Below are 72,089 nucleotides of genomic sequence, written 5' to 3'. Positions count from 1 at the left end.
ATATTTTATTTAAAAAAACAAAAACAACAAACAAAACAGAAACAACAACAAAAAGGTACCACCCTGATCATGACGATCAGCACACACATAATAGCTTTTTGCTGTGGATATCACTCTGATTGGCCAGTGGCTAGGCAGGAAGTATAGGCAGGACAAGAGAGAAGAGAATTCTGGGAAGTAAAAGGCTGGAGAGACACCGCCGGCTGCCGCCATAAAAAGCAACATGTAAAGACTCTGGTAAGCCACAAGCCATGTGGCAAAGAATAGATTAACAAAAATGGGTTAATTTAAGATAGAAGAAGCAGATAACAAGAAGCCTGCCACGGCCATACAGTTTCTAAACAATGTAAGTTTCTGTGTGCTTTCTTGGTTGGGTCTGAGAGACTGTGGGACTGGCGGGTAAGAGAGATTTGTCCTGACTGGGCCAGGCAGGAAAACTCTAACTACAGCTTTTCTCTTGGGTATTATCATTGCTGTATTTTTAGGTACTGAAATGTTTCAATAGGACCAAGAACATTAGAGAATAAGATCTTGGATGAAAATGGACACTAGTAACTCCTGTCCTTTAACCACAGAATCCATTTAAAGTCCCATGAGTCAGTGGTTAGGACAGACAAAAGTTCTCTTAGAAGGAGGCAGCATGAACTTATGCTTCCTTTAATCTTTAGCTTTTATCATTTAAGCTATGTCTACCCTGACTAAAGCACAACCATACAAGACAACTCAGGTAATTTCCTTGCTACTATTGCACAAGTTTAGGAATTTACTTTAAAAAAAATCAAACCATCAAAACAGAAAGGCAAATATATGTGACTTTCAAATCATTTGAAAAGCAGAGAACTTGCTTGTCCAGTACCAGCTCAAACTTAAATTAAATGCTATCGTTATAACCTCCAAACTTCTGCAATAAAATTAATTTTTAAATACATATGGGCTTTCTTTATCTACCTGTACTTTGCAATCAACAAGAGAAAGTTGTTTTGTAAGAGAACACAGCTTTTGGCAACAGCCCCCATGCACCTGTAGTAAAGACAACGCCACATGATGCCAAGCCCGGCTCTAAGTTCTGAAGTATAAGAATTTGACCAGAGATCAAAATTATCATAATCTGTTCTTAATAACTCAAACCATATGTGATTACTTTGTAGAGAATAAATGCACTGTTGAGTAATTATCTCAGTGGCCTTTCCTTTCTTGACCTTTCTGCAAGCTGACCCTTTCATGTCAATGGCTCTCTCTTTGGAGATTGGCCTCTGTAACCCATGTCCACGTTTCAGTAACGGGGATTCCAGGGTAGCATTAACTGTAGTTCACAGGGACAGTAGACATGGGTGTTTCAACCTTCAGTGACAGCTTTTACATCTGTAAACTCAAGAATCACATTATTTAGCTCAGCAACTAAAAAAAATGAGATTTAGGCATTTCAAGTCAGAATCTCCTTGTGCTTTTTTAACGAAGCTGCTTTTGAATTTTTTTTTATTTATCAGTCATTTGTAGTTCCCTTATAATAATAAAAGACTATATTTAAAATAATTTTTAAGGTTAAATGTTCTGAGGGGGGCTTTATCAATATTTAGTTTTTAAAAACAGAGTATAAGCCAGTATTTTTTTTTTTTTTGTCTTCAGTACTGGAATAGGAGAAATTATTTCTGGTCCCTCCTTAAATCAACCAAGTCTCATCGTGTAGAACACTGAAATTTACAGACATCCCTGAAATTTTTTGATTAAGTAAACGAGTGAATCACAGTGGAGTCTAATCAGTTAACAGTGTAGATCCATTTAAAAACAAAACAAAAAGCTGAACATTAAAAAGAAAATTTCAAGCTAAAAAAAATAAATGACAGAGGAAAGCCCTCCGAACAATTAAGAGTGAGTGTGCTGTCTGTCACTCACTGTTTCTATACGTTATCTCCAACTGATCGGATTCCTCCTTCTCCGTGCACTAAGGGCATCTGCTGAAATCCTCATGCCCAGTGTGCAGGATCCTTGAGTCAAGAGGCCATGCTACGACAGGTGTAAGAGGACATGGGACACTGCCTCTCTCCCTATGAGACTTCACATTCAAAGATGGCATTGCATCTCACTCCTCTGTGACTGCCAGCACATTGCCGGAGGATGATTCCTGTGCAAAGTGATGGCCACGAATTCTCCTACCCGCCCTGAGAAACAGGAGGTTTTCAACACTTTGTCACCAATGAGCTGGCCTGTCACTCTCCATCAGAAAAGTGGGTTGCTTAAACAGGGGTGAGACAGAACTGAATTCCACCAGTCTAAAGGAACAAAGTCGCATAGCTGCTCTAGCTGGAGTTTGTAAACAGAGAATAGGTTGAATTTATCTCGATCTACAGGAATAAAAAGGCATCCACAGCAGTCTTTTATCCAGCCAGCTTCTTTGAGACTCTTCATGGGTTTTGAGGTCTACAAAGTATACACTGATATACCCATACTTCAAAAAGCAATAAGGGAAATAGTATAACCATTATCCAAAAGTTACAATGGTAGTGTAGGCATACATAGTAGAATTTAGTTTAAAAGTGTGGTACTGTTTCTTCTACATAAACATATTAACTGTTTCTTTCCTACATAATTATATATTCAGCTGGGTTTCAGTGGAACACAAAACCATCCTTATACCACCACTTAGAGTTGGCAATAGCTCTTTTGATTCCGCTACAGAAACTATCCTTGGACTCGAAAAAAGTGCAAAGTCCCATGTCCAGCATCTAGACGCTGTTGAATTTGTGAAGAGCTTCTTCCAACTTCTGGGTCACTTTTTGGAAAAAAAATATTATTTGTTGTTGTAAAAAATGCTGCATCTGTGATTTAAAGTCTCTCATTCGAATCTGATGGAAGTCATGAATCTCAGCCAACGTGGCGAAAGAAAGAAATCGTTTCACAGCGGTCTTGGATGCCATCACCTTTTTGGACTTGCATGTTCCCCTCTTCCACATGTCGCCTACTCTCCTTCACTTTGGTAAGAGCTCCTTTCTGAACATGGATGATGTCTGGAAAGTTGGCCAGGTGCCCCTGATACAGTGCGAACAGGTCCATGACTGGGTCCAGGTCCTTCCGGGGCTGCTCAGCGAAGAGTTCACCTGTGACATTGTAGGCATCTCGAGTGAAGGTGATGGCCTGGTTCAGACCCACCGAGAAGGCCTGCTGATCCAGCTCAAAGTCTTGGCTGAGGCCTCGGAAGGACTGGCCCACCTTCTGATACTCTTTCGTGAAGCCAGTCACCTGCTTGTGTGCAAACTCTTTGACCGTGTGGTTGAGCTGCAACGCGCTGTCGTCCATCTTCTTGGTGAAGCACTTGGAGCCATTGATCTTACTCTCCACCTCCTGCAAATCCAGGGCGGCGGCAGGGGGTGTGCTCAGAGTGAGGAAGAAGTTAGCGCCCACCATCTCATCCTTCTCGGCCTTTTGCTTACCCTGTTTCCAGGCCTTCTCGTCCGTGCTGCTGGGGCAGGTCAGGAAATGCTGGAAGACATCGCACTGCACCAGCACTGGGTGGCTGGCCGTGTGATTCATCCACCAGATCAGGCCCTTCTTGCACTTGGAGACGAAGTTCCTGATTTTCAGGAAGGAGGGGCACCCAGATGATGGGGAATTTCTCGGCCAGGCACGCATACAGCCAGTCGAAGTGCTTATAGCGCCTGTGCACAGGCACCTGGGTGTGCATGGGCACCAGCTTGTAAGAGATGTAGCTCTTCATGCCCTTGAACTTGGTCTGCTTGGTAGGGTCATCGATGGTGCACTGGAAAGGGTAGGGGTTCTCCTGCCACTGAGGGCCATAGGGCCCCAGTACCACACACAGCTTGTCCCCGTCCTTCACGAAGCCCGATCCTCGCCCAGCATGAAGGCCTCCCTGCCCAACTTGATGAAGGTGGAGAAGCGATTGAGGTTGAGGCTCACCATGGCCCAGCTCTTGGCTCCAGACGTTTGATGCTGCAGCGGCGCCGAGCCACCGTGTGAGCCCAACAACAGATCGGTAGCGAACAGCCTCGCAGCCGCACAGCTCCAGTGGCGAGGGCTGCAGGGCGCCCCCGCCTTACGGGAAGCTGGCGCCCAACAGCTGGAAGGAATCCGGCGGTGCCTGTGGCTGCAGCAGCCACTGGAAGGCGGCTTTCGGAGTGGCTGGCAGAGGCTCGAAGCCACCCGGCAGCACGTTGGCATAGCCGGCTGGGACTCCAGGGCCTCCATCGGCCGGAGGGCGTGGCTCGAGCATGAAGATCGCCTGGACTTAGGAGGCCGGGAAGAGGCCGCAATCGCCCCGACTGTTGATCCCTTCCAGCTAGCCCTCAATGTCCTGCTGGCTGCAGAGGCTCAACACCTCCTGCTCCCGCAGAGAAATCTCGCCGGCATTCTCTGACCTGAAGTCTTAGAGAGCCCTGGCGTGTAGCGCCATGGTCCCGAGGCCAGAGCCCGAGCCCCGGCTGCCCGAGGGCCCCGCGGTCAGTACCCGCGCCCCTGGGAGCCAAGGGGAGCTCTGAGGGTGGTGCACACTCAGCCTCCTGCTCAGCTAGTGCCTTGGGCGCCTATCAGCTCTACTTGCAGCCAGGATTGCTGCTTAGGGCCACCACTGCCAGCTGGGGACCAGCCCGGGAAACTGTGTCTCTTTATAAGTTAATCATTCCAAGAATTTCATTATAGTAAGCAGAAGCTGACTATGACAGATACAATGAAGAAAAGACCAGTACATAATGATACCACTGCTTCATTGTACCAGGTGCTTTTAAAACAACTAATGCAAATTTCTTCTAAAATCTCAAAAAATTAAGATCATTTTAAGTTTTTGTTTGTTTGTTTTGTTTTTTGTTGGTTTTTGTTTTTTTGTTTTGTTTTTGTTTTTAAGACAGGGTTTCACTGTGTAGCTTCGTGCCTTTCCTGGATCTCTCTCTGTAGACCAGGCTGGCCTTGAACTCACAAAGATCCGCCTGCCTCTGCCTCCCGGGTGCTGGGATTAAAGGTATGTGCCATCACCGCCAGGCCATTTTAAGTTTTCTTAAGGCATAATTACACTTAACCAAATGAGGCAAAGGTGTTGCGAGGAAAGAAAATCATAGGCAATCAGTGTCCTTGGTAAAACCTCCAAGTGTAATAGCAGCAAACACAATCTAGGACTCCAATCTAGTTCTGCACTGTCATCAAGTGGGACTAATCACTGAGTTGTAAAATCCTTCACCGTCCGCAAATCATTAAAATATACACCATGCCCTTAATGTGGAATGAAAATCACAGGATCAACTCAATGGGGGGGGGGGGAAAGCACGTAATAATGTCCATGTTCTTTGGAATTTAGGTACCTTAACAATATAGGTACAAGTGAAATATTCCTCATCTTCCTGAAGATCTTCTCTAGCAAATCTGAACTTAACATCATCATCAATGGTAGTAGGTTTCCATATGACAATTTCAAAGACCTTTTGTATTAATTATTCCTATGTTTCTGCCTCTACCATGCTCTTCTCATTCCCCAAGCATTTAATCTGTCCTGTTCCATTTCCCCCTTCTATCCTTTACTATGTTATTATTGACTGTGTTGCAGCAGATAGCAGACAGAATTTCCTAGAGAGACAGGAATGCCCTATACAGAAGATATCTGTTATATTACACTTAAGTGTATTTAAATAAGTAAAACTTCACCTGAGACAAATATTCACAGGATCATCATCCGCTATGTCATTTAGTTTGTCTCTGTATTTATATTCATATTGTCAGCTAATGTGGACACTTTCTCCCTAGGATTCCTTGGCAAGTATTTTTTACAGCACCAAGACAAGTAACTACACATCTATAAAACAAATAACCATGAACCATCTCATCCCCTGGTCTCTGTGACCATGTGGAGGGGAATTCCAATCATATGGGGATTTACTCTCCAGGTGTTAAAGATGAACCATTTAATGAATGCATTTAGAACAAAGTGAGAACATCGTGGAAGGTTGATAAATTGAAACTATCCTTTAAACTTTGTGGATGTTAGATAAAAATGAGTGTCTCTTAATTATATGGATTGGAAATCTAGATTGTGTTTATTTAACCTCATTACATTCCTCATAGCGTGCTTGTGATTCGAAGTGCTCCAGAAGCATGGAGACTGCTCATGTCCCTGGTGTAGTCAGGTAAGATAGGAAGTTTACATCTCATTGTAAAGGCTGATTTTGCATAGTATCATTTTTCTATCATGGACTTGATTCATTTTCCTAGTTGCTGTGTGTGTGTGTGTGTGTGTGTGTGTGTGTGTGTGTGTGTGTGTTCTCCCTCGGTCTGGTGGCCCAGCTGAGATCCAGTCCGAGGCACTCTACTACTTCAAAGATTACATGATATTAGGAGTTGTATGTTAGGAAACTTGGAGATAGACTATCTATCTATCTATCTATCTATCTATCTATCTATCTATCCATCCATCCATCCATCCATCCATCCATCCATCCTCCCTCCCTCCCTCCCTCCCTCCCTCTTTCTTCCTTTCTTCCTTTCTTCCTTCCTTCCTTCCTTTCTTCCTTCCTTCCTTTCTTTCTTTCTCCTATCTATCTATCTATCTATCTATCTATCTATCTATCTATCTATCTGTCATCTACCACCCTATATGCGTACTTACCTATCTAACATGGTCTTCCAGTTATCTCTGCCATTTCCAGGTGTGCGAATGTGAACACACTTTCTCATTCATGTCACCTTATTTTCAGACAATAAATATTTGTACTTTGAGAGTTAGTATCTTCCATAGAAATACCCTGACAAGATACAACTTTGGGGGAAAATGAGTTTATTAAAATTTACAGTTGCAGGTTTCAATCTATCATTGAGAGGAATTGAAGGCTGGAAAGCAAGCAAGCTAGTCACACCACTTCTATGGTCCACATAGAAATGACTGTGACTTTCTGTCTGCCTTCTCTTGTCTCATATAGCTCAGGAACTCCTGTCTAGGGAATGGTGCTGCCCACAGTGGGCTGGGTCTTCCTATGTTAATTAACAACCAAGACAATCCCCCTGAGACCAACCTGATCTAGATAATTTCTCATTAAGACTCTCCCTGGAGGGATGAGAAAACTTGAAGTGAGTTCATGAAACCAGAAAGCATCAAGAACAGTAGTATCAAGAAGACAGGCTGACAGGACAGGGTGTTGAGGTAAATTCTGGGGCTTTAAGCAAAGCTCTATACCCCTCTCCCCACTGGGATAACTTTCAGAGTATCTTATAGTCAGTATGTCTAAAGCAAAGCTCATGACCTTGTCAATCCTGTCCTGTAAAATGATATTTTCACCTCTTTCATCTCACTTTCATATACATGAAAGTATCCCAGCACTTTAAAAATGTTTGTGAGATGGGTAAGAGAAACAGGGATGAAAATGTTGGCAAGCATTATGATTCATTTTGAAGAAAATGGGCCTTGGAAAATGCAAGTATCTTGCTTAGCCTCTTGAAGTCAATAATGAAAGGGCTTGGAGTAAAACCAGGTATTTTTGGTTTCAAAACCATTGATTAAAATACCTTAACTGGATATTCTAGACAGCTTGCTCTTTTCCCCCCATAAAGCAAGAAGTAACATCAATAGCTTATTTCTGACATTTGGTATTATGAACATTGTATCATTTGCCAGAAGTGCATGCCTTACTACTAACACAAAGGACCATTTCAAGCAATATGCCTTCTTTCTTTCCTGGTACACTGGTAGAAAGAAAGCTGAATGTCTCAAAAGAAACTAATATTTTTTTCCAGATGAAAACAAAAACAAATAAACCAAATATTTTTTCCCCAAGTACTTCTAGGCTGTGTCAAGTTGAAAGTTGTAAAGATCACAGTATCCAATCAAGCTGTTGCAAATAGACACATAAAATATTATAGAGGTAAGATTAACCAGGATTAAAAAGTATAATGAAGCCACATGGAAGTCAGCTGCCTTGTATCCAAGCAGAAAACACAAAAAGGAAAACCTAAGAATAAAACCAATAAAAATTCCTTCTTCATTCAACATATGAAACGTCTTCTTTACTATGATAATGTAATGCAATTTGATTGTTCCCATTTTCCCAGAACTAGGAACACACTGAATGATTGAGATAGTCAGTCTGATTGTTCCCAAATGGGACCCTACTTGGGTCCAAACTGTCAAAAATTCTGCCAGGTCTCCAGGGATCAAGTCTAAAGATGGCAGAAACTATTGCTGGACCAAGATGGGCCACGTCTCATGAGTACACATCTTCCCATACAACTGTTTCCCAAGTCTTACTTCACATCCAGTGCTAAAGTGAGTAGATGCTGGTCTCTGTGATGGAATCCTAGGAGGACCCTCTTAGGATGTGTCCAAATCCATGGCCTGTGTGCCAGTCTTCCTAATACTGGCATGTATGGAAACATAGCTGAACCCACAGTGCTTCATTAACTGGTTAATGAATGATTAATGTTACAAATGCTTGTTAGTTAAGAAGTCAGCTTTCAACTTTGCATTTTCCCTTTCGCTTTCCCATGTGTGTGTATGTGGTATGCATGTATATGAGAATGGGAGTGTGGGGGTGCACAGGCACTTGTGGATGGGTGTGTGTGGAGGCCCAATGTTGATGTATAGAATAATTTTCAATCACTCTTCTACCTTATTCTTTTAAATCTTTGGTGTGTGTGTGTGTGTGTGTGTGTGTGTGTGTGCGCGCGCGCGCGCGCGCGCGCGCGCGCCATGGCTCAGTTTCCACTTTGTGGTTCCCAGAAATTTAGCCTAGCTCATCAGGCTTGGTGGCAAGTGCCTCTACCCAGTGAACAACCTCACCAGTTCCCACCTCATTCTTCTTGAGGCAGGGTCTCTCAATCAAATAGTTCACTGGCATGATTTGTCTTGGTAACCAACATGCTCTGGAGATCTGTTTCCACTTTCTGAGGATTCTCTCTTGCCTGGCATTTACATGGTATATTAGTCAGGTTCTCTATAGTCATAGAACATTTGGAATGACTCTCCATATATATAAAGGGAATTTATTGGAATGACTTCCAGGCTGTAGTCTAGCTAATCTAACAATGGCTAGTGATGAATGGAAAGTCCAAGAATCTAGTAGCTGCTCAGTCCCATGAGGCTGGGTGTCTCAGATGCTCTTTTGTATATGTTGGAATCCAGTGATGGAATGGATGAGCTGGCGAGGTGAGGGCAGGCAGGCAAAGAAGAATTAAGCTTTCTCTCTTCCATTGTCCTTATATAGGCTTCTGTCAGAAGGTGTGGCCCAGATTAAAGGTTTATCTATTGGTGGCCATGTCAGAGGAACAGCAGATGGCAATTGACTTTAGGGGATTGGCCCACCAGCATGTGAGGCACTGATGGATGAATCTTGGATAGGCAAGGCCCCAAGAGCTTTGGCCCCAGAATGTTTCTTGCTACTGATGTGTCTTTACATGTCTGTTACTGCCATTTTTCTCTGGTATCTGGCATGGTCTGAATGGGTGTGGGGGATCCCTACTGCCCTTAATACAGTATGATCATCTCTTGGAAATATCTTGTTCTACTGGTCATTTTTAGCAGTGGATTATTATGAAGATGATTTCCTCCTAAGCTGTACTGTTTAACTGAAGCAATGATTTTATACAATAATAGTGTTAGTTTAAATAAGATTTTGATGATTGAGGGTTTTTAATAAATATAGTAAGGCATTATGGTAGAGGTTATTTTAGTGGAAAAATTAACATAGGTAAAGTTAGGATAAAACACTGCCCCTGCCTCTGATAAAGCGGGGGCTGCAGAGGATAAAAAAATGAAAGAACAAAGTGTTACACAGCTAGACCACGTGAGTTTCTACTGAAGAAGCCAAATAGACTGTGGCTTAGGTTAATGATTAAGAAAAACAACTGAGTCCTAGTATGCCAGCTATTTAAAATTCTGTTAATCTTAATGTTGGGAGATGTGTTTACAGTTTCTGAGTGCATCACAGCTGAAACAAAGCTTTGAAAATAACAAGTTAAACTAAGATGTTTTTGTTAAATAGCTTTGAGGTGAAAAACCCAAAAAGACAATCTAAAGTTTTAGAAAGGCACATAGCTGAGTGAGGGGCTCTTTAAGGTCAGGGAACAAGAACCAAGCAGCCCAATTATTATTAGCTGATGTGCCTTCCTTGCTAGAATGAGTTCTTGACCAAAGGTGACGATTAAGTCCTTGTCCCCATTTCTTCCCTCAGCTTCCTGATATAAACAACTGTTGATGAATGGGTATGTACCCTGAAGACTTGAAATAGAGCTGACTGATGCTTGTTCATATCATATAAAAGTTTAGATTCTTCTAAGATTACCTTCTGAGATGAATAGTAAAGTGATTGATCCTTTCTTTGTAACTTTAATATGCAGCCTGCCAGTAGAACTAGCTTGAAAAATACTTTTGCTTACTACCTCTTAATCTATAATGAATTGCTTGGATATGAATGTATGTGGGTTCTTGGGACAACCTGTTTTTCACCTGTAATACATAAAATGTTTAATCACGTAGGGGAAATGGAAACGTTTTTTTCTTTTTTTTGTTTTTATTTTAAAAAAATTGTTTAAATTAATCTTTATTAATATAACCCACAAGTTACAAACCATCTTTTCATATCTACTGTCACTTCTCACAATGATTGCTTTGACACCAGAAATCCTAGCCTACAGTTTGGGGAGTGATCAAAATTGAAAACATGGTCTTCATTTGTTTTGGCCCAGATATCTGCCTTAACACTTCAAACATTCTTTTAACATACCTCACACTGTATCAAAAATAACTTTCCTTAACCACAAAGAAATCTGAGAGCTCAGCCAGTCAGCAAACTCATGGGATGCCTAGTTTACATGACAAGCTACAGATCAAAGGAAAATCAATAAATAACATTGCCTTTAGTAAGCTTTCTATTTCCTTGGGAATCAATATTAAATAGAAATGCTTTGAAAGGAAAGGCAAAAGAATCTGAAAGTATTGTGTGATAGAATAAAGTGGAAATTTAAAGTCCTGGGTAAAAGGAAGCGATCTTTCTTTCTAACATTAGAATTTTAATATTTAACAAAAAACATTAATCAAACATTTTACAAAGCTGTAGGATGAAGATAGACTTTTTTCTCTCATCAATGCAGAAATAAAAATATTGACACAGAAAATTGCTTTAACTTTAAAATACAAAGTAGGTTGATTTAATTGTTAAGAGTTTATTATTTTAAAAATTACTATTTTATTAACTCACTAAGATTTACTTCAAATGAAAACAGGAATAATTCAATTATTAACTATATAACTTTTGGATTTTTTTTTTTACAAGATGCCAAAATGTTTTTATGAACTATAGGCCCTCTAGTTTTTATTCAGTTTCTTTTTCATTTTTCTTTATTAAGAAATTTTCTACTCACTCCACATGCTATCCACAGGACCCTTCTCCTCCTCCCTCCCACCCCCAGCCATCTTTCCCAAGCCTTCTCGCATCCCCACATCCTCCAAATCGAGGTCTCCCGTGGGGAGTCAACAGAGCCCAGCACACTGAACCTAGGCAGGTCCAAGCCCCTTCCTGCGGCACCAAGGCTGTGCAAGGTGTCACACACCACAGGCACTGGATTCCAGAAGCCTGCCCATAGACCAGAGATGGATCCCAATCCCCCTGCCTGGGTGCCCCCCCCCCCAAACAGTTTGAGCCAAACAACCCTCTTCCATATCCAGAGGGCCTAGTCCAGTCCCATGTGGTCTGCACAGCCACCAGTCCATAGTTCATGGGCTTCCACTAGCGTGGCCGGTCATCTCTGCACATTTTCCCATCATGATCTCTGTTCTCTCTCATCAATTGGATTCCCGGAGCTCAGCCTGGTGCCTGGCCGTGGATCTCTGTATGTGCCTCCATCTGTCACTAGACAAAGGCTCTATGATGACAGCTAGGTTATTGCTAGATCACCAGAGTTGACCGGCCAGGCAATATCTGGACTACTGCCAGCAGACCAATGTGGGGTCAACCTTGTGGATCCCTGAAAGCCTCTACAGCACCCTGCTTCTTCCTATTCCCAAGATGTCCTCATTTACCATGATATCTCCCTCTCTGCCCTCCCACTCTGCCCCTGTTCCAGCTTGACCCTCCCATTTCCCTATGTTTTCATCCCCCACTCCTCACCCTCTGCCACCCTTCCCCCAGTCCACTCATGCAGATCTCATCCACTTCTCCTTCACAGGCTCAACCATGTGTCCCTCCTGGGGTCTTTCTCTGTTAGGTAGCCTCTCTGGAGTTGTGGGTTGTAGTCTGGCCATCCCTTCTCTCCCATTTAGTATCCAGTTATGAGTACATACTATGTTTGTCCTTCTGAGTCTGGGTTACCTCACTCAAGATGATATTTTCTAGATCCATCCATTTGCCTGCAAATTTTATGATATCATTGTTTTATATTATACATTATAAATTTATACATATCATGTATTTATTATAAATTTATATTTTTATTTCATACTATATGTGTTATTATACAGTATATACATTATATATAATTTATAAACATAATGTAAAAATATAACTATATAAATATATTACATATGACACATTGTGTATATTACTATATAAATATATTATATAAGATGTATTTGTATTTTATATAGGATATATATTTGTATATTACTATGCATACTATATTATCTATTTGTGTATATTAATATATGTTATATATAAATATTCATATATAATAGATTATATATAAATATATATGATGTAGGATGTTGGAAACTAAAGTTTAGGTCACACAATAAGGAAACATTCCCCTTCTTGAGAAGTCCAGGGCTATGTCACCATCAGTGCTTATATCCACTCTCTCCTGATCACTCTTTCCACCCACAGGACCTCAGAGGCAGCATGCAAAAAGTGTGTCAATTTCTGGGCAAACATCTGACTCCAGAACAGCTTGATTCTGCTGTCCAAAATTTGTCCTTTTCAGTCATGAAAGAGAATAGGATATCCAACAGTATAATGCTAAGAAATTCCAAAGATGGCACCGTCTCCAATATACCATTGCTGAGAAAGGGTGAGACAAGATAGAGTGTCCAGGTTGTATTGTAGAAATGGTAGGTTTCTGATGTGTGCATGAAGCATGAGGCATGGAAACAGACGTGCTTGGAAGTTAGTGTCATATTCCATCATATTCTTCCAGAAGAGTGGCTGCTCACAAATCCATTCCTGAGAATCCTTAGAACCACGGGTAAGCAGAGAAGGAGTGAGAGGTGGCTGTGCCCTCCTGTCTCTGCCTGTGCAATGGACAAGTCCTGTCTATACACTTAGACCAGTCATCCCCAGTGACATGGTCCAAGTCTGTAAGAAACCAGAGGTGTAGTCACAGGAACAGGACTGTCCAATTCAGAGGGTTTACAACAGATAACCCATGCACACATCCATGTGTCTACATGACAGATACAATGCCATTCATCAGTAATAGAGTCTATTCACACATGCAGCAACTTGGATGGATTCCAGTGGCCTTATGCTGAGTGACAAAGTCAACAACATAAATGTACACACAATATATTTATGTAACATTTGTAAAATAGAAAATAATTGTATAGGCAGAGAATATGTTGCTGATGTTCAAGGATCTAGGGTGGTGGGACTTGATGGTTCATAGATGACTAAAAAAGTAGTAGTATTGGGAGATGTTTGTGGCACTGGACTATTTATGTATTTCAGTGGAAATGGACTAAAATACACACACACACACACACACAGAGACAGAGAGAGAGACAGAGAGAGAGACAGAGAGAGAGACAGAGAGAGACAGACAGAGAGAGAGAGAGAGAGAGAGAGAGAGAGAGAGAGAGAGAGAGAGAGAGATGATGTAGAAGACATCCCTTTCCCTAGTGGAGATTTTTCTGATCATAGCATTGTGTAACTTAACCATATTCCCTTGACTATAATACAAACTTCGTTGTAAAAATAGTTGAAGGACATGAACTTTCAATGCCAATTTTTTTAAACTAATTGCTCTATCACATGGTTGCCTTTTTTTCCACACGGGGGGGGGTGTGTAGAAGGAGGGAGGAGAGGGGGATCTGTGGTTGGTATGTAAAATAAATAGAAAATTTCTTACTACCGCTACTGCTACTGCTGCTACCAAAAGAGTAGGATTTTCCATCTCACATTTTGGGCGCTCATGGTCATCCACCTCAAATCACAAGCTCTGTCCCTTTCTGCTAACATAGTTTTGACAAATTAACGTTTGGTATGAAGTAGAAAATTGTAGGAAGACTCACTTTGGTCTTGAGAGAAAATATTAACTGGATAGACAAGGTGGGTGTGTGACAGGCTTGGCTGTGTAAGTGGGATTTGGACTCATTTTCCTGGTCCTTTTACTTCTGTGTTTGATTGACAGGCATCTGTGGTGATTGGAAGAATCTCTTCACTGTGGTCCAGAGCGAAGCCTTTGACACAGTCTGTCAGGTGAAGATGTCGAGGCTGGATCCTGGTCTCTTTCCCTGGTCGAAATGCTGTTGATCGATTCCCCCAACTCTGCACACCCCCATCCCAGACATGGTTTCTGAGTGTAGCCCTGGCTGTGCTAGAACTAGCTCTGTAGACAGGCTGGCCTTGAACTCAGAGATCTGCCTGCTTCTGCCTCCTGAGTGCTAGGATTAAAGATGTGTACCACCAATGCCTGGGTGTCTGGTTGGAAGACTGTAAACCTTTTAAGAACTCTGAATTTTAGCTACTCATACTTTATTTATTTATTTTGTCATCTGGATGCAAGTTAGTCATCTGGGACCAGGCATTTTCTCCATCAGATTGGCCCAGCTCACTCAAGGCAGGCCATCCTTGGGGAAGTAGCTCTGGGCCGTATGAAAAAAAGCAATCTGGCAATCTGAGCAAGCCACAGGGAGCAAGCCAGTAAGCATCATTCCCTCCATCTCTATTTCAGTTTCTGCCTCAGTTTCCCATGATGATGGGCCTGTAAGCCAAATAAACCCTTCCCTACCCATGTTGCTTTTGGTCAGTGTTTTATCACAGGAATGGAATGAAGATTGGAATACTATCCTTTTGAATTTCCAGGTGGTTCATATCACAAAACTCAGAGCAAAATGATAAAAAACAACAACAACAAAAACTGATAGACTCCAGAGCAGACATATCTGAACCTGGTTTCCAAAACTGAATTGCAAGCAAGGTATAATAATACATCATCTTATTATCACTTTCAAACAACTGTGGTGATGAATTTATTGGTATTAAACGGGGTCAGTGGAGAGAGGTATATGCTTGTCTGAGCTTTAAATCTATAGTTATAAGGAACAAAGGGTCAACACTTTTCTAGTCAGAACTCAAAACAGGTCGGGCTACCGAAGCAGCTCAGCAGTTGAGAGCACCATGGCTCTTGCAGAAGATGGGAGCTTGCCACACCAGATCCTCACAGCTGCCTTTAAATCCAGATCCAGGGGATCTAGTGCCCTCTGGTGGCCTCACAGGTGGCCCTCATGTGCACACACACAAATAATTTAAAGGAAAATTAAAGACTAGGAATCCCATTATGGTAAGGAAAAAAATTTATACTTCATTAAGTGTACCAAAGTCAAATTAAAGCTGAATTACTAGAGTGGGAAAAGCCAATTATTTCTATTAGGAAAGTTCAACTGAATTGGTAATATTTTTTCTAGGTTTTGAAAAAATTTACAGACTTGAGAGATGGCTCAGAAATGAAGAGTGCTCATTGCTCTTGCAGAAGACCCTGGTCCATTCCTACCGCCCACATGGCAGCTCATAATCACATGTAACTACAGTTCCAGCAATCTGATGGCCTCTTGACTTCCAAGGGCTTCTGTGCACACATGGTACACAAACACATACCTGGCACACACATATCCATATAATAAATATTTCATTAAAAGAAAAATAATTTAACTATTCAGAAGTTCTCAACTTTCCAAATGCCTGTTTTATTTAAATACAGTTCATGTTGTGGGGACCCCCCCCCAACAGTAAAATTATTTCATTGCTACTTCATAGCTGTAATTTCACTACTGTTATGAATCATAATGTAAATATCTGTGATAAGCAGGATATATGATATGCAATCGCCTCTGAAGTTGTGACCCACAAGTTGAGAACGACTGGTTTAGATGATTAAAATTTAAAATATTGTTTAAATAGGACTGACTTCTTTATTGTAATTTACAGCCAACATAGTAGTGACTAACAGTCAACATGTAAAATATTAAGTTTTGGGGGTTTATTATTTGTGTGTATATATGTGAATCTGTGTGTGCTTGCATGTAGGTCTCTGTGGAAGCCTGGAAAACACATCAGATACCTTAGTGCTGGAGTTATAGGCAGTTTTGAGTCATACAATGTATGTCCTGGGGTTTGAACTCTGGCCCTCTGAGGAGCGGGGAGCACTTTTAACCACTCTGCTATCTTTCCAGCCCCTCTTTGAAGGAATAAAGGGTGAACCTTAGCCGTGATTCCTGGAACTTTGAAAAACATATTTGAGATCACTTTTCCAAAAGTATGTATTCCTGATTTTAACTTTGAGGATTCCAGATATGATCTTCATGCTTCCCATTTTCTGCATTGTGATGTTGGTGTCATTTAGGTTTATGGCATGAACTACAGTTCAGGTGGCTGTTCACTGCACTGAGAATGACTCCAGTGTAGACATGTCACCAACACAGCTCCCAACCAGAGAGAATCAGAATCTCTTCACGTTCAAACCCCAACACTAAGACACTCACTAAGGACTCATTCATGTTGTCAAACATGCTTAGAGTTTATTGAATGAATTTGTTATCTAAATATTGCAAAGTGGTGAGGGGAAGTATAAAGATGGATGGGGGCAGGACACTGTGAAAGAACAACCCTAGATTCAGCTACCAGTACCAGGTGTGCAACTTGGGACAAGGTACACAGGAGAAATATGACAAAGGAAAAGCCGTTGTTTCAAAATCAGTTCTTGCTGTTCCATACCAGACGAACACCCCTCATCTTGCTTTCCTCTTTGACCCAGGGACAATGTAAGATATCCAGTTTTTTCTTCATTTCCACAGCTTGCAGTAGTATCTGTGACTCCTCAGTCAATGCAGATTTGTCCAGTCTGGAGTGAAAAAGAAAGTGCTGTTTATTTTTATTACATTTACCTATTTGTATATGTTTATATGGGCACATGCTACAGTGCACATGGGAAGGTCAGAGGTTTTTTTTTTTTAAATCTATCAAGATGTTAAGATTGAAATTAAAAAACATTGAAGTAAAAATGACTGTTTTCAGCCATTCATTGTTTAAATGCTTAACCACGATGATTATTATTCCTTATTCATGTATTATAACTCAATATAGTGTTGGCTTTTCTCAAACTTGTGAATCCTAGTATAATGTCATTGTCACCAATCTCATAATCATCCATCTTAAGCCTCTCCCTTTGGTGTCCCTACTCATTCTATGAGACACTTAAAGTTTATCCTAAATCTTAGCTTAACCATGAACATATCTGATGCTCATCTGTTCTCACTGCCTGTTTCACCCATGCCATTATCACTAAGATTACCTAAAAAATAAAAATTACCGAACACCTATTATCTTTACTTATATTAAAAAATCTATTTGTTTATTCTTTGATGATTTAATATGTATACAATGTATTTTGATCATATCCTTTCCCCATTCTCCTCTGTGACCCCTCCCCATTCCTTTCCAAACTTCATGTCCTTTTCTTCTCCAATAGCTCACTGAGTCTAAGTTGTGATCCCCTCAAGTGTGTGGGGCCCACATCCCTGAAGAAAACTGCCCCTCCTGCCCCTTGAAGCCACAAATGTCCCTAGCTCCTCAGCTAGGAGTGGGAGTCATGAGCCCCTCCTCTGTCTGTGCTGGAGTGTTGACTGGCTTGAGCTTGTGCAGGTCTTGTGCAGACAGCTGCCGCTCCTGTCCGTTCATGAGTGTACCTGTCTTGTCAAGTCTAGAAGAGGCTGGTGTGCCGCAGTCCTGCCAAACTCTTATGATGTTTCTACCCCTTCTTCCTCTTCCTCAATGTTCCCTGAACCTTGGAAGTAAGGGACCACCCTCCCTTTAAAAAATAATGTCTTAAGAAGTCAGCACTCAAGATGGTTAATTTTTTTTGAAAAATCTCTAGATTTTTGAGCATTAGTTCCCCTTGAATTTCACAAATTAAGATCAGAACATAGGTCTCTCTGATAGAGTACAGCTGGCTGCCTCAATTTTCTCCACCTTCTCTGCCTGCTTTTTTCTTGTCTGATGTCCATAACTATAAGTCATGTCACCTTTAACTATAAAGTGTTAATACAGAGATCTGCCAGGCTCTTTTATATCTGCTGCCCATTTCAGCCCCTGCCTCTCCAACCTCTCCTTCAGTCAATACTGCCTCAACCACAGCCTTCTCACCACGATTTACCCCTGTGTCCACACCCCAGCCCTTCTCAAGATCTCATCCTTGCCTGCATGTTACTCTTTATAACCCTGATGTAGGACCCAAGTCAACAGAGCAGAGGCGTGAGCCATTTTTCTCACAGAATGTTCCTCAAAACATCTTCACAGGCACTCATATAATCAACCTGAAATAAGTTCTCAATGTAAATGAAATATTAAGAAACATAACCTTGATTTATAATTCCATACAGCAATTTCAGAACCCTTTCTGACTCTAGACTGGGGGTGAACATTTATGGGTAATGTGTGTGTGAGGCAGTGTTTGTAATCACCTCAGCTTGGTGATTGTGTCTCCAGAAGACCTGAAAATGCCCAACCAAGTTGTGCCCAGTGGTATAACACAGGCATGGTAGTTATCACTTTTTAATTGGATGATGCTTGTTACACAGGGAAGATTTAATGTGTGTGACTGTAAACATTGTCAAAATCCCATGGCCAAAGAGACCACAGACCCTAGAGGGAAAGCTACTGTGGTTCCCTTAAATGGGCATGTGGTGAAATTGCCATTTAAATGTTTACATTTATACCCATAGACCTGTACTTCTCACAGCCTTGATCAAAGAAGCCTTTTTTTTCTTTTTTTCTGGGCTGTGGGTGGTGGTTAATGCAGACTCACAACTGGTTGAAAGTGCTGAGAGCAAGTGGCTATGAATGCTGAGCCATAGATGGGTCATTTATCAACCTTCCCATCCAAGGCTCATGGATGATCATGAAAGAAGGGGCAGATAGACCTTAAGAGCTGAGGGTGGGAAGAAGCACTATGAAATGCCATCTTTTAGACATGACGTGACCGTTTTATGCATCCACTCACAGGTGATGCTGAGGTTGCCAGTACAAGACCTGCATTCAAAATTCCATCATGGATAGGGGAGGGACTCTGAGCCCCTCCCCAGCAGAGGAGCTATTGGCAGTGATGACAGCTGAGTGAGAATGACTCTTAAGATCTGGCTGTTGGTAGGTTGCCCATGCCCAAGTAGATGACTCCATGTCCATAAGCACATGGTCAACAGGACTTGGAGTCAGAGGGTTATTAGTTAGGATTGGAAGGTCCTGGGAGGTTTGGAGGTTGTTAGTGGGGGGTGGAATATGATCATAACACATTGCATATATGCATTAAGATTTCAAATAAATAAAAAATTGTTAAAATTAACTTACGGCCTGGAGAGATGGCTCAGTGGTTAAGAGCACTGAATGCTCTTCTAGATGTGACTAGGGTTCAACTCCCAACACTCACATGGTGGCTCACAACTATCTGTAACTCCATCCCAAGGCATCTGATGCCCTCTTCTGGCCTTTTTAGGCCCTGAGCATGCATGTGGTGCATAGACTTACATGCAAAGAAAACACTCATAAAAATGTTTTAAAGATTAATTTGGCATTGAAAATGTGTTATACCCTGAGAGACCATTTATATGACTTATACAAAGTACATTATATATATGAACTCATACTTATAAATATTTTGTCTTTTTTATTACCATTTCTTGTTTTTTTCAAATGTTATACAATACCCACATATAACTTTTTTTTGTGTGTGTAAGTGTGTGTGTGTGTGTGTGTGTGTGTGTGTGTGTGAATGTGTTTGTGTGTACACATAGACTAGGATCCATATATGAGAGAGAACGTGTGGACTTTTTCCTTTCTGAGATTAGGTAATCCTATTTGGTATACTTCTAAGTCCACTATTTTTTACAAATATTGTGATTTCATTATTCTTTAGAGTTGAATGATAATTTAAAAATAAGCCAAGTTTTTAAAAGATGTCTGATGATATTTGGAGTAATCACCACCAGAGGGAAGTACTCATGAATGGATAGAAATCAAGGATGGTTCTCAATGTCCTAGAGTACAAAAGTGGTCCTGAACAACAGAACATCCTAGCCCAGTCTCAACAGGGCTGAGCTTGAGCAAACCACTGCTAAAGAGCTTGCTCTGAAGTCATTCCCAACTCTGAGTACTCACCCTAGCAACTTCAAGTTACAGTCTTTGTGATTCAAAGCCTCACACAGCAGTTCCAGCCCATCGTGGTCGAAGGTTATCCAGTCGAGGTTCAGGCTAGTCAGTGTTTTACATGTGGTGAGAGCTGAGGCAAGGTCTGCACAACAGTCAGTTTTGAAATCATTCATGTCTAACCTGTGACAGGAAAAATACCAGAAAAAGAATGTGGTATTTGGTGCCAGTTCCAGGTTTCTGAGCAAACTCCTAACCAGCCCCAAATGTCCACAGTAAGTAAAAGCACTAAGCAAATCCAGGTTTCACAGGATAGCATTTTTTTATTATTTGAGAATTCCATACATGTATAAAATGTGTTCCAATTACATCTGTCTACTATGCATACTTCCAACTTCTCCCAGACCTCCGTATTCTACACAGCTCCCACTTGATACCCTTTTAAAGCCCATTAGGTCATTGGTTCTCAACCTATGGGTTTTAACCCATTTGGGGTCAAATGACCTTTTCACAGGGGTCACATATTAGATATCCTGCACATCAAATATTTACACTGTAATTTGCAACAGCAGCAAATGAAGTAGCAATGGAAATAATGTTATGGTTGGGGGTCACCTCAGGATGAGGAACTGTATGAAAGGGCTGTAGCATTAGGAAGGTGGGAATCCCCTGCACCAAGCTCAATCAGCATTGCCATATGTGCTTGGGTTTAGGAATACACACTGGAGCACAGGCAACCATGGCTACATCTCTGAAGAAAACAGACTCTCCTCATATCAGAAGCCCCAGGCAGGGGCTTCTTGAATGCCTCTGCCATCCAACCTGGAACTGTGACTTGGATGACTCATGCCAGGTAAACTGGTGAAGAACCTGTGGCTGGGCATGCCATAGGCCCTAAGGGAAAACCCATTACTATTGCTTTGCTAAGAGAACATAACATAAAACTACCTTCTAAATCAGTGGTTCTCAACCTTGCTAATGCTGTGACCCTTTAATACAGTTCCTCATGTTATTGTGACCCCTGCCTCTGCTAAATTATTTTCATTTCTACTTCCATAACTAATTTTGTTACTGTTATGAATAATGATGCAAATATTTGTGTTTTCTGATGGTCTTAGGTGACCCCAGTGAAAGGGTCATGGTCACTCCCTAAGGGGTCATGACCCACATGTTGAGAACCATTGAACTAAATGCTCAGCATTATTCCTATATGTTAGTTCAGCTATCAAACCCCAACAGAGAGGCTTCTTTTGGCAATGGACTGGTTAATACAGAGACTCACAGCTGGTAAACATTCTGAGAGTACTCAGCCTTACATGGAACATTTACACCAGCCTTTACCCCAAGACTCAGGGAACCTGAGGGCCCAGAAGAAGACCCAGGAAGACTAGAACCAGATACTGTGGTGGGGGAAAACATGACAGGGAAGTTCCTCAAACTCACAGCAACGGTTGTCTTTACAAGGCCCGTGTATTCACATTTTTCTCAAAACTTGAGACTATACTAGGTGGAATTCTTCTTAATCCTATTGTCTTAGTATGGTTTTTCTATTGCTGTGAAGAGACACCATGACCACAGCAACTCTTATAAAGGAAAACATTTCATTGTGATGGCTCTCTTTCAGTTCAGAGATTCAGACTATTATCGTGGTGGGACATGGTGACATGCAGGCAGACACAGGGCTGGAGAAGGAGCTGAAGGCTCTAACATCCTGACTCACAGGCAACAGGAAGTGGTCTGACTCACTGTGTGTGGCTTGAGCAGATATGAGACATCAAAGCCCGCCTCTACAGTGACACACTTCCTCCAAGAAGGCCACACCTCCTAATCGTGCCACTCCCTTTGGGGGCATTTTCTCACAAACCACCACACCTATTTACCCTCTAGCTGTCCCTCATTGAGCTGGGGGCCCTTCCCACCATGACAGTTAGTAGAGACTCACCCAAGACACTGCAATTTACAATTAGGATTCCTCAGAGCTTCACATAACTGCTTGATGCCTGTGTCTTCTATGTTATTCTTGCCCAGTTTCAGGGTCTTTAGCTTTTTATTGCTAGTAAGGACAGCAGAGATATCTCCACAGCAGTCTGAAGTGAGAGAGCAACCAGATAACCTGGGAAAGCACACATGCAAACATATTGACTTACAAGGCCCAATCCTTTTGTTTTGGTTTATTAATTCTAATTTTTAGAACTTCATATGAGCACTGCATCCACACCCTCCACCCCTACCTCCAATTCCTCGTGGTCCCCCCAAATTAATAATCTTTTTATTGTTACATGTATACACATATGTATTCATGCGTGAATACATGCACATGCATATTTAACCTAAGTTCATTTAGCTTTGCTTGTGTGTACATGTGTCCAGGGGATAGGATAGCCCAGTAGAGCTTGTCCCTGGAGGAGACCCATTCTCCCTCTCTGTAGCCATTCATTGACATTTTCCTTTTGAGACAGGGTCTCATGTACCCAGTCTAGCTTCAGACTCATTACATAGCTGAGGACGACCTTGAACTTCTGACCCTCCTACCTCTACCTCCCAGTGCTAAGTAAGTAAGGTATGTAGTTATCACACATGTTTTTTAAAAGCTGTGCTGGAGAATCAAACTCAACTCTGTGTATGCTAAGCAAGTGTTCTACCAACTGGGCTACATCCCTCATCAATGAGACCCCATGTTAACAGCTTGGCGTATTTCCATTTATTTGAACTAGAAATGATGATGCCTGGGGTATCCTGCTTCATGCTGGCTCACTGCAATTCTTCTGCCTTGATCTCTTCATCTGGTGTTCCTATTCTCATTCCCCCTGGTTAAAATAGAGATACTCTGAAAATCATTGGGGCTACCTTATCGCTGATTTCAAGTTTCTGTGCTAATGTCATCAAGTGGTGAACATCTGCCAGTATCTAATATAACAAACATGTCCTCAAACCCTCCCTAAGCCTCAAGCTCATGGTCCCCATGGCACTTTCAACAATGGTTAAGAAAGAGGTTAAGAAAGAGGGGAGAGAAGGAAGATAATGGGTGTAAGATAGGCGAGTAATGGAGAATGGAGATGAAGAATGTGTAGATGTTAATATAGATATTAGGCAGATATGTTAGATGTAAAACAAATGTATCATAATTAGTAGATGATATATAGATTGATAATGGACAGACGATATGCAGATGATGAAAAGAAGAGAAGGATGATATGTAAGTAAAGACAAAAAAAACTTTAAATGGGAGAAAGGGAGAGATGTTAAGTTCACAGTTGACAGATAATAGGTGGGTGGATATATGATAGGTAAACAACACACATACATAAACACACATGCATAGATTCACAACAGATGGAGTTATATCTACATATGGATTTATGCAGGTCTATGTGTGTGTGTTAATGGTTCTCAAGCAGGGATGAATTTACCCTCCAGGGGATGCACATTGCATGTAGAGATAGTTTGGTTTGCCCCACTAGGTCAGAGGGTGCTCTTGGCACCTCATAGATGTAGACATAGTGCCACAGCCCTCTTCAAATCACAGGACAGCCACAACAAACATGCCAACAGTATAAAGACTTAAAAACTGTGACATTTGCACACACAGTACCTTTGTGCCTTTATGCATACATATCCATCATCTCAATTCTGTCGGATGAGGATTATGCTTAATGTTTTTAAAATTTTTTATTTTATGTGCACTGGTGTTTTGTCTGCATTCATGTCTGTGTGAGGGTGTTGCATCCCCTGGAACTGGAGTCACAGATAGTTGTGAGCTGCCATGTGGGTGCTGGGAATTGAACCGTGGCTCTCTGGAAGAGCAGTCAGTGCTCTCAACTACCTTGTCATCTCTCCAGCCCTGTTGGAGTCTGTATCTCCATGTGATGGAATGGATGAAGCAGTTTCTGGGGCTTCTATCATGACATTAATTCCACTCATAGGAACTCACCTTCATGACCCAACCTCCAAGGGCTCCATGTCTTAAGATAGTCATCACAGGCTTCATCACAGACTCTGAGGGAACACTGACATTCAGACAATTCTACCCTCCCACTTCCTTCTGAACACCAACATCCCAAACCACATTCCCTGCAATGGATGAGAACACAGCCCTACCATAACTCCTGAAGGGGGCACGTTGGGTCCTTCAAAGCTTCACACAGAATGTTCAATCCAGTATCTTCCAGGACATTTGACCCCAGGTCAAGAAGAGAGAGATATTTGTTGCACAACAGGGCTTCAGAGAGATGGCCACAGGCAATGAAGCCGAGACAGCAGCGTGACAACCTGCAGAGAGGGTCACACACCAGCAGCTCACTCATTGTCACAACATCACATGCCTCTGCAAAGACTGTCATGTTCTCCCTATACTGAACTTCCACTTTGCGTGAAAACATTTTTGAGATGGGATGGTGAGATGGTTCCACATGTAGGTAAAGGCCCTTGTCACTGAGCCTGAGGACCCTAGTTCAGTCCCACATGATGGAAGGAAATAACCAACCCCCACAAGTTGTCTTCTGTCCTCCATATGTGTGTGAGTATACACACATGATGGAAACAGTTTCAAACAAAAGTTTTGAAAACCTGAGGTTGTAGATCACCATACATGTTTCCAAATTTGACTTATTTGTCAACTTACTTGCAAAACAATCAACTAATTCTTCTACCAATATCAGAAATTCACCATGTTGCAGAATCCTGCCCTCATGAAATATCTTCCAATACGTTTTTAATTTCTTTTTGTTGTCCATGTGTGTGTATATGTCTCTGTGCAGGTGTACGTGGATGTAGAGGTCAGAGGGCAAGCTCAGTTGTCACACTCTGGAGCACCCCCCCGCTTTGAGACAGGGTCTCTGACTTCCTGGAACTTATTTATTAGACATGCCTGGTTGTCCAGTGAGCCCCAGCGGTCCTTCTGTCTCCACTTCTGCAGTTTTCTTTTAGATATTTTCTTCACCCAGTTATTTGTGTGGGTTAAAGACCAGTGTTTTAGAAATAACTCATATTTAATGCAGCTATTTATAATTACTAGTTACCATGTGTAATTTAATTCAAGCTACTCTGTAATAACTAGTAATTAAATAACCAAATAATTTTGTTTTCTAATGTTATTTTTTTCTACCTCTCCTAAAATATCTTTCAACTTTTTATAGTGCATATTTCTCCTTTTCTTTTACAAGTTTCACATCAGGACTGGAGACATGGTGTAGCATTTAAGATCACTTGCTGATCTTGCAGAGGACACAGGTTCAGTTCTAAGCACCCACATAACACCTACATGTTACTCACAAGTCTCCTGTAACCATAGTTCCAGGGGTTATTGACCTCTTCTGGCTTCTGCTGCTCATGCACACACGTGGTATACAGTGAGAAAGTTCCACAAGTGCTGTCATATATCCAGCCCGGATCAAAACACAATGGCACTGAAGGTATTATATAAGACTATCTCCAAGGCATGTGCACATAGTGTATACACCATGCAAATAAATTTCATGTTTGGACTCAGGGACTCTTACCAAGACTCATGATATGCAAATATTCCAAAAGAAATTTAAATGGAATATGGAATATTTCTGGTCTAGTCATAAGCAGTTCATGTAAGAGATACTTAATCTGCACTAATTTTCTTTTATAATTAGATGTCTCCATAATAGTCAATATTCAATGATCTTGCATTTTATATGCATGTTCATGTCTGTAAGCTGCATGTGTACATACTACTGCATGAATACATGATCACAGAGGACACAACTAATTTTGCATCTATATACTCTTTCTCTTCTATGAACCCAGTGGTTTTTGAGTGCATTTCCCTTCTTAAGGCCTTTGATTGATGGAACAATAAGTTATCTGGTATGGCTTCCCTGGGACAATAGTCCGGCAGTTTGCTACCATGAGCAACCAACCTCAACCTCAGGGCAGAAGACAGTTTACAGTGACTTAGGTAACATGGAGGAAGTTCTGCCTTGGAAAGGATTTTTTTCTTATTTATATTCTCCTCTTGCCTGGTATCCAATCTCTTTCCAGGGGCATCACTTCCCCCATAATAATCATATTCATTAAGCTAAAAATTATATATAAGGAATTTCATGGCTAGTATTGCCTTGTCTAAAGTTGGTCTCATGGTATTTCTGTTTCCATTAGCTCTACTTACTTATTTGGCAACTGAGGCATATACAAGTGACTGAGTGTAGTGACACATCCCTTGTTCTCATGCATTCCTTAGTGGGTATTTGACCACTTTTATGATGGCTGTACCCATGTGCACGGTTCTGCAATATTTCCAGGGCATGCTCTCCCAGACCAACTCACATCAGTGTCTCCAGAACACAGCTTGGATTCTTCAGGATTTCACACAGTAACATCACTCCTTTGTTCTTCAAGGGATTTTCAACCAACGAGAGATGTTTCACCTTGCGGTAGATTAGGGAACTAGCAATCATGCTACAAGCCTCACTTGAGATGTCACATTTCCCCAACCTACGTGTGAGATGCATGTTACAGGTTAGGAATAACATCTTCAGGTGATCTGTGTAAGCCTACCTATTGTTCAAACAAATGACCCAGATTCTAATACTGTACATATCCGTCCACACCTACATCATAGACTTATTTAGTAAGTATAATTCTGTGACTATCATTGTGAATTATAGAGTTCTACTGATTGGGAATAAACCCAAGCCAGTGGTTTTCATCTATCGGTGACTTTTACCCTCTGGGATCCATTTGGAAATGCTTGGTGAGGTTATGGGTTGCCACAAGAACCACTAGAGAGACAGGGTATTATTGGAATGAGACCCTGCCCTTTAATGCAGAGATAGAACCCATCACTAAAATATGGTCTGTAACCCAGTATGTCTGATTACCAATATCACTGTAACACACACACACAACTTCTTGAGTCTTTTACAGTGATCCTCCCCTCCAGATTTCAATTATCAGTTGAAAAGCCCATTGTGTTAGACCTGTGGTTCTGACATTATTAAAACCTGCTCCTTGTGTTTAACTTACAGAGGAGATCATAAAGCTTATGGGTTTTGTTATCTCCCTTATTAGTTTAGTATATTCAAAAGATATGATGGAGGATAATAGAAACAGATCACATGGAGTAAGATCTGGAAGGATCCCAAGTACGCAAACATTGCCTTATGGATGTAGAGTGCTCCAGATGGATATATTTGCCAAACTAGAAGAACCCTGGTTCTAGTATCATCCCATCACTGTGATAAAACACCCTGACCAAAGCTATTTAGAGAGGAAATGGTTTGGTTTACACTTCCAGCTCACAGTCCATCATTGAGGAAGTCAGAGCAGGAACCTGGATGCAAGAATCATGAATGAGCTACTTGCTGGTTCTTGCTTAGTTAACTAGACTTCCTATAAAGACCAGAACCATCCACCCAGGGATCCATGCCTCTTCATAGCAGACTGGGCCCTCTTATATTAATTAACCATCACGATAATCCCTCACAGACATGCCCAATCTGATAAAGAAATCACTGAATCAAGATGTTGTTAAGTCAAGGTGACAGTTAATGCAAAGCAGGATGAAAATGTTCCAAACTTTTTGGGATTTTTTAAAATGGAGTCTTTATCATGTAAACATGATAGGCTAACTGCAAACTAACATTCTCACTGAGGATGGGGGACGAGAATGACAGTTACAGAACATGGTTCCAGCTTGGTTCTTCTGGGGACTGGTCACTATGCAGCAGCCCACCAAAGACCATTCATGACAATACAAGCTGATCCTATCACCTGGAGAACGCCAAGAGGTGGGACGCTTTGTGTCAGGAATCAAGGCAACAGTCCAAATATCAGAAGAAGTGATTCTGCCATCATCACTAAGCTCTCACGGAATGACAAAGTTTGCAATTCCTGTACACAGCCAGAGGAAAAGACTGCAATGCATGTTTCTCAGTACAAGACACCATACCACAGCACCAATGGTGATAAACTCACTCTGAGCTATCATGTAGCTTGAGAGCATCAGTATCCTGTCGACTTCAACTCATTCTCATGCCGTTTCCTTATCACCCTGCAGTTTCATGGCTGCCTCCTATTTTTTATTAGCCTCCTGTCAAAGGCCATGTGGAAGTTTTCCTTATGGATTGTTTCTCTACTGGCAGTTTTTACAAGTGCCTCTGCATGTTGACCTCTGATTTCCACAGGTTCCCTGTCTCCCACACTAAGTAAATAAGTGTAATACAATCCAGACATGCTATTATGTTGGTATTCAAGCCATTAGAAAACAAAGGAAGTCATCAAATGCAAGGGGAAAATTTTCAGAAGGGAGTGGGAACCAATAGCACACAAGTGAGTGTGATCGAAGTACATTATAAACATGGGCAAAATGGCATCATGGGGGAGCTAGAGAGAGAGGATCAGCAGGTAAGAGCACTTGCTGCATCAACAGAGGACTGGAGTTCAAATTCAGGAACCCACATCAGGTAGCTCACAGCCCTCTCTGGCTTCCAAAGGTACCTACACACACACACACACACACACACACACACACACACACACACACACACACACACACACAGTTTTAACAAAGAGAAAAGGAAACTATAATAATGACACTAATTTTTTGTAACACATGCTAATGCAAGTGAGAACTTCCCAAGATAAGCCTTAAAAGTGATTTTAAAAATAATTTTAAAGAAACTACTGAGTGTAGACAATGAACTGACTTACAGTAGCTCCTCCACTTTGCATGTTGTGCATTTCATCACAGAGCACATAGTCTCAATCATGTCATTGGAGAGACTGGTGCCATACAGGTTCACGGATTTCAGTTGAGGTAGTTGAAGAAATATGTGAAATAATGCACCATCTCCAAAGTTAGTCATGAAGGAACACCTGTGAAATAAAGCCAAATGGCGAATTATACCAGGATGTGGGGGTACATGACAAAGCAACTTCTAGACATCCTCTTCCACACTTTGCCTCACATACCATGGTTGTTTGGGCATTCTAGTTACCCATGTCAGGCAGCTCATAATTTATTATAACTCTGACTCCAGAGGACCCAGTTCAGATGCACACATACATAGACACAATCAAAATAACCTTAAAAACTAGATTTTTAGTTAACATTCATTGCAGTCTCTAGAACATAATCAACTCCTGTTGGCTGTGTACATGTACACACATACACACACACACACACACGATGTATAAGCATTTACAAACCCCTATAAATCAGGTGTGTGTGTGTGTGTGTGTGTGTGTGTGTGTGTGTGTGTGTGTGTGTGTGACATAGAAAAACATCAGAGATGTGGCTCTTGGCTATTGCTTTTTCTACTTTGGATTTAGTTCTGCGTTTATTTATGCATAATAAATAAGGAAGGGACAGAACTTCTTCTATTTACTTAAAGGATGGATGCCTATCAAACTTACGACAAGCTTTGGAGCTTAAATGCAGTTACAGGAAAACTAGAAGATGGAGACATTGAGGCACAGAGAAGTTTAATGGCAGTTTCATTGAAATTACAGCTGTCCAGATCCAACACCTGCAAGTCTGGGAAATTTTCGCACAACATATGCCAGTGTCTCATTGTGTTTCTGCAATGAGATAACACATAATTATTCTCTGGTGCCTAAATTAAATTCAAGACATTCCTGAGATAGGCAGGTCACTCCCAACCCCCTCAACAAGGCACACATGGTACACAGACATACATGCAGGCAAAACACATGCATTAAATAAAAATAAATAAATCTTTTAAAAAAAAGGAGCACATAAGAGACAGAGATATGAGAGAGAGAGAGAGAGAGAGAGAGAGAGAGAGAGAGAGAGAGAGAGAGAGCGCCATGTGGGCTACAAAATGCCATCTTCTGGGCATGGTATAGCCATTGTGGTCTTAATCCCACTAGAGCTATGGATACCTCCACTGCCTGCACAAGACTGGGCCTGTTACCAGTCAATCAGAAGCTGGGGAGAGCCTCACACAGCTCTCCCCCTCCCTGCTAACATAATGGCTACTGGTGGGTCCCCAGGGAGGAGCAGTCATCTCCAGTTTTGTACCCACAAGTCAGTCTACCAGGGTCTAATGCACAGTTCCAAACCCATACACACACTAATAGCCCTAGTTAAACTCAACAGCTGACACAACAAAAAGACGTGAATGTGAGAATGAGCTCATAAAGAAGAAGTTGGTGTGATGGGGTGGAAGGGGAACAGAATGGAGTAGAAGGTGAGAGTAACCAGAATGCATTACCTATAGGTATGAAATTGAAAATGAATACATTGAATAAAAATTATAATAAAGAAGCATGGCTTGAGATGAGGTGAAATAGATTGAGTCTTTGGGAGAGTCATTTATTATTATTATTATTATTATTATTATTATTATTATTATTATTATTAAGAGATTTTCTATTCATTTTACATACCAACCACAGATTCCCCTCTCCCCACATCTTTCCCCCTCAACCCACTTCCCATTCCCACTTCCTCCAAGGCAAGGTCTGCTATGAGGAGTCAGTAGAGCCTGGTACATTCAGTTGAGGCAGGTCCAGTCCTTTCCTCCCTGCACCAAGGCTGTGCAGTGTCCCCACCATAGGCACTGGGCGCCAAAAAGCTGGCTCATGCACCAGGGACGGGTCCCAATCCCACTGACTGAGGGCCCATGAAACAGTTCAAGCTAAACAACAGGGGAGAGTCATTGTTAATAGCTACATATCACTGCTGAAGATACCCAGCCTTACTCTGTTCTCTAGGGTATCCTCTTGCAGTGAGAAAACATGATTTCTATGTGAATTTGGGTAGATATTTGGGACTCCTGAGTGAGTAGCAAACTATCAAAGATACTACACATTTGAAAGATCAAGTATGAGCTAGCAGCCTAAAGCCAATGCAAGGCAAGTCAACTAGAGCAATGTAGTATGAGCAGAGCCTCAAACCAGACACGAGTTCCCAGAATCCTCTCCAGTGTAGGCACCAGGACACTAAACACTCTATGGATGAAAGAAAAGAGCTGGACACTGCAACAAAGCTACTCACATTTCCACCTCACAGCTGGCCTTGTCACAGGATTGTTCTTTGAATAAATGGAGGAACTCAAGACACAACTTTTCAGGGCCACATTGCTCCAAATAGCAGTGCCAAGACTCAACAGATAGGCTTCCTGACTATGCCATCTAAACACTCAAGCATAGATGTGTAAGAACTTATGAAATGCCATGCGGGAGAGAGGGATCAGTGGGTAGGAATGTAGGCTGTGCAAACGTGAGGACCCAAGTTCAGATCCACAGCACTGACAACATAAAAAGCTGAGCATGGTGGCTTGAGGCTGTTGCCCCAACATTAGAAGAGGAAGACAGGTAGATCCTGGTATTCTGATGGCCAGTTAGCCTAGTCAAGATGGTGAGCTTTGAGGGTGGTGAGAGATTCTCTCAAAGAGTAAAGGCAGAGGACAACAAAGAAAGCCACCCCACATCTTCCTCTGACTTGTTCACAAATTCATATGGGTACAGCATGCACACAAACACACATATAAAATCATGCATGGACACTAAGGCAAAACTGGAAGAACTGAGGACAAGCTTCAGAGTTGTACTTACCTTTTGTTGTATTCAGAGTTTTCTGAGTTACACTCTACTGGGTCATCGATTTCTGCAAAAACTTTGTGTTGTATATGCAGATGAAGTTTCTTTATTTTTTGAGATTTCAGCAGAGCGTTTGCAGCCAACGTCAACGCATCAACATTGCTAATATCAACAGTCATTTCTTCAAATAGATCCATCACTTGTTTTTCAAATCTTTCTTCCTGGTTTTCAAGTAGGCTCTCAAACAAATGCTGGGGATTCATCAGTTTCTTATTGCACTCTGCTTGACTCAAACTTCTAAAGCATTTGAAAATTTCCTGTTTTACCTCTTTGGATGGTATAAAACCAAAGTGTGGTTTTAGTATGGCAGTGACTTTTTCAGTGGCAATTCCAAACACAAATATCCCTGTCAGGAGCCATTGGGTTTTGCCATGAGCATAAACTTCTCTTAGAAGCTGGGGCAGGCTTCTAATGACAGGGTGAGGTGTGCCTTTCTCTTGTCTGAGGAAATAGAACAGGGCAGCAAAATACAACTGTAGTAGAGGATGGTAAAACACAAAGCAGTCACCTCGATATTGGAGAAAATTCATTCCCAGCCACACTGCTTTCTCAGATTCCGATATCCCATTCCTCCTGAGATCCTCAGACTTGAACACAAATACCTGTTTCCACATTGCCTCTGCAGCCAAGGTACACAGGGTCTTTAATAGTGCTCTGTTCTGATTAGGTGGACAGTTGGCATACACTGATCTGAATGAGCTCACCATAAAGCTTGTGTAGACAGATGCATCTGTTACATCATCAATTTTTATTTCCTCTCCCCTCCTAAGCTTCCACTTTAAAGTACTACAGATCATCCAGCATGTAAATGGACTTCTGCATATACTGATCAATTCTTTTGTGGTTTGTAAATATTTAAAGACTTGTAAGCCTTTCATAGTATTTTGGAAGAAATGTATACAATAGTGCTTTTTAGATGCTTCAGTGAATCCTCCAACAACTATGTCCCTTGGATACCGCAGCAAGGGATAGATTTTTGATACACTTGTGTTTCCCAATTCAAGAAGCAGAGAGGATTCTGGGAGCATTACTTTCTGTAGCAAACTGCTCAAGACAATTTGTGTGGGCAGCATCTTCCCCCAGTCATTGCACAAGTTTGTCCTGAGTTCCAAGTCAAATTGCAGGTATTCAAGTCCCTCCAGGATAAACAAGATTCTCTTTGGATCAGATATGACTTTGTCCAGTGTCTCTGAAGACTCAGACAACTTAGTTAACATAAGCTCAGCTAAGCTCAACTCTGTGATATTGTTAAGTGTGATGAGAGAGATAAAGAATACATACTGAAATCTGTTCTGCCATAAGTTTCCTGATGCCCAGTCCAGCATTGCTTTTCTTAAGAAAGTGGTTTTTCCTTCTCCTTGACCACCTAGTACAACTACAGTGACTGGCTCTACCTGACAATGAAATACTTCTTGCAGTGCCTTGTACTCCATTTTTATCATTACTTCATAGCTTTCATCATTCATATAAATGGAGGTTTCCCCGTTCCATATGTGTTGAAATATAGTCTTCATAATCTCTTTGTATGAACTTTGTTTATCTGAGTTTGATGAAATCAGAATACAAGGCAGTTAGGAACAGCATACTCCTGAGAATGAATCACAGTTTTTTTCTTAAATACACGTCTAGTAAATGATCTACACATCTGGATAATCAGTGAGTCCATGAGTCCCAAGGAAAAAAAGGAGGAGAGCCACCCACCCCTTCTCCTGCAGTCAGTTTCCTTTTCCCTTCATCTGATATAGGTTTTTCTACAAATAAAGAATGGTTAGGCCCTACCCTAACCCAACCAACCAACCAGTTCTTTCTACATCCACACCTGTAGATAGAGACCTCTACGTATGCAACACTTTCTGTGCTTGTGAACATGCCTGGAAGAGTACTGACTCATGGCAAACTCAAATACCTATGCTAAAGGGGGTACATGAATATTTCAGGGCCAATAGAGAAAGGAGGTCTCCAGAAGCCAGTGGTACTTAAAGAAAAACCTGGGATCCCTCTAGAGTTAACTGTCTCCATATATTGGATCCCTTCTCTACCAAAAAATTTTTACAAAGTCAATAAACCTTACTTTCATGTTCCCTGGAACTCTTTTCTCCCTTACATTATTTAATTCACAGAGAAAAACAACTCACCAGCTAGCCAGTCTCATCTTGGTGCCCAACATGGTGTCCAAACCCCAGACACTCAGTTGGTTGTTTTACCATATCCAGGGTTATAATATATTTGATATATTGACTGTAAAAGAATTATAACCAAACTGGAAACTCACCTCTGAGTAACAGTTACTATAAAGCATGAATTCTGGGTACTGCTTTCCAAATTTGCAAAGGGGATGGTACCTCCCCAGGACAAAATCCAGAAGTACTTCATTTGTACATAATTTCATGAGTTACAGCTCAGAATGTTGCTATTCAGTCTAAAACTTTCAAACTTCCAGTAAGTCACTTACAAGTCATTCTATTAAAAATTTTCAGTTTGATGTACATGTTTGTAATTCTGTGCTCAGTCAAAGCAAGATCTGATTCAGGCAACAAGACAGAGTGAAATGAGCTTTGGAGTTATAGGAGTTCAAGTCTATGGATAACCAGTCAGGGTGTCAAGTTGTCCAGGGTTAAATCATACACATCTCATCGTTTCAGATACATTAATGTACCTGGATCAATGTCCTAAGCCAAATGCAATTAATAGAAAGTGTTTCTCTGGTCATTCATGGGGATAGTTAGCAGGCAGCTGGCACATGATCAGTACCACAGGTTGATACTTTTCTGTAATTTATGGCACCAGGCTTTCTGAGGGCAAGGGCTAACTGTCCTCTCTGAGATTTACTGGGACTTGTGTCACTGACTCGAATATTAGAATTTTCAATAAGTTAAGAGCACTTGCTGCTCTTCCAGGGGACCTGGGTACAGTTCCCAGCACCTATACAGCCACTGACAACTGGCAGTTAAGTTCAGCTCCAGGGATCCCTGCCTTCTTCTGGCCACCACAGGAACTGCATGCATGTGGTGCCACAAAAATCTTTTCAAAAAGGAAAATTGGTATCCATACAGACTTTTGAATGCCATTAAATTTTTATTGTATTTTGAAAAAAAGAATTACTATATTCACACATTATGAAGTGTTGAGTGTTGGGCTGCTAACATGGCTCAATGGATGGGGGCATCCTGTATGTGCTCCTAGAGCAGCAGCCTAGAGAGGACAAAAATTAAGGTGACATCAGCTAGAATTTGTCCTGCTTTAATCTAGTTTCTTTTCCTTTCTGTTTTTAGAGACAGAGTCTTGTGCAGGCCAGAATGCTCACTGACTTCAAACTAGCCATGTAGTCAAGACTGGCCTTAAACTACCAAACTCTCCTATGTGCCTCTGCATCTGAAGCAGTAGGAGGAGCTAGACTGCACTGCTGTGGTGGTTTGGATAAGAAATGTCCCCCATTGGCTGGTATGTTTAAAGATTTGTTCCCTAGTTGATGGTCATGTCTGGGAAGGCTTAAGAGGTGTGGCCTCGCTGGAGAAGATGTTGCTTGGGGCAGCACTGAGATTTCATGGCCTCACCCTTCTTCAAGTTCTCTCTCTGCTTCACGCTTGCAGTTGAGATGTGATCTCAGCTTCCTGCTCTATCACCATGCCTGTGTGTTGTCATGCCTCTCTCCATGGTGCCTCTCATCACTTTGGACCGATAAGCCAAAATGAACTCTTCCTCCACAAGTCACTTTTGTTCATGGTGTTTTACCACAGCAACAGAAAAGGAACTAAGACAATAACCATGCCCCGTCATCCTCCACATCTTATAGGCATGTATCTACTCGGTCCTTGCCAAATTACTGGTATCTTTATCCCCATGAGGAAACAGGTGTAGTGAGATTGATTGTCTTGTTGCAGCTGACTAACCAACAAGTCACATGACTAAGGACCAGCAAAACAAGCACGCAGTTCCAGATTCACAGTCATTTTTGGTGGATGCTTCTGACACTTACAGCATTTGTTAAATCATAGTTTTGCTAAAGGATGTATGAACAACAGACAGATTGGAACGTGGAGATAGTCTGTGCATCTGAAATGTGGGGCCATCTATTGGTAAAATATTCCCTCTGGAAGGATTGTGACATGCCTTCCACCTGGAGATAATCCAAGGTTGTACATTTGAGGTCTTCCTTTACCGTCTCAAGCAATTCACAGGCTTATAGAGGTAAGGTGTCTGGGAAAGGGGATGAGGGCCTATTCTTAGTACTACATGTCTGGTTAAAAGGATGAGTGAGTACTATAATAGAACTCCGTCTCAGCTGAGTGTGGCACTGCGTACCTGGAACCCCAGAACTCAGGAAGCTGAGGCAGGAAATCATGAGTTCAAGACTAGTCTGACGGTCTATAGGGTGGCTCTGAAGTGAGACATTTTCAAAGACAGAACAAACAAAAGAGAGACAGAGGGAGAGGGAGAGAGAGGAGGAGGGAGAGAGAGGGGGAGGAATGCCATGATAAAGGTGTTGTTTTGTACGCTAATTTTAAAAAAGCCAATGAAAGGACAACTTGCTTGGTTAGCTGAAGAAGACGTTAATGTTAGGATCTGCCTTCTTTGTGTCAATCAATCCTGTATTTTCTTTTATAGGCCATGGTCATGCACATTAGGACCCTCCCCAGTTAAAGGATGATGTATATAACAACCATTGGTTTCTTCAATGTAACCCTTTCTCCACTATGGGGACAGGCAGGCAATCAACAATGACATGAGCTTCACATTATAGTTGTAGATTGCTGTTTCTGTGGGACTCCTAAGAGTGGAAGTTGGGATGTCTCTGACTCTTGCCTTCCCTTGGGATCCGTTTCCTACTACTGGGTTGCCTAGCCCAGTCTTGATATGTGGGTTTGTGCCTAGTCTAATTGTACCTTATTATGCCATGTTCAGTTGATATCCCTGGGAGTCCTATTCTTTTCTGAAGGGCAATGGAGGAGCAGTGGATCTGGGGGAGAGGGAGGTGTGGAGGACCAAGAGGGCAGGAGGGATGGGAAACAGTGGTCGGTATGTATTGTATGAGGGAAGAATAAGCTAAAAAATAAAAGCAGCTCCTATGTGGCTAACTTCCCCCATGTCTCCCTCTATCTCCATGCTCACTTACCTCTCCTCAGTTCCTGAGCCATGACTGAGAGGTCTGCCCGATTGACCTGGAGAAACAGGCTCGACACTATGTCCCATACTTGTCCTGGACAATGTGTGGACAACAGCATTATCAGTTTTGTTCTCGAAGCCATCTCAATTTTATTCCAGGGGATTGGCTTGACTTTAAATTCCTCTGTTTCTTTACTGAGCAGCTCTTTAAACATCAAGAACTCTGCATCACTGAGTTTTTGCAGGCATCGAGTCACCCCAAAACCAGATGATCCTTCCATCGTGGACGGTAAGCTCAGACTTTGGAGGTTAATAAATCTTCAAGAAATAAGTGACACCTGGGAAAGAATGACATAGGAAGTCATGTCTCAACTTAAAGAGGCTCAAATTATTGATGTCATGCATCCCTTCAGATATAGGTGGCTCATCCTTCACCCATTCACTTAATGCATTGTTAATCTAGTGTTATAATTATCCTTATGCTAAGGCTGCTGTCAGAATGATAACCAACTGAACAAAATTCAATACAGCAGTGAAGTTATCAATAGAGCCAAAGAAGGAGAGTTGGCACTGTCTTTGTGCCTGCCACCATGTACTCCTAGGGACAAATCTTAGAACTGTTTATAAACCTGAGAGCTTGTGAGAACTTCTATAAAGTTTAACTCACTGATACCGGATATATATATATTTAGGTTGCAAACATTTATTTCCTAATACAGCTAACATTATTTTTATATAGTTTGGTCACAATGTTTTGTTCATTTTTGTTTTTTTTCATATTTTTTGTTATTATTAAATATGTTTATTTATTACAATTTTTTCCATTTTACATACCAACCCCAGTTCCCCCTCCCTCCCTTTCTCCCACCTCCTCACCTCCCTCCCACTCTGCCCCCATCCACTCCTCAGAGTGGGTAAGGCCTCCCATGGTAGTTAACAAAGTCTGGCATACCAAGTTGAAGGAGAGCCTAGCCCCTCTCATTATACAGGATATTCTTAAACAATGTCTGGTCTAACTTTATTAAGTCAAAAATACCACTCCCACACATAAGACAGGGTTTCTCTGTGTAGCTCTGGCTCTCCACCTGACTGTGCTTCCCAAGTACTGGGATTAAAGGTCTGTGCCACCATGCCTGGCTCCAAAAAGTTTTTAATTAAAAAGTTTTGTGTGTGTGTGTTTGCCTGCATATATGTGGGTGCAGCATGTTTATGTATGCAGTAAACGTGGAGGCCAGAAGAGGGCATCAGATCCCTTAGGACTGGAGTTACAGTTGGTTGTGAGCCATCAGGAGGGTGCTGAAAACTGATCCTATGAAGAGCAGCCAGTGCTCTCAATTGTGAACCTCTCTCCAGCCCCATAAATATGTCTTAAAGTAAAAGAACAAAAATCCTTTTGGTGCATGAAAATATTCATGAGACAATGTAAGACAGGGGTCCATAATTATATAAGCTTTCTGAGGATGGAATCAGTTATTGTTTTTAAAGTTACATTAATTAAAATTAAAATTTAACCCATTCATTCTAAATGCTTTCTAACTATTTGTGACCAGGGGCTATTGCTCTCTTCAGGTCCAGACTTTTAAAACTTAGTAGTTTTTATAGTTGAAAGTGGCACTCAAGTGTCAATTGTCAAACCTCATGTTACAAGTTGATCATTGAATATCATGCTTTGCATCCAAAAGGGTTTTGCATCCAAAATTACTCATGCAAATACTTAATATAAATTGACATTTCAGAGAAAAAACTATCTGCAAAAAGTTTATAATAATAAATATAATAAAAATACCATGTGGTATCTTCGATTCAAGGACAAGGGGGAAGCACACTACAAAATGAAAATTCTAGAGTATGTAATCCCTGGTTTGATTCCCCAGCACTTTGAAGGAGGAGAGAGAAGGAAAGGACAGGGAAGTGTGGGAGGAGGGAGAGGAAGACAGAGGGAGGGGCTGAGGAAGGGTGAGGAAGAAGGAGAAGGAGAACGAAGAAGAGGAAAAACAAACATTCTTAATATTTACTCTATCATCTTAAGCTTTCTGGTTCACTAGACCTGTGGATCTCAACTGTTCTAACACTGCAACCCTTTAACACAGTTCCTCCTGTTGTGGTGACCCCCCCCCCCCCATAAAACTATTTTGTTGCTATGTCATAACTGTAATTTTGCTACTGTTATGGATTGCAATGTAAAAATCTATATTTTCTGATGGTCTTAAGTGACTATTGTCCCCATGAAAGTGTCCTTCATCTTCAGTGGGGTTAAGACCCACATGTTGAGAACTGTGGCACTAGAGAGTGTATTCAGACTTAACAACAACAAAAACCTTCAAAAGGTTCACATGGAACTCAGAACTGATTAGAACTGTTCCCATTTCACACATAGTTGTGAGGTGTCATGAACACACATTTAAAATGAACTTGGTTAATGGAATTTAAAACAAATCCATTGTAACTACAACCAGACCAGGACAGACACTACAATCATGTTCCCCTCACTCCATGGCAACTCTGTCCTAAGAAACTGCCATACTTAATTGCAAAATTCAGACCATCACCACATCTGTCTCCATTAACAGTTTTTAATCTTCTAAAATGGAAATTCTATCAGTTAAATATGAAGCCCCCACTCCCTGGCAATCATTAGTCTACTTCCTATCCCAAGGGCTTTCTATTGTTCCCAATGTTTTTATTTATTTATTTTGAGACAGGGTCTCACTATGTAGGTCTGGTTGGCCTGGACCTTGCTATATAGACCAGGCTGGCCTCAAACTGAGATTCATGAGTGTGACTCCCCCCTTTTTAAAAAAATTATATCTGTGTTTTAATTTTACACATCAGCCATGGGTTCCCCTGTCCTCCCCCCTCCTGCCCCAACTCCCACCTTCCCCCCATCCCCTCCCCTCCATTCCCATCTCCTCCAGGGCCAAGACTCCCCTGGGGATTCATTTAAACTTGGTGGATTCAGTACAGGCAGGTCCAGTCCCCTCCTTACAGGCTGAGCAAAGTGTCCCTGTGTAAACCCCAGGTTCCAAACAGCCAGCTCATGCACTAAGGACAGGTCCCAGTCCCACAGCCTGGATGCCTCCCAAGCAGTCCAAGCCACTCAACTGTCTCACTTATCCAGAGGGCCTGATCCATCTGGGGGCTCCACAGCCTTTGGTTCACAATTCATGTGCTTCCATTTGTCTGGCCTTTTGTCCCCATGCTTTTTCCAATCCTGGGTTCAACAATTCATGCTCCCACAGTCCCTCCTCCTTCTCCAAAATATCCCATGATAAAACTATATTTACACTAGATCTCTCCACAAATCCAGTCCTACAGAAAGCACTTGAATGAAAAATCCAACCTAAGGAAGTTAGATACACCCATGAAAACACAGGCAAAAGATAGTCCCATACCAACAAATACCAAAGAAGGGAAATATACAACACTACCACTAAAAAATAACATGAATTAACAATAACTGGTCATTAATATCCATTAACACCAATGGTCTCAATTCACCTGTAAAAAGACACAGGCTAACAGAACAGATAGGAAAACAAGATCTGCCGTGGATGTCGCTCTGTGTAAATAAAGTTCTGATTGGCCAGTGGCCAGGCAGGAAGTATAGGCAGGACAAGAGAGAAGAGAATTCTGGGAAGTAGAAGGCTGGGGAGAGACACCGCCAGCCACCGCCATTGAAAGCAACATGTAAAGACACTGGTAAGCCACAAGCCATGTGGCAAAGTATAGACTAACAGAAATGAGTTAATTTAAGATAGAAGAAGCAGATAGCAGAAGCCTGCCACGGCCATACAGTTTCTAAACAATGTAAGTTTCTGTGTGCTTTCTTGGTTGGGTCTGAGAGACTGTGGGACTGGTGGGTGAGAGAGATTTGTCCTGATTGGGCCAGGCAGGAAAACTCTAACTACAAAGATCTATCCATTTGCTGCATATAAGAAACACACCTAAACTTCAAAGACAGACACCACCTCAGAATAAAAGGCTGGGAAAATACATTCCAATCAAATGGATTTAAGAAGCAAGCTGGTGTAGCTATCCTAATATCTAATAAAATAGACTTCAAATGAAATTCAAGTATAAGAGATCAGGAAGGTCATTACATATTTATCACAGGGAAAATCTGACAAGATGAAGTCTCAATTCTGAATATTTCTGCCCCAAACAAAAGGGCACCTACATTTGTAAAAGAAACATTACTAAAGCTTAAATAGTACATCAAACCCCATGCATGAGTAGTGGGAGACTTCCATACCCCACTCTTATGAATGGACAGGCCTGCCAGACAGAAACTTAACAGAGAAATAAGGGAACTAACAGACATTATGACTCAAATGGACTTAATAGATATCTACAGAATATTCCACTCTAATACAAAAGAATATATCTTCTTTTCAGCACTCCATGGAACCGTCTCCAAAATCAACCACATGCTTGGTCACAAAGCAAATCTCAGAAGATACAAAAAATTTGAAAAAATCTCCTGTATCTTATCAGACCACCATGGCTTAGTTAGATTTCAACAACAACAAAAATTACAGAAAGCCTACAATCTCATGGAAAGTGAATAATGCCCAATTGAATCAACAATGGGTCAAGGAAGAAATAAAGAAACAAATTAAAGATTTCCTAGAATTCAATGAAAACGAATGTACAACATACCCAAACTTATGGGACACCATGAAAGCAGGGCTAAGAGGAAAATTCATAGCTCTAAATGCCCACATAAAGAAGTTGGAGAAATCTCACACTAGTGACTCAACAGCACACCTGAAAGCTCTAGAACAAGAAGAAGCAAAGTCACCCAGGAGAAACAGATGCCAGGAAATAATCAAATTGAGGGCTGAAATCAATAATATAGAAACAAAGAACAATACAAAGAATCTAGGTTCTTTGATAAAAATCAACAAGATATACAAGCCCTTATCAAAATTAACTGAAAAGCAGAGAGAGTATCCAAATTAACAAAATCAGAAATGAAAAGGGAGACTTAACAACAGACAATGAGGAAATCCAGAGAATCATCAGGTCATACTTCAAAAATCTGTACTCCAAAGAATTGGAAAATCTGAAAGAAATGCATGATTTTCTGAATAGGTACCCCATACCTAAGTTAAATCAAGACCAGATAAGCAATTTAAATAGATGAATAACCCCAAAGGAAATAGGAATGGTCATTAAAAGTCTTCCAACCAAAAAAAGCCCAAGACCTGATGGTTTCAGTGCAGAATTCTACCAGAATTTCAAAGAAGAGCCAATACCAATACTCTTCAAATTGTTCCACACCATAGAAACAGAAGGAACATTACCAAATTCTTTTTATGAGGCTTCAGTTACCCTGATACCCAAACCACACAAAAGATGCAACAAAGAAAGAGAATTACACCAATATCCCTCATGAACATTGATATAAAAATACTCAATAAAATACTGGCTATCTGAATTCAGGAACACATCAAAAAAATTATCCACCATGACCAAGTAGGTTTCATCCCAGAGTTGTAAGGTTGGTTCAACACACAAAAGTTTGACAATGTAATACACCATATAAACAAACTGAAAGAAAAAAATACCACATGATCATCTCATTGGATGCTTAAAAAGCCTTTGACAAAATCCAGCACCCCTTCATGATAAAGATTCTAGAGAGATCAGGAATACAAGGAACATACCTAAACATAATTAAGGCAATTTACAGCAAACCAACAGCCAACATCAAGTTAAATGGAGAGAAACTCAAAACTAAAATCAGGAACAAGAAAAGGCTGTCCACTCTCCCCATACTTATTCAACATAGTACCTGAAGTTCTAGCTAGAGCAATAAGACAACAAAAGGAGATCAAGGGGATCCAAACTGGAAAGGAAGAAATCAAACTTTCACAGTTTGCAGATGATATGATGGCATACATAAGTGACCCCAAAATTCTACCAGGGAACTCTTACAGCTGATAAACTTCTTCAGTAAGGTGGCAGGATACAAGATTAACTAAAAAAAATCAGGAGCCCTCCTATATACAAATGATAAATGGGCTGAGAAAGAAATCAGAGAAACATCACCCTTTACCATAGACACAAATAATATAAAAACCTTGGGGTAACTCTAACTAAACAAGTGAAAGACCTGTATGATAAGAACTTTAAGTCTCTGAAGAAAGAAATTGAAGATACCAGAAAATGGAAAGATCTCCCATGCTTATGGGTAGGATTAACATAGTAAAAATGGCAATCTTACCAAAAGCAATGTACAGATTCAATACAATCTCCATTAAAATCCCAACACAATTCTTCATAGATTTGGAAAGAATAATACTTAATTTTACATAGAAAAATAAAAAACCTAGGATAGCTAAAAGAATCCTGTATAATAAAGCAACCTCTGCAGGCATCACAATCCTTGACCTCAATCTTGACTATAGAGCTATAGTAATAAAAACAGCTTGGGACTGGCATAAAAACAAACATGTGGACCAATGGACTCAAATTGAAGACCCTGATATGTAATATACATACCTATGAACATACGATTTTCAACCAAGAAACCAAAACTATACCATGGGATAAAGAAAGCATCTTCAACAAATGATGCTGGCATAACTGGATGTCAACATTCAGAAGATTGAAAATAGATCCATATCTATCGCCATGCACAAAACTCATGTCCCAGTGGATCAAAGACCTCAACATAAATCCAGTTACACCAAATCTGATAGAAGATAAAGTAGAAAGTAGTCTTGAAAGCATCAGTACAACAGACCACTTCCTAAATGTAACACTAATAGCATAGGCACTGAGAATGACAATTAATAAATTGGACCTCCTGAAACTGAGAGGCTTTTGTAGAGCAAAGGATATGGTCAATAAGACAAAAATGACAGACTACAGAATGGGAAAAGATCTTTACCAAGCCCACATCTGACAGAGGGCTGATCTCCAAAACATATAAAGAACTCAAGAAACTAGACAGCAAAATACTGAACAATCTAATTAAAAAATGAGCCACAGAGCTTAACAGAGAATTCTCAACAGTAGAATCTCAAATGGCTGAAAGACAATTAAGGGATTGCTCAACATCCTTAGTCATCAGGGAAATGCAAACCAAAACCACACTGAGATACCATCTTACACCTGTTAGAATGGCTAAGATCAAAAACACTGAAGACAGCTTATGTTAGAGAGGATGTGGAGCAAGGGGAACACTTCTCCATTGTTGGTGGGAATGCAAACTTGTACACCCACTCTGGAAAGCAGTATGGAGGTTTCTCAGAAAATTGGGAATAAGTCTTCCTCAAGACCCAGCTATACCACTCTTGGGCATATACCCAAGGAATGTTCAATCATACCACAAGGACACATGCTCAACCATGTTCATATCCGCATTATTCATAATAGCAAGAACCTGGAAACAATCTAGATGCCCCTCAACTGAAGAATTGATAAAGAAAATGTGGCAGATATACACAATGGAGTACTACTCAGCAGAGAAAAACAATGACATCATGAAATTTGCAGGCAAATGGATGGAACTAGAAAATATTATCTTGAGTGAGGTAACCAGACTCAGAAGGACAAACATAGTATGTACTCACTCATAACTGGATACTACATGTGAGGGAAGGGATGACCAGACTGCAACACACAGCTTCAGAGAGACTAGCTAACAGAAAGACTCCAGAAGGGACACATGGATGACTCTGCAAAGGAGAAGTGGATGAGATCTACATGAGCAGACTGGGTGTGGGGTGGTGGTGGAGGGTGAGGTGTTGGGGATGAGAACTTAGGGAAATGGGAGGGTCAAACTGGAACAGGGACAGAGTGGGAGGGCAAGGAGGAAGATACCATGATAGATGAGGACATCATGGGAATAGGAAGAGGCAGGGTGCTGGGGAGGCTCTCAGGAATCCACAAGAATAACCCCACATTGGTCTGCTGGCAGTGGTCCAGAGGGAGCCTGGACTGGTCTACTCTGGTGACCTGTCTAGTGAATACCCTAACTGCCATCATAGAACCTTTGTCAGGGATTGATGGAGGGAAATTCAGAGATCCATGGCCAGACACCAGGCTGAGCTCTGGGAATCAAATCAATGAGTGAGAGAAGGGATTCTGCATGTGGGGGTCATTGAGATCATGATGTGAAGATGTGCAGAGATGACTGGCCACACTAGTGGAAGACCATAAACTGTGGTCTGGTGGCTGTGAAGCCCCCACAGGACTTGACTAGGCCTGCTGGATACGGAAGAGGGTTGTTTTTCTCAAACTGTTTGGGCGGGCACCCAGGCAGGGGGATCGGGATCCATCCCTGGTGCACAGGCAGGCTTTTGGCAATTCAGTGCCTGTGGTGTGACACCTTGTGCAGTGGGAAGGGGCTTGGACCTACCTAGCTTCAGTGTACCAGGCTCTGCTGACTTTCCATGGGAGACCTTGATTTGGGAGATGTGGGGTGGCATGGGAGAGAGGGCTGGGCGGTGGGAGGAGAGAGGAGGTGGGATGTGTGGGTGGTGTGTAGAGTGAGCAGAAAACTTCTTAATAAAGGAAAATGAAAAAAAAACTGGTACATTTTCTTGCATGTAATAATGGGTTTCATGGGAATGTTTTCAGTTAGCATATAATGTATACTTTAACCTATTCCACATTGCTTTACTCTCTTTTTCTCTCTCCTCTCTACTGCTAGTCCCTTACATTCCCTAGACAATTTGCTTCTGCTTTTACATCATATATAGATAAATTAGGTTATATATATATATATATATATATATATATATATATATAATTTTCTATATAAATATATCATATACATGTGCATATATAGGCTTTAAATATCTATAAAAACCCATGGAAATACTATAAAGTACCTTGGGGTAACTCTAACTGAACAAGTGAGAGGCCTGTATGACAAGAACTTTAAGTCTCTGAAGGAAAAAATTGAAGATATCAGAAATGTCTCATGCTCATGGTTAGTTAGGGCCAACATAATAAAAATAGAAATCTTACCAAAAGCAATCTACAGATTCAATGCAATCCCCATCAAAATCCCAACACAATTCTTCATAGACCTCTATAGAACAATACTCAACTTTAGATGGAAAACCAAAAAACTCTGGATAGCTAAACAATCTTGTAAAATAAACTTATGGAGGCACCACCATCCCTGACTTCAAGCTCTACTATAGAGCTATAGTAATAAAAACAGCTTTATATTGGCATAAAACTTGACTTGTGGACCAATGGAATCATATTGAAGACCCTGACATTAATCCACACAGCCATGAACACCTGATTTTTTGACAAAACATCCAAAACTATACAATGGAAAAAAGAAAGCATCTTCAACAAATAGTGCTGGCATAACGGGATGTCAATATGTACAAGATTGTAAATAGATCCATATCTATCACCATGCCCAAAACTCAAGTTCAAGTGGATCAAAGACCTCAACATAAATCCAGCTACCCTGAACTTGACAGAAGAGGAAGTGGGAGGCAGTCTTGAACATATTGGCACAGGAGACTACTTCCTAAATATAACACCAGTAGCACAGATTTTGAGAGCAAAATTAACAAATGGGACCTCCTGAAACTGAGAAGCTTCTCTAAGACAAAGGACATGGTCAATAAGACAAAAATGACAGCCTACAGAATGGGAAAAGATCTTCATTAATCCCACATCTGACAGAGGGCTGATCTCCAAAATATAAAGAACTCAAGAAACTAGACAGAAAAATACCAAACAATCCAGTTAAAAAATGGGCTACATATCTAAATAGAGAATTTTCAACAGATGGCTAAACATTGCTGAACATCCTTAGTTACCAGGAAAATGCAAATCAAAATGACTATGAGATACCATCTTATACCTGTCAGAATGACTAAGATAAAAAACACTGAGGACAGCTCATATTGGAGAGGATGTGGAGCAAAGGGAACTCTCCTCCACTGTTGGTGGGAGTGCAAACTTGTACAGCCACTTTGGAAATCAGTATGACAACTTCTCAGAAAATTGGGAATCAATCTACCTCAAGACCCAATGATACCACTCTTGGGCATATAACCAAGGGATGCTTAACTATGTTCATAGCATCATTATTCATAATAGCTGGAACCTGGACACAACCTAGATGGCCCCCAAATGAAGAATGTATAAAGATAATGTAGTACATTTACACAATGGAGTATTATTCAGCTGTAAAAATCAATGATATCATGGAATTTGTAGAGAAATGTATGGAACTAGAAAATATCATCCTGAGTATGTAACCCAGACACAGAAAGACAAATATGGTATGTACTCAATCATAAGTGGACACTAGATATAAAGCAAAAGATAACCAGGCCACAGCACATAGCTCCAGAGAAGCTAGAGCCTTCATCTAGTAACTGATGGAAGCAGATACTGAGATCCAGAGCCAATCACCAGGCCGAGCTCCAGGAGTCCAGAAGAAGAGAGGGAAGAGAGATTATATGAGCCAGGGGTGGGGGTCAGGATCATGATGGGGAAATCTACAGGGACAACTGAGCCAAGCTCATAAAAATTCACAAACTTTAGACCCACATCTGTGGAGCCTGCATGGGGGAGATAGTTGTGTAGGTTGATCTGTTCGATGGGACCCTGGCAGTGGGATCAGGATCTATCCCTTGGTGTATGAGCTGGCTTTCTGGAGCCCATTATCTATGGTGAGACACCTTGCTCAGCCTTGATGCAGTGGGGAGGGGCTTGGTACTGCCTCGACTGAATGTACCAGGCTTTGCTGACTCCCCTTGGGAGCCCCTACCCTTTAGCAGGAGGGGATAGGGTTGGGCAAGGGGAGGGTAAGGCTAGGAGGGAGCAGGAGGAGGAATGAGAAGGGAATGTGTGGTTGGTATGTAAAATGAATAAAAGATTTCTTAAAAAAATTGAAAATCTATAATAAAAACAACTTATTTGTCACTGACCAAAAATATACATACATGTGTATAAATATAATTTAAAATATCTATATAAAAATCCCATGATCCACAACTTAGAGAAAACATATTACATTTCCTTGGCCTGACCCAATACGCTTACTCTCAATACCTAGCTGCATCTAGCTTCCTACAGATGACACGTTGATGAATACAATTTGACTATCTGGGGAAGGATTTTCTATTTTTCACTGATGCTTCGAAACCATACTCATCAACAGGCAACTTTGCAAAGTTTCAAGACATTTCTATGCTGGGTAATATTTTCATCCCAGAAACACACCCATCTCTTCAAACACATCTCTTTGTAGTGAAAGCGTCAAAAATCCTTCCAATATTTTGAAACATAGTCACATTATTGCTATCTATAGTCACCCAACTACAGACTACAACACCAGACCCTTTAAGTATTTTAAATTTGTTATTCTAACTTTTCTTTAAATAAAACACTCTATGCACATCAACACAATTCACATTTGAAGTAATACTATAATAGAATGACTTAATATAGTTTTAATGATTTATTATTTTATTTTATTTTGTTTTAACCTGCATGTATGTCTGTGTGAGAGTGTCAGATCCCCTGGAACTGGAGTTATAGGCAATTGTGAGCCACCATGTGGGTGCTGGGTGATGAACTCAGGTCCTCTGGAAGAACAGCCAGTGCTCTTAACCTCTGAGTCATCTCTCCAGCCCCCAACTTCATATAGTTTTAAATGGAGTATAAAGGGGGACATTTTTATGTCATAAACCCTTCCCCACAGAGTGCTTTTTTAAAAGCCACTTTCTAAGTGCAACCAATGTATTCAGTGTCTAGCTGTGTCTCATTCCTATTACACTAATGATCAATGGCATTAGAAAGAACACAGCCTTCACAATGACTGCCTCACAGGACTTTACGTATATGTTGAGAAAAACTCTTTTAATGGTTTATTTTTGTTTTACATACACTGGTGTTTTGCCTGCATGTATGTCTGAGCGAGGATGTCAGATCCCCTGAAACAGGAATTGTAGACAGCTGTGAGCTGCCATGTGGATGCAGGGAATTGAACCTAGGTCTTTTGGAAGAGCATTGAGTGTGCTTAAGCACTATGCCATCTCTCCAGGCCTGAGGGAAAAAATTTAAACAAGAAAAAAATCCTGGGGCTGGAGAGACAGCTCAGTGTTTAAGAGCACTGGTTGCTCTTACAGAAGGCCCAGGTTCAAATCCCATCACCCATACAGTGGCTAACATCTGCCTGTGACTCCTGTTCCAGGGGACTTGATACCCTCTTCTGACCTCAACAGGGACTAGGCACACACATAGCGAACAGACATGCAAGGCAAAAACTTCATACAGTAAAAGTAAATAAACAGAAATTTGAAATAAAAAATCTTTGTCTATGGCTGTACTACCCAGAATGCACTGGTCTTATGTGATCTCAGAAGCTAAGCAGGGTCAGGTCTGGTTGGTTCTTGGATGTGAGAGTGCCTGAGAATATGGGGTACTGTCAACTTCATACCCTCTTTCATGACTCGTGTGTCCTTATGTCTGTGTTCCATCCGTCCTCAATCAACAACTCCTGTCACTTGCTTGGTCTTCTCTCTGAGGACTGTAGCCACACTTAACACCTGTTTACACATATACATGGAGAATGAAAAAGAAATGCCGTGTCCTTTGTATCAGAGGGTTACATACGACAAAACTTCATTTAAAGAAAAATTTAAAGATGCTGAAATTCCAGTTCCTCCAGGGTCTGCTTTGAAATCAAAATATGTGATCAACTTACATGGGGTGCTGAAAATTTCATTCTGCTCCCCAACGCTCTGCTCTAAATTAGCCAGTCACATAAGGCCATCACTGGTCCCTGAGTGAGGCATATGACCTTATCTTTAGGAATAAAAACCCAGTGGGATCCCACAGGGTGTGATTGCCTACTTGATTTAGCACAGTTATGCACTCTTCTGCAGATGCAAAAGTTTAAAAAAAATTATATGTGTATGAATGGTTTGCCCACATACATGTCTTTGTAACCACATGAGCTCCTGGTATCCCCAGAGGCCAGAAGAGGGCATTGAAACCCTATGGAATTGGAGTTTCAGATGGTTTTGCACCACCATGTGGGTGTTGGGAACAAAACCCAGGTCCTCAGAAAGAGCAGCAAGTACTCTTAACTGCTAAGCCTTGTCTCCAGCCCCAGAAGCAAAATCCTGCTCTTAGGATATTATAGGGGAGGACCCTCATGAGGGAAAACAAGCTGTTTGTTTGGGTCATCTCACTTAATATTATGCTTTCCATGTCTATCCATTTATCTACAGATTTCATTATTTCTTCTTTCTTTATAACTAAATAACATTCCATTGTTTGTGTACACCACATTTTCATTATTATAACTCATTTTTCTTATAACCTAACCTAATGCTTATTGGGCAGCCTTTCTGCATCCCTTCTTTCCTCGCCCTAGAGCACCAACCATTCTTCTCTCTGCTCCTATGAGATCAATCCCCTTTAGGATTTTGTTTAATTTAGGAGCCTCTTAGAAGGCATTTGCCTTTTCTGATTGATTACCCCTTAAAGAGGAGCTAGCTATAGTCATATACATTCTAAAGAAATACCATCTAGGATATCAAAAACTCCCAAAAGTCAGCAACAAAGAGAAGCACTTTTATTTAGAATAGGTGAACACATGGCCAATAAAATCATGCAAAGGTGTTCCACATCACTAATCACCAAAACTTCAAATGGATGCCCTCTCCCATTCATGAGGAGGGCCATCAGCAAAAGGTGTTTCAAATATCACTTTCTGAATCAGAAACCATGGTCTCCTTTAAAAAATGCAATTAAAAAGTTACAAAATGAAGACAAAAATTCTAAGAAGCCACATCTATGTTTTTTAGACAGGTTCTCACTATGTATTTCTGGCTGGTCTGGAGCTCACTATATGGAGCAGGCTGGCCTCAAACTCACAAAGATCCTCTGCCCCCATTTCCCAAGTAGTTAAAATTTAAGAATACATTTCAAAATCACTCAAAAGAAAATCTGAATTGACTTAGACAGAAGTGAATGTATACAGGAGAGAAACTGAAAGTTGTTATACACCAGCAAAATACTGAAAGGAGCTCATTTTCCATTTCTATACGTCTAGTATATAAATACAGAACATAAAATATAGGGAGCCTACAACTTGATAGGTGTGCAATGCAGGCTTTATCAAGATAAATGTGTGGACAGAGTTTTGGGTGGAAATCTGGCAGGCTCCCTGCAAAAAACAGAAAGGGAACCCCACCTTTCTCCCATGATTTCCTCACCTAGAATCCATTCCCAAGAAACAACTGCATGAATGCTCACAGATGCACAACTGAATAAATGAACATTGCAGAGTTTTAAATAATGTTTTAAAAGATGCAATCTTAAATACCCACAAATATGAGGATAGTCAAATTATGGTTCGATGAATTTGTGCAATTAAATAAACCAGATATTAAAAGTTGACTGGGACCCACAGGGGACTCTTACCTGTTACACAAAAGGACCTCACACTCCTGACAGAGACCACGAGGGAGTCCTAAATGTGCTATACCATCATCTTTGTGCATCTCACAACCACTGGTAGCAGAATGCAGACTGCACAAGCTCACTTGTTGAGTACAACTTTTCATTGTACCCCAACACTCACAATAGCACTGTTCACTATAAGCTAAGAGCTGGGAGTGGCTAAATCCCTATCAGAGGATCAGTAAATAGGCATAGTCTATCCCAACTCACGGTTATTATTTGCCACCACAGAGAAGGAAATGTTGGCATATGCTATACATGGCTGGACCTATAAAGAGGATGGCCAATGAAAATCATCCACTGACAAGATACCACATTCCACTCATTTGAAGTACTTTGATCCAGTTCTTAGTTCTGGAAGGTAGAGTCTAGGGAGTGGAGGAAGAGAAGGAGAAAGGCAAGCTGTTTAGTGGAAATAGTTTCTGTCTAGAACAGTGACCAGTTTCTAGAGATGGATGGTAGTGATGGGTACCCAGCAAAGCCAGTATGTTAAGAAATCTGAACAATGGTTCCACATTCCTAAAGATGGTGAAAGCAATGGGTGCTGTGCCAGTCCATTTCACCACAAGTTTTTACAAACCTCACGTGCTCCAGTCTCTCTCCAATCATCCTTTCCTATTGGGCTTGAAATCTTCCCTGACGGTTCAGGATCTCCCACAAATGTCTCAAATGCTTGACTGCTTAATCAGCTTTACCCCTCACAGTGCAGCCTAGAGTCCTCATAGAGGCTCTTGAAACTGTACGGACCCCTCATGATGACTTTAGGCTCACAAAAGGATACTCACGGATGCTCACAACACTGTAGGACCCATCACGCTGACTTTAGGCTCTAGCTCATTATCATTTCATGCTGTGGACCTCAGTGCTCTTGCCAACACCTGCTTCACTTCTCATAGAGGGCACCGCCTGTTATCACTCCACCTGTTATAACTACCCTCGTGGTAACAGAGAGAGAGGTTGATGATGAAATGAATTCCCTATCAGTTAACAAAAAGCTAGGATTTCTAAGAGCCTCTGGGGACCAAACATTTACCTCAAAGCCAACCAACCAAGTCATCATAGCAATAGGCTTCAGACTTAATTCACTTTCTTCCTATGTAACCGCATGCTTTCATTTCTCTGGCCAGGTTCCATCTATCTCACAATCAGAACAGGTACAGCCACCAAGTGTGAGAAACAGAACTTTGAATTTCAGTGGTCTCTCCTCTCACCCTGATTTCTCCAATATCCACAGCTTCCAAATCTCAATGCCTTTGATTAATATTTTTGTTTTGTTTTGTTTTGTTTTGTTTTGCCAGAGCTGAGGATCGAACCCAGGGCCTTGCGCTTGCTAGGCAAGCACTCTACCACTGAGCTGAATCCCCAACTTGATTAATATTTTTAAGATACGGTCTCCTGGAACCTAGACAGGCCTCAGACTTACCATGGATCTGAGGATAGCCGTAAGCTTCTGACCCTCTAGTATCCACTTCCCAAGTGCTGGGGTCACGACATTGCCGGTTTGATACAATGCTAAGGAAGGAACCCCAGACTTCTTGCCTGTCAGGTGAGCACCAACTAAGCTACATTCTCAGCTGTAATTATTTAAAAAAAATATAGTGAGCCCTGACTCCTTTGGGAAGAATTTGTTCTCTCACCCAATTTAGAGTTGGAAAACATAGAAGTTTTATTTTTCTATGTTTACTTATAGGCAGGGTCTCACTGTGTAGCCCTAGCTGGCTTGAACTCCCTATGTAGACCAAGCTGGCTTCAAACTCAGAGAGGTCAGTCTGCCTGTCTCTGCCTCTTGAGCACTGAGACTAAAGGTGTGTAACACCATGCCCAGACTATTACATTTTTATTTGGGGGTTGGGAACATGCATATGCTGTTATGTGAAGGTCAGAGAACAATTTGTGGGGTTTTCATTTCTCCTTCCACCAACCAGGTCTCCAATATAGACCTCAAGTAGTCAGGCTTGGTAGCAAGCCAGCCCAAGGGAAACCTAGACGTTTAAAGGGAATAAATGTTGGGTGCACAATCTAATCTCTATAAATCCACATGCTTTTCTTTAGAATTCCTCCTTGTAACAACAATCAGATCTGGAGCCCCTACTTCTGGCCATTCCTCTAAAGAAATAAAAGAACCACCGAGAAACAATACAATGATGGTGCAATTGATTGAATGGACTTACATAACCCACGAGAGAGATCAGAGTCAATACTGTATTAGGGTCAAAGAAACTCATGGTTCTATAGACCATCAGGAAAGCATTGAGAAAAATAGATGGGGAGTAAAGACATTTCACTAGAGGGAGTCAGTTCCTTACCTAGTCTGGAAAAGGTCCTATGGGCTGGTACTTATCAAAGACCACTGTGAAAAACTAAGAATAAGAAGCCATGCTAGCCTTTTGATTGGCAGTAGACTCTCTTCCTTTCATTGGCTGCTATGGCTCCGTTATTGGCTGCAGGCTTTGTAAAAATGTTTCGCCTGTGCTCTTAGGCCCCAGGTGTAAATGATCAGCATCAGGCTGCCAGATGGAAATTCTTATGATGTTAGTAGCAATATGATTATCATTATTACAATATCACATAGTGTCATTAGTATAATCCTTGGACTTCTCTGAACATCCTTCCGCTCCCAATGAGAGGGACCAGTCATGGGCTCCATTCTGCATATAATCTGAATATTGGGTTTCCTTTATTTTGTGATTCTCCAAAGCAAAGCACCTTATGGGTGTGAATTTTCACAGCAGGATCTTAGAAATGTATGTGAGAAAATGGATGACGGTTCTAGAATGACTGGTTACATTTATAAAACACAGAAGCTGTCACTGTTGGGTGTCTACCAGCACCCCACATTCCTCTTGCAACTCTAGTATCAGATGAAAGCCAATGGTGTGAATCAGTTTCTTCTCATGAAGGCACCGCACTACCAGACTGGTCTGTGTTAGCGGTAACATTACTACCCCTGGTTTTCAAAGCACTTGAAGGCATCAGAGAGAAGGCTAGAGTCCAGAAGACTGCTGCCTGGTCAGCACAAATTCTAACTATTTTCCTCCATTGCCCTACAGAGATGGTTCTCACCTTCCTAATGCTGAGACCCTTTAATACAGTCCTCACGTTGTGGTGAACCCCCAACATTAAATTATTTTCGTTGTTACTTCATAACTGTAAGTTTGCTACCATTATGGATCACAATGTAAAGATCTGGGTTTTCCAAGGTCTTAGGTCTCTGTGAAAGGGCCGTTTGGTTCTCAAAGGCGTCATGACCCACAGGTTGAGAATGACTGCTCTACAGAAACCCTGAACTCTGTTTGGGATAGAAGGTCCTATGTTGGGTCAGGTGTGACTCAGTTTTACCTAGGGCAATGGAGCTTGGAGAGTCCTGAACCCTTTCCCTCCAAGATCTCTTTCACCATCAGACTCCTTACTCCTCCTTGAAACTCTGAGCTGTTCCCTCACCTTGGCTGTCTAAGTGGTCCTTAGCTCTGTCACAGATAACACATTACAAAAACCGTGATTTGATGCCTTTTAAAAGTATTGTATTGCATTTATTGGGAGGCATGCACATACCGCAGTGCACATGTGCAGGTCAGAGGACACTTGGAGGAGGTGATTTTCTCCTTCCTGGTAGGTCCCAGGGATTGAACTCAGGTTGTCATCTTGGGGGCAACTGCCTTCACTCACTGAGTCATCTCACTTAGCCTCTTCCTTCCTTCCCTCCCTCCCTCCCTCCCTCCCTCCCTTTTCTTTCTTTCTCTTTCTTTCTTTCTTTCTTTCTTTCTTTCTTTCTTTCTTTCTTTCTTTCTTTCTTTCTTTCATATCTTAATGTCTGGTGAGATGGTTCAGTAGGTTGAGCATCCACTGTGCAAAACTCACAGGTTGAGTTGGATCCCCAGAGCTGTCATAAAGTTCGACATAGAGAACCAAGTCCCATGCTGTCCTCTGACCTCCACATATGTGACACAGCATAAACACACACACACACACACACACACACACACACACACCATTGTAGATAAATAAATAGTAATAGTAATGAATTAAAGTGTCTGATGGGTGCTGGGGGATTCTGAAGAGATGAAGGGTGGTTGACTTCTTGGGTCATAACTCGAGGTGATCTCTGTGGCTACATGCAATAGCTGAACTTCCTCCTGTGGGAAATGGATATTTTAATAAATATGATGGTGTTGATGGTGAGGATGGAGATGGAGAAGATGAGGATGAAGATGACAGGAATGGGAAGTATGACGGTGGTTATAATAATGGGGGAGTTAGCATGTATTTCTTTCTCCTCAATATGAAGATTGAACTTGATAGTACATCAGTATATACATAAATATAAAAATAAATGTGCATTAAGTGTATATATAATATAAAAACAAACTTACACAATATATTATTTGATACAGTAAAAAGTTTAGGTCTATTTAAATTGAATATGTTTAAATTAATTTTATTTAAACATAATATAATTATATTCCATTTATAAATATATAAAAACATATTTGAGGTTGACTACACATGTTTGGTGTATTGGAGTGTATATATAAATACAAATTATGTGGAGATTCAGATCTTTCCAAGAATTGGGTTTTTCTACATATTGTCTAGGTTATCTAGATGATAGAGTTGTCTTAAAACTTCATGTAATATATTTGGATTAATCTTATCCTTTATGATGATATTTACCACCTTAAAATTTAATATTATTCTCTATTTTCTTCCATAAATTAATACAGTTACTCATATTTAGATTTTGAACCTCCATGGTTTGATGTGCTAATTTGGTCTCATTGATTGACTTACCAGTACCAATTACATCAACATGTCTATTGCACTCTTTTTCTAAACTGTCTTTTGGGGCTGGAGAGGTGGCGCAGTGGTTAAAAGCACTTGCTGCTCTTGCACAGAACTCAGGTTTGACTCCCAGCACCCTCATCGTGGCTCACAATCATCTGTTGCTCCTGTCCCAGAGTGTCTGACGCCCTCTTCTGGCCTCTCAGGACACGGCATGTAAACACATGAAATAAAAACAATAAAAACCTTTTAAAAAAGCTTTTCTTATTACATTTTATTTCCTGTGTATGTGTGTGTGTGTGTGTGTGTGTGTGTGTGTGTGTCTGTCTGTCTGTCTGTCTGTCTCTCTCTCTCTCTCTCTCTCTCTCTCTGTGTATGAATGTGCAAACACAGCATGGTACATGTGTGGAGTCAGAGGACAATGTTCAGGAGTCAGTTCTCTCTGTCCACTATGTGGGTACCAGGGATTGAACTCAGATCATCCTCAGCAAGCACCTAAACCCACAGAGCCCTCTCAGAAACCCCCTTATCAATTTTCTAGCACTACCCACTTGATATCAAACAGCCTCACACAGACTGTGCCACTTCTGCATATTTCTTTCACACTGAATTTTCCATGTCTACTGTTCCTACAATACACTCTTTACAAACACTATTTCTCCATCATTATGTATCTGTTAATATACTGTGTGTATTCTATACATCTGATCCAGAGACTACTGTTATTAATATATTTTATGTGTACATGTGAGTGTAGTGCCCACTGTGGCCAGAGGAGGGCGATAGTTCTCTCAGGTCCAGCTCCCTAACATAGGTACTGGGAACCAAACCCAGGTCCACTGCAGGAGCAGCCTTTGCTCTGTGGTACTCTCCTCCATTCTTTTGCTAAGAGCCATTCTGGTTGGAGTTAGATGGTTCTCATTCTGAAACCTGTGTTTGCATGATGAATAGTGATTCTGACAAGTTTGTTCAACTCTTGGCTTTTGAAGCTAGTGTACAAAGCAGCTGCTTCCTTATGGCATTTTCAAACAGTCCTGGTTGACCCTCCCAGCGTCCATCATCTCCCCATCTCCTGCCCTTCACTTCCCTCCCAGTGATTCCCCCTTTGCACGTTACTATCTCACTGTCTGTCACACTTTCATTGTCCTTCCCACCTTTTCCTTTCCTCTCCCCTTCCCCACCTTTGCTGGGCTCCTTTCTAGTTTCCTGGCAGTGAGGCATCCTCACCCACACATACATACACTCAAATAAAAATTAGAAGCTAGGATATGCATATGAAAGCAAGCAAGCCCCACTTATCTTGAGCTTTGCTTACCTAACTTAACATAATATTCTCTATTTTACTTCATTTTCCTGGAAGTTTCATAATTTAATGTTCTCTTTTTGAGTGACTAGGGTTCCTTTGTGTAAATGTACCACATTTCCATTATCTGCTTATCAGTTGCTGGACATCTAGGCTGGTTCCATTTCCTAGCTGTTGTAAACAGTGTGGGGATAAGTATGGGTATAAATGTCTCTGTAGTAGGATATACAGTCCTTTGGGCCTATGCCCAAGAATGATGTGCCTGGGTCATGTGGTAGATCTTTTTTAAGCTGCTTGCAAAACCTCCACAGATTTAGACTGATTCCTGGATGTGGTATCTAAAGTAACCCCTGATTGGCTGCTAAGGGCACAGCTCCAGACTCACAAAAGTCGTCAGAAGATTTCACGGTGTTAGAATCAACCTTTAGTACTCCTTTTGACCTCAAGGTATGGGATCAATGGATTCTCTTCAAAACTGGGAGGCCAGTTGTGAAGTGGAGAGTCATGGATCTGTGACCTCACAGTGCCTGGCTGGTGTCCCCAAAGGTCACAGCAGGACTGTGGAGGTGAGTGGTATGATATAGTTCTCTGACATCAAATTAAGTCTACTGGTGAAATTATTAAGGCAACTCCACATAGTTAAAAGGGAGGTTTATTTTGTGGGGTAATTCACAAGTGAAGGGATAGGTAACAGGGTCTGGGAAAGGTGTAACACAGTCCGGCAGTGTTCTCTGGAGAACTCTGCTGGGTCTACCTCCAGCATCCAGGCTTCCGGAACCAAGAGAGCTCCCCCATGCAGATCTTGGGTCTTCAGGGGTCCTCTCTTGGCTCTACCTTGTAGGTATGACAGTTACCGAAGCCTCAAAGAGGGTGGTACTTCCAGGTCAAAGCTGTAATGGATACCCACTACATCTCCTCCTTTTGTCTAAATAAGAAGCTTCTAACCTAATACAAGACTATATATAATAGGAATGATTATCAAATATTGTCCAGGAGGAATAAGAGACAATGACCTAGAATAGATGGAACTACAACCAACACAAACAATATCAAACAAGAGACACATACTGAAATCCAGAGAAGTCTGGAGCATGGGTAAATGGCACGTTACAAGGATCATTCCAAAAGGTGCCCTATCCTGAAGAACCTGAATCTAATACTTAATATGTTCTATCTAAGATATTATATATATATATATATATATATATATATATATATATATATATATATATATATATATATACACAAAGTTATGAATGTAATTCCATCAAAGACCTGAGAGGGAATATAATGATATCTGAGAAATGGAAGTACTGTGGATGATTGATTGATAAATAAACACTGATTGGCCAGTAGCCAAGCAGGAAGGAAAGGCGGGACTAGCAGAGAGGAAAATTGAGAGAATAGGAAGGTGGAGAGGAGGAGATGCCAGCCTGCCGTCTAGGGAGCATCATATAAAGGCAGCAGATAGAGCCAAGGAACACGTGGGGACATGTAGATTGACAGAAATGGGCTGAGTATAAGAGTAAGAGCTAGACAATGGTAGACCTGAACTAATGGCAGAGCAGTTAAAATAAAATAAGCGTCTGTATGTTCATTTTATAAGTGGACTATGGAACTGTTGGGGCTTGGCAGGACCCGGAGAGGAAAACTCTAGCTGCACTGAGTCAGTTGACAGTCCCTGAGGTATATCCAGAATTTAGATATGGCCAAGGGGATCAGGAGCCATGTCCAGTATCACTGGAATTGAATTTGAAATTATAAAGGAAAGGCGAGCCTTAGGAAGTGATTCCTCTTTTCCTTGCTTTTCACATGGTAGAACTGCAGACACACATCCATACCTGTTTTTTCTCTATATTTGTTGATTGCCTAATGTATATCCTTGCCAGTTTACCCAGGATTACTTACTTATACAGCAGATTCTTTTTACAGTGGCAATATATTAGGCCTCTGTAGTGTCAGAGGATCCATGGGTATCTCAGAAAACAAGCCTGGGATCCACATACAGACAAGTGAACACTGAAATAACTCAGAGAATCTGCTGGAGGAAACATGTGCTCCTGTGGGTCTATACTGACAGAGTAAACAGTTCCAGGCCACAAGTAGAAGAATGCAGGGCCTGCATAGCATATACTAGACTCAAGGTCATCCAATGATGATCCTTATGAAAGGACTTGTCCTCAGCATGGTTTTGGAGGATTGAAACAGTACTGTGCACTGTACACCACCCCACAGGTAATACCATAAATACATCCCTTGATCCACCCTCAAGCACACATTTCTATAACTAATATCAACATCAATTCCAAATATAGATTGTCAAAAATGAAACATGCAAACCTTTTCTAACCTCTGCCCACCTGTTCCTTAGTCACCACCTTTAGTTGTTTTTGGTGATTGCTGTGGGGAGAAAACCTGTACCTCCTTGGAGGCAACCCAAACTCTAACGGTGCAGATGCTGCCACTAAAAGGTGACATTATAATTGTCTTTCTGAGGGATATCAGGGCCAAATGCCTGCCCTTTATAAACACTGGCATCCTGGACTCACCTGTATTGAAAACTTCCTGCACAGAGCTCTGGAGATTCTATATGAAAGGTGAGTACTTTGTTAAATTATGTCTCAGGAAAATGTATAGATACAGGGGTCTTCTTTGACAGGGGGTGTCAGAGCTGTGTTTCTGCAGTGACTGAGTTCAGGGGAAAGCATTCACCCTTCGGGAGACTCTCCATCTTGCTGTGACTGGGCAGGTGGAATTCTTGTCACTGTGGGCTTTTTTAAAAATAGAATTCACATATCCCTCTACCCTTGACAAAGACTTCAGGATTGAATATCAAAAATTAGGATTGCTGCTTCTTAGAGGTCTTTAGAGTTTAACCAGAACATATTGATGCTTGCATTTTTATCTCATAGAACCTTTTATTTCATTGGTTCTTACTGAACTGAAAACTACATGTAATGGGCCAGATGTGGTGGTCTCAACCTAAATCAGTTCCAGTACTCTGGAGGCAGAGGCAAGTGGATCTCTCTGACCTGCTCTCCATCAACTGTGCAGCCTGCTTTCTTACAGCATCCTTGATGCAAGGGTTGGTACCACACACTCAACTGGGCCCTCCCACATCATCAATTAAAAATGCAACTATGTGTTTTTTCCACAAGGATCTAAAAAATTTGGACTTTGACTAAAGAAATTTCTAATGCAGCTGTGAATAGTAATAAAGTTTCATTTCTTTGACTTTTCATGAGAAAGTTTAGTTTTCAGCATTCAAATAAAAACTGTGGTCCTCGTTTTCTCTTTGACTTAATTGTCCTTCCTAATTAGTCTGTCTTTTTCCTGAGTGTACTTTAGACTTTCCTGTCAGACTTTAACCTTTTTAAGATTTTAGTTTCAATTAATGGGGAGCTTATTAGTTATTCACTATGACCTGACCAAGACTGATATTGTAGTTAAAATAACTATGGAACAGATGGTGCAGTGGCAAAGGTATTTAATCACAGCATTCAGAAGGTGGAGGCTGGCCTTCTATGTGAGGGAGAATCCAGCTGGACAATAGAGTGAATTCCAGGCCAGCCAGGACTATACAGTGAGGCTCTCAAAAGTAAATCTACTATGCAAAACCTGGAAGAATATATAAGCATGATATGATACATTCGTAGGATTCTCAATATGCCACACATTCTTTTTGTGTGGTCTGAGTAGCAGCAAGTGTGAAATGAAGAAAAAGATCTTCTGAATCCACATGTAAAGCGTTATATGGTTCTACTTCCTTTCTGGGAAGTAGTCATTTCTACATCATTTTTATTATTTTTCTATTGCTGTGATATGCCATGACCAATGCTATTGATAATGAAAGAGTTAATTTGGCTCACGGTCTTAGAGGATTAGAGTGTGTGGTGGCAGAATAAAGGAGCAGCTGAGAACTCAACATCTTGATCCACACCAAAATGTCAAAGTGATTCACACTTGGAATGGCAGAAGTCTTTTGAATCTACAAACCTACCTCAAATGACACAGCTCCACCAACATGTCGGGACCTCCTATTCATTCCCTAACAATTCCACCAACTGTGGACCAGGTTTTCAAGTGGATGAGCCTATGGCAGACATTCTCACTCAATCCAAAATGTACATAAAATGAATTTTCTTGAATCGTGAGGAAATTGGGGAATTCTCAGATGTTGAGAGACGTGATAGGATCCCTCAGATAAATAGTCTCAGCCACAGGGGACAAATGCAAAGTATTTAGGAGCTGAGTGAATGGATGTTCTACTGACCCCATCACCAGATTCGAAGGCTTTGACTAAAACACTTCAAAATATCTTCTGTATTTTCTTCTCCTCCCTCCCTCCTTTCCTCACCTCACATCTCTTTCCATCTCCAGTCAAGGACATCCTTCCTCCTCATACTTGTGGCACAATTGCAACTACTGATGTTCTTTTGCAATTTATTCAACATGTCCATCTGCAGGGGTTCCTCAACTCTCTTACCACATGTTGTCTAACAGCTTTAATTAGACAGATGCACTCTGCCCCCAATGACATATCTACTATGGCTCATACACCTTCATAGGAACATGAAATATCCTCTCTAGAAGGAAAAGATGAGGATGGGGCACATGTTGTTTATGCCATTTTCAGTAGAAAGACACTAAAGAAAAATCAACACTTCATATCCTGGCTAGAAGCCAGGAATGTCTTTGGGACACCAGGAAACATTCTCCTCTCCAGATGTCATAGACACCAAAAAAGGTTGGGATTTCTGACCTAGGATCTGTTTACAAATGACTTCATGTTTACTTCTTCAGTGGGAAAATATTAGAGTAACATAGAAGTCCACTAAAGGAAAACTCATTCTATCCAAGACAGTGGAATGTCTGGCCTGACTGGAGAGTCAATATTCAGGTCACATAGGTAAAGCACCTTGTCAGGAGACTATGCCCCAAGGAGGAAGGACCACCCCTAGGAAGGTGGCTCACCTTAAGGCATGCTAAAGAGAGAGTCAGAGAAATTATCCTTGTGCTTCCCTTCCCAGATTCCCTCCCTCTAGCAAGGCTCTTGCTGAGCACACCATGGTGCTCTGAATTATTCTTTCCATGATCTCTTTTCTAAGCATGTTTACCCCACTGCTTGGCATTCTTTAGTCTATCACCAAAGCCCCACATCCCACCATGAGGCTGTCTGCCACGGTGTGAACATTTCCATGCTGGTTTAACTCAAGGTCATGGCTCTTTTCGATTCCTTTCCTTTCAGAAATTGCTGAGATTTATAGATTGCCTATTCTGGTATGTTTTTCTTTTGAACTCTAACAAATAAAATAATCTTTCAGCTTCCATTTGATGGCTTCTTAAAGGCTTTTATTAATGAATGTAAGAACCCCAGGAATGAAATCCCAATTTCCTTTTTATACTGTGGTGCCAGTAAAGAGAACACCTAAAATTCTGGTGATAATGGCATACATACAGTCTCACATCTCTCCCTACTCCAAGGGGAAGAATACAGGAAAAGTAAGGATAGAAAAAACAAACAAAGAATGACAGACAGTCATCACATAAATTCACAAGTATCTTAGCTTATTTGTCCAGGTCCTTCTGGCTTTTAAAGTCTCCACTGAGAAGCAAGGGCTAATTGTGATAAGTCTGCTTTTATATATTACTTGGTCTTCTTTTAAACACCATCCCCAACTTGATCTTTTTACCTTGCAGTTTTTAACATTCTTTCTTTGTTCTGAAAATTTAGTGTTTTGATGATCATGTACCCAGGGGACTTGCTTTTTTGGTCTAGTCCATTTGGTGTTCTGTATGCTCCCTGTGCCTTGATATACATATCCTTCTTAAGGTTTGGGATATTTTCTTCTATGATTCTATTGAAAATATTTTCTGTGTCTTTGACCTGTGTTGTTGTTTCTTCTTCTTCTTCTTCTTCTTCTTCTTCTTCTTCTTCTTCTTCTTCTTCTTCTTCTTCTTCTGTTAAAAGGGAGGTTTAATTTGTAGGGCAACTTACAAGTAAATGGATATGTTACAGGGTCCAGGAAAGGTGAAGTGCAGTCCAGCCGTGTTCTCTGGAGAACTCTGCTTGGTCTACGTCCAGCGTCCAGGATCCAGGAACCAAGAGAGCCCATACATCCAGCTCTCAGGTTTTAAGGGCTCCTGTCTTGGACCTGTATCATAGGCTTGACAGTTACTGGAAGCCTTATTGTGGGTAGTACTTCCAGGTCAAAGCTGGAACCCACTACAGATTCCTCCTTGGGCTTTCCTGCTGTAAATGATGCTATCTACAGCTGTGGCTCTGAAATCCTGTCCTTGTCTTTTCTGGTGCCTGTCAATCATTCTTCCCCTTCTTCTATTCCTATTATTTTTATATCTGGTCTTTGTGTAGTGTCTAGGATGTCCTGCAAACCTACTTCTATCTAAGACAATAAAACCTATGGCCTTATATTGGAGACCAAACAGTCATGTTATATCGGCCAATAACCTGGCCAAGGCATTATGCACCAAAAGGAAAGGAACACTTCTAGAAAGATGGGCTGACCTTAAGTCATGCTGAAAAAGAGGTTTGGAAAAAATTTCACTTTGATGAAATATTGTACTTTTCCTTCCATATTCCCACACCCTAGCAAGGCTCTTACAGAGCACAGCCATGCTGCTCTGAATTACCCTTCTTTCTTTCTCTGCTCTAAGCATGATTGCCACAATGGTATTTATTCTTTAGTATTTCTTGAAGCCCCACTCCCCAAATGGGGCTGTCTGCCACTGTGTGACTCATCTCTGTTCTGGATTACCTCAAGTTCATGGCTCTTTCCCAACACTTGTTTGGCCACAGGTGGCAAAATAACAGACTCCTGATGACATGTTGATGGTTTTTCTCAAATACTTCATGTCATCATGATTTTGAAAGTGTGAAACATTATTGTACAATGAACCCCCTTGGAAATACTTTCAACAAATCCCTTGATCTATGCTGGAGTGCAGTTCTCCACATCGGATGACAACACAAATTCAAAACTTAGATACTCGCAAAGGAATCATGGAAAACTTTTTCTAACTTCTGACAGCTATTCCTTAGGATTCAACAAGTCATAAACATTATCACTAACAAACAGAAGGTAATAATTGTGATTTTCCCCGAGGACCAGTGGTTTTTTTTTTCCTTCATTGGAGGTATCCCAAAGTCTCCAAGTTAACATTGTTCACCATTTGTTGTGATAATGCCCATGCTACCACCACCTGTTCACCATGTCAGAGCAAGGGGCTGTGGATCCAAAAACAGAGACAAAAGACAGCAGGCCATTTGTGTCAGCAGAATGCTGAATGCGTTTATTGAAGGAGGGAGGAAACCTTAAATACAGGCTTACAGCACAAATGGGAGAACCCCTGGAGGGCAGAAGTTCGCTAATGGTGTTTCTTACATCTAAGCTGTTAACATCCAAATGCAGGACACACAAACAAGGAACTTCCCTTAAGAATTCAGGAGGGTGGAGACCAGCAGGGAATCAGCATAGGGAGGACATCAAGGTCAAGGTCTGCAAGCAAGGTGGCAGTTACCCAAATTGGGAGTTCCAGGGCCCTACACTCCATACACTGTTTTCCAGAGGAACAGTCAGTCTCCATCCATCAGCTAAGAATCAGCCACCCTATTACATAGATGACATATTAAACGTTATTTTCAGATAAGTGCTAAACTGTGAATCAGACATTTCCTTGGGATGTAGGAACCATTGACATCATTAGGTAAAGAAGAGACAAAAAGCAACTCTCCTAACCATTGATGTTGACTTCAGAAAAGTTGCATTAGGGAGAAGAGAATGTTAAGCAGACCTCTACAGTTACAAGAATCCCACCTGTCCAGTACAGCAATTTTAGAGATGCTCACAGGCATGAAAAACAGCTCCTAAGTCTTTACTGTAGAAATGCAGCTCTGACTTCTTCTCTATTTGAAGATATTCTCATCCCTGAGACAGTTCTGAGGAAATGTTCACCTCTCCAATAACTCCATGGAGCATTGTGCAGATGACTGAATGAACACAGATTACCAGTGCTCATATAAGGACAGTTTATCTAGACTAACATCCCTCAGAGAGTGCATTACTTTGTTATCTGTGGTGCCAGGTGTACTGAGCCCTGGATACACCAAACCCAGTTTCCTACCATCCCATCCAGTTCATGCCTCGAAGGAATCCCTTTCTGTCCAAGACCTTATCAGAGGCACCCCTAGAAGCACAGGATTGGCCTCTGCACCTCCACTAGAGCAGTATTAACACCTCAGATGGCTCCCAGGCTCTCGGTACTGGAGTCACGGGCCCACTACCCACAGGGTCTTTAGGCCTGATTTTGGGCAGGAACAGTGCTCTTATGCAAGTATTAGAGTAATTCCAAGAGTGATAGATGAAGACTCTGAAGGTGAAATTAAGATCATGGTTGAGGCTGGTAAGAGGATGACAGCTATTCCCCATGGTGCTTGCATAGCACAACTGTTTTTGATGCCTTGCTTTCAAACTAATAATCTTTTTCTTAAACCACATAGAGGTGAGAGTGGATTTGGCTCTACAGGCCCTCTAGCCTGCTGGGTTTCCACCTTAGAACAAAGACCCATGCTAAATTTAAAAACTAATGATGGTGATTTTCAGGGTCTTTTAGATACTGGTGCCGACACTTCAGTTATCTCTGTAAAACTTTGGCCCAAAGGTTGGCCCCTTAAAGATTCCACCTCTAACCTACAATGTATCGGCACAGCTCAGACGCCATTACAGAGCAGGCTACTCTTAAATTGGAAGGATGAGGAAGGTCCTGCAGGAACTTTTCAACCCTTTGTGCTTCCTGACATTCCAGTGAACTTGTGGGGACGGGATGTGTTAGATGGTATGGGAGCAGTGCTTACTACACAGCCTGAACAACAGATGCTGAAGAGTTGGGGCTACTGACATTCCAGTGAACTTGTGGGGACGGGATGTGTTAGATGGTATGGGAGCAGTGCTTACTACCCAGCCTGAACAACAGATGCTGAAGGGCCAGGGCTCCTGCCCAGGCAGAGGCTTAGGGAAAACGTTGCAAGGAGATCCACTACTTGTGGTGGACAAAAGCTGTGTTACTAGATGTTCTGGGAATACTAGAGGATTAGGGTCTTTTCCATAGGGGTCATTGCACAGCAGCCTTCGATAATACAACCAGTAAAAATCACTTGGAAAAGTGATGACCCTATGTGGGTGGAACAGTGGCCCCTTACTAAAGAAACATTGGAGGCTGCGAATGCATTAGTTAGGGAACAGTTAGATGCTGGACATATCATCCCTTCCACTTCACCTTGGAACACACCTATATTTGTTATTAAAAAGAAGTCAGGAAAATGGAGGCTGTTACAGGATCTTAGAGCTGTAAATAAAACCACGCTTCTCATGGGAGCAACACAGCCTGGCTTGCCTGCCCCTGTGGAAATTCCTAAACATTGGCAGTTAATTGTGGTTGACTTGAGGGATTGTTTCTTCGCCATTCCTTTGCATCCCGAGGACAGTCCTCGCTTTGATTTTAGTGTTCCACCAGAAAATCTCAAAGAACCTTATCAGAGATGTCAGTGGGTGGTTTTGCCCCAAGGAATGGCCAATAGCCCTAATATATGTCAAATTTATATGTGTTTGGCCATAGCTCCAGTTCGAAAAGCTTTCCAGATGTTTATATAATTCACTATATGGATGATATATTATTGGCTGCTAAAGATAAAATACTTGTTTTTGATGCATTTTCTAAATTACAAGAAGTTCTTAGCCTGGCTAATTTACAGATAGCCCCAGAAAAGGTACAGGTATCTTTTCCCTGTCATTATTTAGGTCATGAATTGTTACGCACAGGCATATGTCCACAAAAGATTACTCCGCGTACAGATCAGCTACACACGCTTAATGATTTCCAAACCTTTCTGGGAGATATTCAATGGCTTCAGTCCACTTTAAAGATTCTAACAGGTCAGCTTTGCTCTTTGTATGATATCTTAAAGGGCAACCCTGACCCTTTATCTCCCCGTAAATTAACAGCTGACCCTACAATGTGTGCAAGAGGCCCTAGAACAGGCTCACTTGCAGTATATAGATCTTCCTTCTCCCTTGTATTTGATATTTTGTTTTTCTCATTCACCTACTGGAGTGTTTTGGCAAACAGGTCCTATTCTATGGGTACATTCCCCAGCTTCTCCAGTGAAAACCATTACTCCTTATCCTCAGGCTATTGCTCAGATTATATTTAAGGGGATCAAGATCAGTGTTCAAACTTTTGGTAAGGAGCCAGATATTGTGGTGACCCCATATACCCAGTCCATATAGCATGGTTGCAAGCTAATGATAATGACTGGACCATATTGACATGCTCCATGCAGGGTCAGTTTGATACTCACTACCACTCCAATGATGTTTGTCAGTTTTTTAAATTGCATCCTGTCATATTTCCCAAGATAGTACAGATGACTCCTATTCCTCAGGCCTGTGTAGTATTTACTGTTGGCACATCACGTGGTTTTGCTGTGGTGGTTTCTGGTAACATAGTGAAAAGAATGAAAGTCCAGGGCACTTCTGCCCAGATGGCGGAGGTACAGGCACTGTTGCTTGCTTTACAGATGTTTTCTGATGAGTGTGTAAATATTTATACTGATAGCCAAAATGTGGCACATGCACTTATGCCTTTGGAGACAAAAACCTATAGACCGTCCCAAAAGCCTACATACCATCCATTTCTCCCCTTCATGAATATTTGTTGTAAGTGCAAGGACTCATATGGTCCTGCTCACATAACCTTTATGTGGGCCATATTAGAGCTCATACTGGACTTGAAAAGGCTACTCAGTTGCATCAATGTTATCATCTTAATGTTGGATCTCTTCATCATCATACCAGCATAACCCGGGAACAAGCCATCCAGATAGTTAAATCATGTCTTCTATGTGCTGAATTTTTACCTGTTCCTCATTTGGGAGTTAATCCCCGAGGACTTTTACCTAATCATGTGTGGCAAATGGAGTCACTCATGTGCCTTCCTTTGCAAAATTATTGATACATATTCTTCTCTAATTTCTGCCTCTGCCCATTCAGGGGAAAAGGTTAAGGATGTTAAGAATCATTGTCTTCATGCCTTTGCTTATATGGGAGTGCCAAAATGCATAAAGACTGATAATGGTCCTGCCTACAGCAGTATGGGATTTTCAAAATCTGCCAAGATTTTTCTATTGTTAATAAGACTGGTATTCCTTATAATCCTCAAGGACAGGATATAGTAGAACGCTGCCATCGTACCTTAAAAACATATTGCTAAAGTAAAAAGGGGGGAGCTAGCGGTCATCTCTCCTCTCTACATTCTATTCTTTCCCTTGTTTTATACATTTTAAGTTTTTTACTGGTGGATTCTGCTGGAGTATCCGCTGCAGATAAGCTCTGGAGGATTCCTGTTGCAAATAATCCTCTGGAGCGATGGAAGGATCTTTCTACTGGCACTTGGAAGGGACCCGATCTGGTGTTGGTGTGGGCCGGAGGATCTCTTTGTGTCTTTTCTCAGGACAATGAGGTTCCTCTTTGGGTTCCTGAGCACTGTGTGCACCCTGTGGCTGCTGCTGAATCCCACCATGTCAGAGACCTATTCGGCCTTGGTGAAAAACTCTCCCCTTCTGATGCCAATGGGGATTGAGAAAATGCCCAATATGACCAGCCTTGGCAAGCATTAATGTAAGCCTAGGAACTGCAGCCATGCAGTTGGATTCTTCAGAAGGTAATGTATGATAGCTGCTCCTTCAAGTATGTTTGAGAACGTGTCACCCAGACACCTTGGAGATTAAGGATAACCCTGAAGGTCACTGACCTTCATTTGTTAACAGTAACATGCCAGCTAAGTCTTTTCATTTTTTGTAACCCTCTTCAAGCTGGTGTAGTACCTACTTTTCAGGAGTGGCTCTGTGTAACATTTGTCAGCCTCCTGAAATTCATCTAACCTTAAAATACCTTAAAATCTGTGAGCCTGAAGGTAGCCATTATGAGACCATTAGTTCTGCTCCTTGTCTTCTGTCTGTCTTTTTTTTTCTTTATGATTCTTAGTTGTTCTTTTACAGAGCTGCCAGCTTAAGTTGTGCTGGGATCAAGAAAATGGGCCTTGGTGCTTTGTGTTCCTGGAGCTGTGTCCATGCCAGTAGACTGTGGCAGTTAGACACCGATGATGCTCACACGCTCCAGAAGAGAAGTTGACACCGCTGCTGCCATTGTTGCTGTTATAGCAGTGGCAGCCACTGCTGCTACTGTTTCTGGGACTGCCATTTCACTACAGCTAGCACAATGGAGACCCTGGCAGCAAAAGTAGCTACCATAGTTAATTACTCTTTCATTCTATTGGACATGATAAATTTAATTCAGTAATTATATACATTTCGATTGGCTTTAAATGTTATAAATTTATAGACTCAAGTTCCATTTGCTTTGGGGATACCATCTTATAAGGACTCCAATTTGCAGGAAGGCTCATTAAGGAAGGGAATGGCTCAATTGCCTTTAGCCTACTGGCTATGGGTGGGTTATGACTTCTGTTGGTCTTTTCTGTATCACACAGATTGCAAGCCCAGCACCACTTTGAGATCTTTGGCAGCAGTTAACTCTACAGATCACATGGTTGAGCCTGTATGATAATGAGTATTCAGAGATGGGTAATTCCTGGGGGGCAGTTGTCAACCTAATACAGAGTGCTTGTGTGGCCTGGGCAGGTGTCTCCATGATGGGTAAGGCAACTTGCTGACATCCCATGCAACCTAAGTCAGAAGCTCATTTTTTAGTAAAATGGGCCCTGGAACTCCCAGTTTGGGTAACTGCTGCCTTGCTTGCCAACTTTGACCTTGATGTCCTCCCTATGCTGTTTCCCTCCTTCAATAAATGGCATTTGGCATTCTGCTGACACGAATGACTTGCTGTTTCTTGTCTCTGTTTTTGGATCCACAGCCTCTTGCTCTGACATGGTGAACAGGTGGTGGTAGCCAGGGCATTATCGCTACAATGAAGTAAGTTGCAGACTAAACAAGAGCTTGCAAAGACATGAGTTTCAAGGACATGAGTTTCCAAAGAATCTGTTTGTGCAATCTGTGATTGGTATGTAAAATGAATAAAAATTAATTTAAAAAAAGAAAAAAATACAGCCAGAAGGTCAAATCTGAAAAAAATAAACTATAAGTAATTAAAAAAAATAAAGAATGATGTGATGAATCTTTCTCACCTCCAATATACTCTATGGTGCTATAGGATTCCCTCAGCAGCAGCAACCATGAACAGACAAGGAAGAGTGCATCTCCACCCCAAATCTAAACCCTGAAGATCATATGCACTGTATGGTGTAGATTCATCTGTTGGCTACATAAGGATAATGTATAGGTCTCTCTCTCTCTCTCTCTCTCTCTCTCTCTCTCTCTCTCTCTGTCTGTCTGTCTCTCTGTCTCTCTGTCTGTCTCTGTCTCTCTCTGTCTTTCTGTCTCTGTCTCTATCTCTGTCTCTCTCTGTGTCTCTGTATCTCTATCTCTGTCTCTCTGTCTGTCTGTCTCTCTCTCTGAGTGTGTGTGTGTGTGTGTGTGTGTGTGTGTGTGTGTGTGTAAATCTTTTGATGAAGCATAAGAAATCTTAGTGATTCTCATGTGATTCGTGTCCAGCCTGTCATCCTGCACTCAACTCATGATTTCTGTCCAGCACCCACCATGAGTCCCTATGCCTGGTGAGAACATTTCCTGGACTATACAAGGCAGAAAATATTGCTGTCTGACATAGTTGTCATTGAGATCTGCTGGGAAACTTCTAAAGCTTTGAAATTTTATATTATGCATTCTAGGAATGTTAATGTATTTCACTATGCTATGTATGCTGTTTTGGATTAAACTTCCTTTTTTATTTAACTTGCTAATTTTATCATGTTTCATCATGTGAAGGAAGGATATGAAATGGAAAAGTAACAGGACATAGGAAAAAAGATAATGATGGAATGGTGTAAGAAAAGAAATATTTTAGCAAAGAAGGATTTGTGTATAAAGATTAAGATGGAGATTATTTCCCCAGCATCAGTTAGAAATCTGGAAATCCTTACCAAGACTAAGTATGGCATGAATTGAATGTGAAAGATGAAATGTCCATATGGCACCTGTGATCTTGACTTTCTAAACTCAAAGTTTGATATACTAAAGTCATTGGAGTTCTCTGAGAGTAATGATCCGTCCTTGGTAAGTTTTTCAAGTTCTGCTTTAAAGGAACAAAACAGTCATCCAGTCAGTGTGCATTAAAAAGTGTTAGCTTCTGCCCCAGCTCTATATAAATATTATGTAGGAGAGAACAATACTAGACTTGGCTGGAGATATGGCTGAGCAGTTAAAAGAGTTGTTTTTCTTACAGAAGACCAAGGTTCAGTTCAGAGGGCCTATGTAATGACTCACATCTATCTGTGGTTCCAGTTCTAGAGTTTCAGTGTCCTCTTTTGGCCACTCAGGGTACTTGGCGTGCATGTGGTCACAGATATATACTCAAGCAAAC

The 72,089-nt window shown here is 41.2% G+C and overlaps 1 protein-coding gene and 1 pseudogene across 2 annotated transcripts; both read right to left on the bottom strand.

The window, feature by feature from the left end:
- Positions 1–1,943: 1,943 nt before the first annotated feature.
- Positions 1,944–4,405, bottom strand: LOC118572711 (annotated as a pseudogene).
- A 12,478-nt stretch (positions 4,406–16,883) lies between these two features.
- On the bottom strand, positions 16,884–37,306 carry LOC118575573 (NACHT, LRR and PYD domains-containing protein 9A-like). Of its 2 annotated transcripts, XM_036176063.1 has the most exons (9): positions 37,036–37,306; positions 31,878–33,462; positions 29,712–29,876; positions 29,007–29,171; positions 26,622–26,789; positions 24,426–24,596; positions 22,270–22,440; positions 20,340–20,510; positions 16,884–17,031 (listed from the first exon to the last, which is right to left on the bottom strand). In XM_036176063.1, exons 1-9 carry the CDS (start codon positions 37,304–37,306, stop codon positions 16,884–16,886), a joined length of 3,015 nt encoding a protein of 1,004 aa, XP_036031956.1. The 2 variants fall into 2 exon arrangements, with proteins under 2 accessions (XP_036031956.1, XP_036031959.1); XM_036176066.1 differs by lacking the exon at positions 29,712–29,876.
- Positions 37,307–72,089: the final 34,783 nt, after the last annotated feature.

This window comes from Onychomys torridus, chromosome 1, assembly GCF_903995425.1.
Source record: "Onychomys torridus chromosome 1, mOncTor1.1, whole genome shotgun sequence".
NCBI lineage: Eukaryota > Metazoa > Chordata > Mammalia > Rodentia > Cricetidae > Onychomys > Onychomys torridus.
This window is presented reverse-complemented; position numbering and strand designations above follow the sequence as displayed.

Excerpts from the sequence above, each read along its gene's own strand:
- LOC118575573 (XM_036176063.1), bottom strand. The coding sequence starts at position 37,306 with ATGGAAGGATCATCTGGTTTTGGGGTGACTCGATGCCTGCAAAAACTC. Across the intron at positions 29,877-31,877 it reads AACTCTGAATACAACAAAAG|AAACACAATGAGACACTGGC; the intron begins GTAAGTACAACT and ends ATCTCATTGCAG. Across the intron at positions 26,790-29,006 it reads TGCAAAGTGGAGGAGCTACT|GTTGGGGAAATGTGACATCT; the intron begins GTAAGTCAGTTC and ends TCTCACACGTAG.